Source organism: Dipodomys spectabilis, unplaced genomic scaffold (assembly GCF_019054845.1).
Source record: "Dipodomys spectabilis isolate Male_0828 unplaced genomic scaffold, ASM1905484v1 ptg000080l, whole genome shotgun sequence".
Lineage (NCBI taxonomy): Eukaryota > Metazoa > Chordata > Mammalia > Rodentia > Heteromyidae > Dipodomys > Dipodomys spectabilis.
Genome location: NW_024870757.1, coordinates 1,250,650 through 1,320,890, shown reverse-complemented (window position 1 = coordinate 1,320,890; position 70,241 = coordinate 1,250,650). Strand labels below are relative to the sequence as shown.

The following is a 70,241-nucleotide window of genomic DNA, read 5'->3' as shown; positions in this document are numbered from 1 at the left end:
AATGGGCAAGGGAACTAAAGAGGGACTTCTCAGATGAAGAAATAAAAATGGCAAAGAAACACATGAGGAAATGTTCACCATCCCTGGTTGTGAAGGACATGCAAATAAAGACAACCCTGAGATACCACCTTACCCCAATCAGAATGTCCCACATACACAAGTCAGCCAACGACAAATGCTGGAGGGGATGAGGAGAAAGAGGAACCCTATTACAATGCTGGTGGGAATGTACACTTATACAACCACTTTGGAAAGCAGTCTAGAGGGTCCTTAGAAAGCTAAAGATTGACCTCCCTTACGACCCAGTCATACCACTTCTAGGCATCTACCCTGAACAACAGGAACCAATATACAAGGACACATGCACCTCCATGTTTATTGCAGCACTGTTCACAATAGCTAAGATATGGAAACAACCCAGATGCCCCACCACAGATAAATGGATCCAAAAACTGTGGTATCTATACACAATGGAATATTATGCAGACATTAGAGATAACAAAATAATGTCATTTGCAGGGAAATGGATGGAGCTAGAAGAAATCATATTGAGTGAGGTAAGCCAAGAGCAAAGAGACAAACGGTACATGGTCTCCCTGATAAGTGGATGCTAAATCCAAAATGTTAGGTGATACAACAAAATTAGCAGGACTTAAGAAACAAAGAACTTCCACTCATCTTGTTGAACCACTACTAAATATCCCCATGCTGCTGGTCACATGTATGGTGTATATGTGTACACCATATTTTGTTATAGACTGTGATAAACAATTTGCTCCAGTAAAGTTAGAAAGAGCTTGTGACTTTAAATGAGAATCATTATTCCACAATACTGTGAAATTTTGGAAATTATGTAATCATTTAATCACAATTAAAAAATGTTTCTAGAGGGAGGAGGATGGGAAGGGAAAACAAAGAAGGAGGCTACAATGCTTGATAAGAAATGTACTCATTATCTTGCTCATGTAATTGTAACCCCTCTGTACAGTATTTTCACAATAAAAAAAGAAACTTTAAAAAAAATAAAATTCAGGAGGGGGGACCAAGATGGCGACGGGGCAGTAGGGAAACGCCACAGCTCTCTCCAACCAAAAAGAGAGTTCGAGTTCCAATGCTTAATCTCCCCAAGAGACCGACAACAACAAAAAGACGAACACTCAGAGAAAAACCAGAGGTGGAAAATAACAAAAAAAGAAAGAGAGGAAAAGAAGAAATTCAGAACAGAGAAGAGCGAAGACCCCTCCCCCAACCTTTACTGGCCGCGCGGCAGTGCGCCAAGCCGCCTGCCAGCCGGCCCGGCGGGGGCTGCCGGAGCCCCAGAGAAACAGGGGGCTGCTTGCAGATCACCAGGTACCATATTGCAGAACAGCGGATCGCCAGGAACAGAGAAACCTACCAGCCGGGAGTCTCCACGAGGATCCCACCCCCACCCCTCACTCTCCACCGGAGCGGAGAGGCTCCATCCCGCCAAAGCCGCCCGGCACCAGCAGCGCGACAAAGGGACCTGTCGGCAGACCACCACCCGATCGCGATCGCAATGACCCGGCGGGGGCCGCCCAACCCAGCCCGCAACCACCCCAACTGAACTCGGACTGCAACAACAACTGATGACCTACAGGGTGAGTGCCCCACAGGGGACAGTGAATCCCTCAAGGGAGACCAGAGCTGGAGGGAATCCCCAGACCCTGACCTAGACTCCCTACCCCAACACCCGGACCACAGAACCCACTAAAACTGGGAACTGTTCGAGAGCTCCACCAGCCGGTGGAGCACACTCTGCTGGCCAGGCCAGAGCAAGAGTGCCCCTGGAAGGGAGCTTAAATGCCCAAGCCAGGAACAGCGCCCCTGGGTCAAGACTACCAACAGTAGAAGAAATTTGAACTGTGTCCTCCAGACTGCATAACCCTAGGTGGTATACACATTAGCACAGGCCTAACAAGCGCGCTCCAGGCTGGGGCCGGAACCAGGCCCGGGGACCGGCGCCTGAGCAACACAACCAACTCCTCCCAACTGAAGTAAAAAGCTGAGCATACACCTCAACAGAGGGGAGAGAAACAGGGAACAGCACTCCCCGGGAAGCACGCCTGTGACAACAAAAGACCTGGAGGCTCAGGACAAGAGAAGCCCAAACCCCACCAAAACTCCACCCATATACCCTAGGCTGGGAATTGGGCAACACAGGCTGCCAGCACCTGATAGTAAGCAGGAGCTCAGGCTGATAAGGCAGCTCAGCAATAGAGTGATAGTCTTGGAAGTATGAGGCCCTGGATCTGATTCCTCAGCATCACAAAAGCAAAAAGGGTCAGAAGTGTTGCTGTGGCTCAAATGGTAGGGTGCCAGCCTTGAGCTGAAGAGCTGAGGGACAGCACCCAAACCTAGAGTTCAAGCCCACAACCAGCCCAAAACAAACAAACAAAAACACATCAGGAGCCCATAGCAGACTCCAGTTTTTGGGAGAGTGCATCCAGAGCATCTGATCTTCCCAAGAGCACCCGCAGGAGCAAACACAAGCAGTCTAGGCTGCTCAACCCTTCCAAAGGCGGGAATTGCCAGCAATCTAGAGCAGAGAGCTGAGAATCCTAAGTAAGTCAGAATAGCAGCTGGAAATAGGCTCCCAACAGAATCCAGATCAGGCACAGACTCTCTCTACCAATACAGAATCAGCAACCAAGCAAAGACAGACACACCAAAACAAAATTGAAGAGCAGTCTCCTGAACCCCCATGTGAAAATCACAGAGAAAAATCACAAGGTTTACCACTACCCAGGATAGCAAGCTCACCTCAAAAGCCAGCAGCCACGCAGGGGAGAGCCCCAGTGGGAGCAAAGCAGGAATGGAAGACAAAAGCTACATCCAAGGGTTGCTGGAGGCAATGACTCAAGAAATAAAGCGAGAAATGGATCAGAAATTGAAAGAGCACAAGGATGAACTATCAAAAGATATACAGGATATCAAACAAAAGTTGGATGCAAAAATAGAAGCTGCACAAACCTCAGTAAGAAGTGAGATAAACGCCAAATTAGAGGTAATGCATACTGATCTCACCTCATTGAGAGGTGAGATCAGTACTCTGAGAACCAACACTGAATCCATAAAGGGATCCATTTCCTCCATGCAAACCACAATAGAAGCCACGGTCAACAGAGTGAATGAAATGGAAGGTAGAGTGTCAGATACAGAAGACAGAATACACCAACTGGACCAAAAAGTGACAGATATGGAAAAATTACTCAAATTAAACCAAAGGGAAATTCAAGAGCAAGCAGATAATGCTAAAAAATTTAACCTTCGCATAATCGGAGTGGACGAAGGTGAGGAATTCCAGAGCAAGGGAATGCAACACCTATTTAACAAGATAGTCAATGAAAATTTTCCCCACCTCAAAAACGACCATCTTAACTACATCACAAAAGCTTATCGAACACCCAACAAGCAAGATCCCAGGAGAAACCCTTCTAGACACATTATAGTAAAAATGATGGATCTGAATAATAAGGAAACAATCCTGCATGCAGCAAAAATGAAGAAGGAGCTATACTACAACGGGGAAAAAATTAGAATCACTGCAGATCTCTCCACACAAACAATGAATGCAAGAAAAGCCTGGGAAAGCACCATACGAGCCCTGAGAGCCAATAACTGCCAACCCAGACTGATATACCCGGCAAAGCTAGCATTCACATTCGATGGAGAACTGAAAACTTTTAATAGCAAAGAAAAACTAAATGAATACATAAACATTAAGCCAGCATTACAAAGAATACTAAGAGGGGGGACACAACCTGAAGAAAGCAACCAGGAACTGGGACCTGCCCCAAACAGGCATTACTCAAAGTCTAACTGAGCAAGCACAGGAGGAAAGGAAAGAAGAAAAACTTAGGAAAACGGAATGGCAGGGACAACAATGCATCTCTCTATACTTTCTCTTAATATAAATGGGCTGAATTCGCCAATTAAAAGAAAACGAACTGAGGACTGGATCAGAAAACAAGACCCATCCATCTGTTGCCTTCAGGAGACCCACCTCTCAGCCAAACATACAAACAAACTCAGAGTGAAGGGGTGGAAAAGGATCTACCAATCAAATGCCCCCAGTAAGAAAGCAGGTGTATCTATCCTGATATCTGACAAAATAAACTTTTCATTAAAATCAATACAGAAAGACAAGGATGGACACTACATATTAATACAGGGAACAATCCAAGAGGAGGATATTACCATCATCAACTTATATGCCCCAAATATCGGTGCACCCAGATATGTCAAACAAATGCTCTTAAACTTACAGAATAAAATAGATCCCAATACGATAATACTAGGAGACTTTAACACGCCACTCTCACCAAAGGACAGGTCTACCAACCAGAGGATTGGCAAAGAAGCTACCGAATTAAGTGAGGCCATACTTCAAGCAGAATTAACTGACATCTACCCAGTATTTCACCCTAAAACAACACAGTACACATTCTTCTCAGCAGCTCATGGAACTTTCTCCAAAATAGACCACATCATAGTTCATGCAAGGAACTTAAGCAAATACAAAGGGATCGACATAATCCCCTGTATCCTATCTGACCACAGTGGAATCAAGCTAGCTCTCAATAACAAAGCATACCGCAAAAATTTCTCTAATACATGGAAACTGAACAGCACACTCCTTAACAATACCTGGGTAACAGAAGAGATCAGAGAAGAAATAAAGCATTTCCTACAACTCAATGAAAATGAAAACACCTCACAAAGAAACTTGTGGGACACAGCAAAAGCAGTCTTGAGGGGCAAATTTATTGCCCTCAGTGCCCACATCAAGAGAATGGAGACAGACCAAGTAAATAATCTCATGTTGCAACTAAAACAGCTAGAAAAACAAGAAAAAATGGGACCTAAAGCTACTAGATGGAGCCAGATAACCAAATTAAGAGCAGAGATTAACCAATTAGAAAATCAGAAAATTATAACCAAAATAAACCAAACAAAAAGCTGGTTCTTTGAAAAAATAAACAAAATTGATGGCCCGTTGGCAAGATTAATTAAAAAAAGAAGAGAGGAAACCCATATTAATAGGATTAGGGATGCCACGGGAAACATCACAACACGTACCCAAGATATCCAAACAATTCTAACAGACTAGTTTCAAAAGCTATACTCTCTAAAGGAAGAAAATCTGGCAGAAATGGATGCATTTTTAGAGAAATACAAGTTACCCAAACTGAGCAAAGAAGAAGTTAACCAATTAAATAAGCCAATATCCTATAATGAGATACAGGAAGCTATCAAAAGTCTTCCAACAAAAAAAAGCCCAGGACCAGATGGATTCACAGCAGAATTCTATAAGACCTTTAAAGAAGAACTAATACCCATACTCCTCAAGCTCTTCAGAGAAACAGAGAAGGAGGGAGCTATCCCAAACTCATTCTACGAAGCCAATATCACACTCATCCCCAAACCAGGCAAAGACCCAACCAAAAAGGAGAATTACAGGCCAATTTCCTTGATGAACACAGATACAAAGATCCTTAACAAGATTCTAGCTAACAGAATCCAGAAACACATAAAAAAAATAATACACTATGATCAGGTAGGCTTCATCCCAGAGACACAGGGATGGTTTAACATACGTAAGTCAATAAATGTAATCCAGCATATCAACAGAGCCAAGGTCAAGAATCACATGATTATCACCACAGATGCAGAAAAGGCCTTTGATAAAATTCAACATTCATTCATGCTAAAAGCTCTGGAGAAAATAGGAATAGAAGGAACATTTCTAAAAACAATAAAAGCCATTTATGACACACCAATAGCCAATATTATACTTAATGGGGAAAGGCTACAACCAATCCTCCTAAACACAGGAACAAGGCAAGGATGCCCACTGTCTCCACTCCTCTTCAACATAGTCCTAGAACCCTTAGCCAGGGCAATAAGGCAAGAAAAAGACATTAAAGGGATCCGCATAGGGAAAGAAGAAGTTAAACTATCCCTTTTTGTAGACGACATGATACTATACCTTCACGATCCCAAAAACTCCATCCCCAAACTTTTAGAAATCATAAGTCACTTCGGCAAAATAGCAGGATACAAAATAAACCCACAAAAATCAGTTGCCTTCCTATACACTGATAATGTACAGGAAGAGAGGGAAATAAAGGGAGCAACCCCATTCACAATAACCTCCCAAAAAATAAAATATTTAGGAATTAACCTAACCAAAGATGTAAAAGAACTATTTAATGAGAACTATAAAAAGTTAAAGAAAGAAATTGCAGAAGACAATAGGAAATGGAAAGACCTTCCATGCTCCTGGATAGGCAGACTTAATATAGTAAAGATGGTAATGCTTCCAAAACTAATATACAAATTCAATGCAATTCCTATTAAAATCCCAATGATGTACATCACTGAAATACAGAAAACAGTCCAAAAATTTATATGGAACAACAAAAGACCTAGAATAGCCAAAACAATTCTAGGGGATAAAGACAATATGGGAGAGCTATCCATGCCGAACTTCAAACTCTACTACAGAGCTATAATAACAAAGACAGCATGGTATTGGCACAAAAACAGACCCGAAGACCAATGGAACAGAATAGAAGATCCAGATATAAATCCACAGGCCTACAGCCAGCTGATATTCGACAAAGGAGCCAAAGACATACAATGGAAGAAACACAGCCTCTTCAACCACTGGTGCTGGGAAAACTGGGCAGCCACATGCAGAAAACTAAAAGTGGACCCCAGCCTATCACCATGCACCAACATCAACTCAAAATGGATTAAAGACCTTAACATTAAACCTGAATCTCTGAAACTACTGCAGGACAGAGTAGGAGAGACACTTGAACTAATAGGCACAGGAAGGAACTTCCTGAACAGAGTCCCAGGGTCACAACAAGTTGGAGAGAGACTCAACAAATGGGACTACCTTAAAATAAAAAGCTTCTGCACAGCTAAATCTACTGCAACTAAGCTAGAAAGACAACCAACTAATTGGGAAAAAATATTTACCAGCAATATATCAGATAAGGGGTTAACATCCTGTATATACAGGGAACTCAAGAAACTAATCCCTCCCAAACCTAACAAACCAATTACTAAATGGGCAAGGGAACTAAAGAGGGACTTCTCAAATGAAGAAATAAAAATGGCAAAGAAACACATGAGGAAATGTTCATCATCCCTGGTGGTGAAGGAAATGCAAATAAAGACAACCCTGAGATACCACCTCACCCCAGTCAGAATGTCTCACATCCACAAATCAGCCAACGACAAATGCTGGAGGGGATGTGGAGAAAGAGGAACCCTATTACAATGCTGGTGGGAATGTACACTTATACAACCACTTTGGAAAGCAGTCTGGAGGGTCCTTAGAAAGCTAAAGATTGACCTCCCTTACGACCCAGTCATACCACTTCTAGGCATCTACCCTGAACAACAGGAACCAATATACAAGGACACATGCACCTCCATGTTTATTGCAGCACTGTTCGCAATAGCTAGGATATGGAAACAACCTAGATGCCCCACCACAGATGAATGGATCCAATAAATGTGGTATCTATACACAATGGAATATTATGCAGCCATTAGAAATGACAAAATAATGGCATTTGCAGGGAAATGGATGGAGCTAGAAGGAATCATGTTGAGCGAGGTAAGCCAAGAACGAAGAGACAAACGGTACATGGTCTCCCTGATAAGTGGATGCTAAATCCAAAATGTTAGGTAATACGACAAAACTAACAGGACTTAAGAAACAAAGAATTCCTGCTCATCTGGTTGAACCACTACTAAATATCCCCATGCTGCTGATCACAAATATGGTATATAACATGTGAACACTGTTATATATTACAGACTGTGGTAGACAATTTGCTCCAGGGAAGTTAGAATGAACTTGTGACTTTGAAATTATGTAATCACTTAATCACAATCAAAAAAAAAAAAAAGAACCTCAGGGAAGGGAGGGAGGGAGGGGATGGTAGGGGGAAAACAATGGAGGGGGTAACAATGTTCAAGAGGAAGTGTACTCATTACCTCACTCATGTAACTGTAACCCTCTGTATAGTATCTTTACAATAAAAAAAATAAAATAAAATAAAATAAAATAAAATTCAACAAATAAATGTTCTTGGGATCACACTCTTACACAATAGATTTCCTTTTCCTCTAGTCACTTCTAATGAGACCATTTCAAAAGTTTCCATGTATTCCCTGAACTTCCCTTACCATTGGTCTCATCTGTTGAAAATGGTCATGAAAGTTCAGTGGTGCTCATCAGTATCCACAATTCTCCAGTGTTTATCATAGGGAAGCTCTGTTCCCCCACACACACCCAGTGTCACCACACTTCCAGGTGACATGATGAGCATACCCACAGAGGAGATCAGATCATGCAATCCTGAGCCTTTTTCTTGGGGCTCTGTGGCTGAGCACACATGCTGTGACCACTGCCTCTACTCCTCTGTCCTGACAGCCAATTCCTACTGGGTAAGCAGCTATTCTTTTCAGGCAAGTGACAGTAGTAAATGTAACTCATCAAGAAAATGCAGAAGTAACTTCTCTGTAAAATGTGTGTGCTGTGTGGGGTTAGAATGAGTCACAGGTCTTGTCGTTTGGGAGAAACGTTTGGTGAGAGTCACAGGCCTGTCTCCTGTTAGCAATCTTGGTGCAGCTCCACATCCCTTCGTATCCTGGAGATGGCACAGCTTTGTGTGCTCATGTGTAGAGCATTCTCTGCTAAAATCGTATAACACAACTATGTACATATTTTTTATTTTTTATTTTTGCCAATCGTGGGGCTTGAACTCAGGGCCTCGGCACTATTCCTGAGCTTCTTTTTTGACCAAGGTTAGTGCTCTATCACTTCAGCCACAGTGCCACTTCTGACCTTTTCTCAGTAGTGTATTGGATATTAGATTATCTGGGATATTTTCTGGCCAGCTGGCTTCTAACTGTGATTCTCAGGTCTCAGCTTCCAAGTGGCTAGGATTATAGGCATCTGCCAGCATCTGGCTTCTTTGGATTTCTTAATTATTTGAAATTGCTAGAGTAAATTCAGATTATACTTGTTTGCTGATACACTAACTTAGTGTTTCTTTTATACACTGAAGTTTGTGCACTGCTTGTGTTTCCTTCTCAGTCTATCTATGTCTCTGCTGCTATTTGATGCTGGTGTGAATACATTAAGACATTGTGCTTTTCACAACCAAGCGTTGCTTTAGAAAATTATAACTGTTTTCCTCTGCTTTATCATAAGAAATAATGTTGCTTGTCAGGCTCAGGACTCCAGCTATTCAGGAGGATGAATTCTGAGGATCCAGGTTCAAAGCCAGCCCAGCAGAAAAGTCCATGAGGCTATTATTGCCAATTCATCACCAAAAGGTCAGAATTGGCTGTGGCTCAACATGGAAGAGCACCAGCCTTGAGCAAAACAAGCTCAGGAACAGCACTGAGGCCCTGTTACTGACAAAAATAGGAAAAAAAAAAAAAGAAATAATGTTCCATATAAACAAAATGTTGGTTGATGTCTCACCATTCTGTCAAGTATTTCTGTACATCATTAATCATGCTACTAATTAAAATGATATTTCCTGGAATTCTTTTTTCCTTTCCATTAGTTATCAGGCTTAAAATCAGGAACTAGGCCTGAGCCACACATTCTGATGGGGACATTTCTGCCTGGACTGGCTTCAAACTGCGATCCTCATGCATCTGGCTTGGCTCACATGTTCATACTTGTTTAGTTGTGGGGCTTGAACTCAGGGTTGGACACTGTCCCAGCTCTCTCTTGCTCAAGGCTAACACTCTACCATTTTGACCCACAATGCCACTTCTGGCCTTTTCTGAGTAGTTTATTGGAGAGAGGAGTGTCATGGACTGTCCTGCCAGGCTGGCTTCCAATTGCAATCCTCAGATCTCAGCCTCCATAGTAGCTGCGATTACAGGCATGAGCCACCAGCACCTGGCATATATTTTATCTTTAAAATTCTTAAATGAGGGCTGGGAATGTGGCTCAGGGTTAGAGCACTTGCCTTGCAAGGCTTGAGGCCCTGGGTTCGATTCCTCAGCACCACATAAGCAAAAAAGAAAAAAGCCGGAAGTGGCGCTGTAACTCAAGTGGTAGAGCGCTAGCCTTGAGCTGAAGAGCTAAGGGACAGCGCCCAGGCCCAGGGTTCAGGCCCCACGACTGGACCCAAAAAAAAAAATCTTAAATGAGTATATAATAGAAAGTATTCTGTAAGAATCTGTGTGAAACCAACTAAAAGCAGACTTTGGAAGTATCTCAGCGGTGAAGCTCCTGCCTATGCAAGACCCCAAATTTGTTGTCTGAACCTCAAATGAACAGTTATAGAAAATTTCAATATAGTTAATGTGGCCAAATGATCTTTTATTGTTAGTTCACTAAACAAATATTGAATACGGTACCATTGCTAATTTGCAATAACTGAGATACCAGAAGATGAATGTTTTCACCCTATTATGCAGGAATTACACTTCATTTTTCAACATTACCTTATGAATTAGGCTGAGTAAGTGTAATGAGTATAAGTATTAAACTTGGAAATAAAGTTCAATATTTAGCACAAAACAAAGTGTAATTACTTGTTTTTTCACATTGGTACCTGAAAACATATTACCATCAAACACATTTAGATCCAGCATCTTCAGGGAAAGAAGACTCATCTAGAAAGGTCTCTCTTGTGGATCACGACTATGTCAGAGATCTGAAGATATCTGTCATGTTTGACCTGCACCAGGAGACATGGTGTCAGGTCAAGCAGTAAACCTGTGTCACTGCTGGTTCCTAAATGTAACCTGGGGACTATCCCAGAAATCCATCCTTGTCCTAAAAGTATGACAGACTCACTGTGAGGCCTAACCTCATGCCTAATATCAGCAGTCATCCTAAAGATATTTTAGTCAATGTTCAAGTAAAATGTACATTGCATTTGACAAAGTTTCACAAATTTTAATTTTATTAAATTACTATAATCTGTTATTAGAATATATATCTTTTCATTGTAGTGATTCAAATATAGGTTAAAAAACTGTGATAGTGTGTGTGTTTGTGAGTGTCTGTGAGATTCTCTGTGTTTGGACCCTTTATACTAAAGATTCAATCTCTTCTTTAGTTATTCAGATTTTCTGCTATTTATTGATTCAATTTTTCTTTTCTTGTTCCTTATTTTTTCTGGTCCTGGGGCTTGAACTTAAGTCCTGGGTATCCACGCTGAGCTGGATCAAGGTTAGTGTTCTACCACTTGAACCAGAGCACCACTTCCGGTCTTCTCTGGGTAGTTTGTTGGAGACAAGATTCTCATGAATTTCTTCCCATGGCCAGCTTCCAACAGTGATCCTTAGATCTCAGCCTCCTGAGTAGCTACAATTATAGGCGTGAGCCAACAGTGTCTGCTTTCTTGTGTCAATTTTGACAAGAGTAGTGTTCCTACAAACTTCAACATTCTTAATTATATGTTATTATTAGAATCCATTCTGTCTCTGTGTGTGAGTGGGGCGCCTGCATGCTCGTCTGTCTGTCTTTCTCTCTTTCTCTTCATGTACCAGGACTTGAATTCCAGGCCTGTGGTAGTTTAAATTGCTTACTCTGCTGGTGCCCCACCACTTTAGCAATGACTCCAGCCCAGGATTTTTTATGTTGTTTTTATTCTGCCTTTGTGTTGTGCTATTCCAGGGGTTTCAACTCAGGGCCTGGAGCTATCCCTGAGCTTTTGTGCTCAAGGTTAGCTTTTTACCATTTGAGCCTCAGCTTCACCAGCTTTTATGTGGTTATTTTGAAATAAGACTCTCACAGGTTTTTCTGCCTGGTCTGGCTTCAAACACTGATCCTAAGACCTCAGTCTCTTGAGCAGCTATGATGACAGACATAAGCCACCTGTACCCAGCTTGTTGGCCATTTTGGAGATGGAGTCTTGTGGACTTTTGTGCTTGTTCTGGTTTTAAACTATGATCCTCCTAATAGCCTCCTGAGGAGCTAGGATCATAGTATTGAGCCACCTTTCCTGGCTCTGTTTTGCATTTCCACAGGTCAAGAAGTATGTGTGCACTTCCATTTCTGGTTCAGTAATTGGAATCTTCTGGTTTTTCCTTTGCCAATCTAAGTAAAAGTTTTGTGCAATTCTTTGTTTTTTTCAAACACCCAACATTTGGTTTCACTGACTGTTCTTTCTTTATTTTTTTAGGTCGTCCGTGGGGCTTGAACTTCGGTCCTGGGTATTGTTCCCGAACTCTTCGGCTCAAGGCCAGCACTTTACCACCTGAGCCCCAATGCTACTTCCGGTTTTCTGGTGGTTACTTGGAGTCTCACAGATTTTCCTGCCTGGGCCAGCTTTGAACGGCAATACTCAGACAGCCTCTTGAGTAGCTAGAATTACAGACATGAGGGAGCTCTGCCCAACTCAGACTTTTCTATTGTTCTTTTTATAGCTTGTATTAATAGTTATGCTCTTTCTTCTTCTTTCCTTTCATATTGTGTTTACCTTGTTATTTTCTTAATCTGTAAGGAATGATGACAGGTGAAGACTTTTGGGTCTTTCCCTTTTGTAAGATCAGGATTGAAGTTTCCCTCTCAGCACAGACCTGGTTTTTATTTTCTTATATAGATGCGCCTTAGATTTACGCGATATAGTCATAGTGTTCAGAGGAAGAGTGGCGTTCAGGTTTTCTATATTCTCTATCTCAGAAGGTCAAAATGGATGGAATAAGTGAGCATGTGGAACATTTATGAAGATCATGTGGAAACATTTAAAAGACTGTGGTCAAACATATCTCTGAGCCTTGATAATTTAAGCATCATTAACCATCACATAGTACATGGTACTTCCACTTGGGATATTGCCTTTTTTTTCCACCAGCTTGTCTTGAAGCTTGAACTCTGCCGGAGACCACTGTAAAACTTTTCCTAAAGCTATTGTTTTCTAGAGTTATTGTTTAACCACAAAGCCAATTATCAGCTCATAACATATCAATTTATCATAAAGATAGCTACTGATCTTTTACTTACCCCACCCACCTGCATCCTCTTTTTTTTGTAAAAAACTGTGTTACCAATATGTTGCAACCACCTCCTCTTTCATTTATAGTATTAAGCCTACTTGTAAGTTCAATAAACAGACCTTGATCAGAACCCTGTCTTGGTCTCCTTCCTCATGTCTGGTTTGTCTCTCATTCAGGTCAGTTCCTCTTTGAGCCCTTGTTGACCAACCCTGCGGGCCAGGGCAGGTGGCGCCCAACGTGGGGCTCGAAGCAGGGATCCTGGTCTGAATGTCGCCCTATTGAGCGGCCGCTCTCTTCTTCTTGGATCGCCACCCAGCCGGTGAGTGAAGATCCACATCGTGATCACTGCAGAAACACCCGACTGCGATACAGATCCGTAAGATAAGGGAGGCGACAATTATGGGACACTTAGTAATCATGAACTTTTTGTTCAAGGCCTAAAAGCCTCACTCAAGGCATGAGGAACACGGGTTAAGAAAAAAGATTTAACTCAATTTTTTATGCTCCTGGAGGATATTTACCCTTGGTTTCCTCAGGAAGGTACTATAGACGAAAGATGTTGGGGTCGTGTTGGAGACTGTCTTAAGGATTATTATGAAACTTTTGGCCCCAAAAAGATTCCTGTTCAGGCTATTTCATATTGGAACCTCATAAATGAGATCCTCCAAGTTTGTCACCAACACAAAGATGTGTCTAGAGTGGTTAAGGAAGGTGAAGAATTTTTAAAACATAAATTTACGGGGAGTCAGGCCTCCCTTGCCCAAAAACCCCTCTCCCGTCCCCCCTCAGTCGTGTCTCATTGTCACTCGGTTTCCATACCGATGCCTGACGCTAGCAGCGACTCACAATTACAAAAACCAAAATCTATATACCCGGTTCTTTCTAACCTCAGATCCCAAAGGCCCAATGATGATATCCTTCCCCCCGGAGGACGAGGCCACTTTGGAAGAGGAGGCTGCTAAATACCACGCCTCAGATTGGCCCCCTCTAAACCCCTTGGGCACACAACCTCCTCGCTATAAAATAGCCTCTCCCTTCTGTGCCCCTGCCTTGGCCTCCTCAACAGACCTTGAGGAGGTCACCAGACAAGCCATAGTTAAGCTTTCCTGGGAAGCCCAGTCCTTAAGGGCCCTACTTCAGGCCAAGAAGGAAAAGGCCCAACTATTACAACAACTATATAAATTGGACTTAGAAATTAGGAACCCAAATCTACAAAAATTAATGACAAAAAAGAAAAAGATCCTTCATGCTTTTCCAGTCACTCGGTCTCAAATTAGAGCCACTTCAGAAAATCTAGAAGGAGAATCTGATGATCAAGAGACTGAGGCGGAGGACAGAGAGGTAGAGCCAGAGGGAGGGCCCAAGTCTGATGACTCAAATGGGGAGGAGGAAGGAGGAGAGCGTCTGGTTATTAGAGCTCAAAAATACCATCGCCTTAAATTTAGACATATTAAAGAATTAAAAAATGCTATTTCCTTGTACGGCCCTACCGCTCCTTTTACCATTTCTCTTTTGGAATCATTGAGCAAGGACTGGCTTACAGTAAATGACTGGGCCATACTAGCCAAGGCTACTTTAACACAAGGCGATTTTCTTTTATAGAAGGCTGATTATGGTGAAAGATGCCAGAATATAGCTCGCCGTAACACATCTGCTGGCAGTCACTCTAAGTCCTGGACCATAGAAAAATTGATGGACAATAAGCCATTTGATACTAATGAAAAACAGGCTAAATTTCCCCCATGATTGCTTGTTCAGATTCAACATGCGGCCCTTAAGGCCTGGAAAAGTCTCCCTTCTCAAGGGTCTGCTGTTACCTCATTGGCCAAAGTTCGACAGGGACCCCATGAATCTTACAGTGAGTTCATTGGACGCCTTACAGAGGCTGCCGAGCACCTTATGGGAAAGGAAGAAACTGATCATGAGCTTATAAAACATCTTGCTTTTGAAAATGCCAATTCTGCTTGCCAAGTGGCTTTACGTCCCCACCACCGTGGCAAAACCATTACTGACTTTATCAGACTTTGCTCTGATGTTGACCCCACCTCGCATAACATAGGCACCGCCCTTAAGGATTTTACTCAGAGCCAAAAACATAAAAACCTGCCTTAATTGTAAACAGCCTGGCCACTTTTCAAAGGACTGTACGGCCCCCAAGGCTGAAAAACCACCCCCTCCATCCCTATGCCCAAGGTGCAAATGGGGCATACATTGGGCCTCTGAATGTCGCTCCAAAACCAATATCCAGGGCAATCCCCTACCACCCAAACAGGGAAGCTTTGTCCGGGGCCCGCCCCAGGCCCCAAAAACCAAACAGGACAGAACCCTGGGGCTGTCAGGTTCATCCCCCAAGTGACCCCTCACACACCATCAGCACCCTCATACGGGCAACTGCAGGAAGGGCAGGATTGGACCTCTGTGCCTCCTCCCACACAATATTGACCCCTGAGTTAGGAAATAAGATTCTTTCCACAGGAGTGTTTGGCCCACCGCCTCCAAACACCTTTGGTCTCATTCTGGGGCATGGTAGTGCTGTTTTTCAGGGCCTTAGTATTTCCCCTGGGGTTATTGACAATGACTTCTCAGGGGCCAGTCAAAGTCTTTCCTGGACAAAGAATTACTCAATTAATATTGCTTCCCCTTGATAAGACAAACCCTAGCCTTACACAAAAAAGAGGATCCAGAGGCTTTGGATCTTCAGATGCTTACTGAGTCCAGGAGATTACTCAGGACTGGTCTCTCCTCAAGCTAAAATTGGATGGGAAAAAATTTGAAGGCTTTATGGATATGGGTGCTGATGCTATAATTATTTCTAAAAAAGGCTGGCCCCTGTCCTGGCCCCTTACCCCTTCCATGACTCACCTTAAAGGCATTGGACAAACCTCTAACCCATTAGAGCTCCAAAATTTTAACCTGGGAAGATGAAGAAAAAAATAAGGGCACCGTCCAGCCATATGTGGTTGAGACCCTCCTGGTTAACTTGTGGGGATATGATATTTTATCCCAAATGAAGCTTATAATGTGTAGTCCAAATGAATTGGTTACTCAACAGATTATATTTTTTTTAATTTTATTTTATTTTATTTGAGAACATACTGTACAGAGGGGTTACAATTACATGGGCAGAATAATGCGTACATTTCTTACCAAGCATTGCAGCCTCCTCCTTTGTTTACCCTTCACCTCCCTTCCCAGCCTCCCCCCTCCCCCCCCACACCGACATTGTAAAGCTGGTTTTGACATGACATTTTGTACTTCTCATTGTTGCAACAGGTCCACCTGAATCCTTAAACGACTTGTTTGTCCCCATCTCCTCCACATGTTATACTGACATCAAATATAGTGAAAGCGGGGGTTACACTGTGGGGGAGGGACATACAAAGCAACAAAGAAATAATCTTATAAATGCATTAGAAACACATGCATGAAAGAAACAAAAACATTAAAATACATATTTAAGGGTTCGTTTTCCTAACATCACATTATGTGACCTTTTCCGCTTGACTCATACCTATACTAGATGTTGCAAATAAGGGAAACCATGGGACCTATGTTTCTTTGGGCCTGGCTTACTTCACTTAATATAATTTTTTCCAAGCCTTTCCATTTCCTAACAAATGGGGAAATGTCATTCTTTCTGATGGAGGCATAGAATTCCATTGTGTATATATACCACATTTTCTTGATCATTCATCTACTGAGGGGCATCTGGGTTGGTTCCATATCTTAGCTATGGTAAATAATGCTGCAATAAACATAGTTGTGCTGGTAGCTTTAGTGTGCTCTTTTTTGTAAACATTAGGGTAAATGCCCAAAAGTGGGATTGCTGGGTCATAGGGGAGTTCTATGTGAAGTCTTTTGAGGAACCTCCATACTGCTTTCCAAAGTGACTCAACAGATTCTTAACCAGGGCTTTCGCCCTGGACCAGGCCTAGGAAAACATTCTCAAGGCCTAAAAAACTCATTCAGGTGGAGGTAAAAACCAATCATTTCGGTGTGGGCTATAAAAATTTCAGTGGTAGAGCACTTGCCTTGCATGCATGAGGCCCTGGGTTTGATTCCTCAGCACCACATAAGCAAAAAGAAAAAAGCCGGAAGTGGCGCTGTGGCTCAAGTGGTAGAGCACTAGCCTTGAGCTGAAGAGCTGAGGGACAGCGTCCAGGTCCAGAGTTCAGGCCCCATGACCGGACCCAAAAAATAAAAATAAAAAATAAATAAAAATTTATCCTAGGGGCTGTTGACATGCCTGTACTCCATGCAGACAAAATATCCTGGAAAAGGACTGAGCCTGTATGGATTGATCAATGGCCCTTGTCCTCTGAAAAACTGGCTGCAGCTACTACATTGGTACAGGAACAGCTTGCCGCAGGCCACCTTGAACCCACCACCTCTCCGTGTAACACTCCCATTTTTGTAATTAAAAAAATGGATATTACTTCAGGATCTTAGAGAAGTAAATAAGGCCATGGTGCCTATGGGAGCCCTTCAACCCAGCCTTCCCACACCCGTGGCTATTCCCACGGGTACCATAAGATTGTTATTGATTTAAAGAATTGCTTTTTTACTATTCCTTTACACCCTGAGGACCCTGAACATTTTGCATTTAGTTTACCAGTAACTAATTTTAAAGGCCCTATGCCAAGATTTCAGTGGAAGTTTTTACCCCAGGGCATGGCAAATAGTCCCACATTATGCCAAAAGTTTGTAGCCCAGGTGGTGAATATATTTAGGCAACAATGGCCCTCCATATATTTAATTCACTATATAGATTATTTACTTTTAGCGGGCCCTGACCCTGATCAGCTTCTTTACTGCTCCCAAAGACTTTCTAAAGCCCTTACTGACACTGGCCTTCAAATTGCGCCAGATAAGATCCAGCTGGGTCCTCCCTATACCTTTCTGGGCTTTGAGCTTTTTTATAAAAGGATTTTTTCACAAAAAAAATTCAACTTAGAACAGCCCATTTACAAACCTTAAATGATTTTCAGAGACACCCTGGGGAGTGGAGAGCATCCTGCTGCCCCAAGAGTATGCACCCAACATTAAAAGCCCTCTGGGAGAAGTTACTGTGGGGTGTTCCCATGCAGGGCAACACTCTTGATTAAGCTTCCCTACCTCTTATGTTTGTCCTGCTTACCATAAACATAGAGAAGATGACCACAAATGAGGGGGCCGAGATCTTCACTGTAAAGCCTGGGGCTGTGAAACCACAGGGGATACATATTGGAATCCCTCCTCCAAGTGGGATTATATAACAGTTAAGGCAAATTATACTCACCCCCCCCCAAACACTGTGGTTATTGTTCCTGAATGTGAGCAACACGAACCCCACACTAAAGGATGGTGTCACCCACTTAAGATTCAATTCACCACGGCAGGAAAACTGACAGCTTGGTGGGAACAGGGCTTTACCTGGGGACTACGACTCTATCAAGCCAGTTCAGATACGGGTGTTGTGTTTACCATCAAACTAACAAAAAAAAACCAAATTATTCAAAACCGGTACCTGTAGGACCCAACAACCTTTCAACAAAGTGACAATAGCCCAAGTTACAAGACTTGGACTTTGCATTTTCAGTAATGGCAGTTTTATCCCCCCAGAATATAAACCTTTATGTAATCAGACCTATTCTTTTACTTCGACTCATAAATATCTACTCGCCTCAAATGATACATTGTGGGCCTGCAAAGATGGCCTCACCACCTGTGTGTATACCTCTTTAATTTTACCAGAACTTATATTCTGCATCATGGTACAAGTCATGCCACAGTTAACTTACTATTCTCAAGATCAATTTACAGGACTTTGGGAGACCGACATAAGAGCCTTACCTTGACGGAAAAAAGAAACTGCTACTGCTGTAACCCTTGCTGTCTTACTGGGATTAGGCATCGCTGGAGCAGGAACCAGAGTAGCCTCCCTCGTCCTCTCTAATCAACATTACGCTGAACTCCGGTCTACAATAGATGAGGACATACAAAACTTAGAAAAAGGAGTATCTGCCTTAGAAAGCTCACTAGCCTCTTTGTCAGAAGTAGTGCTCCAAAACAGAAGAGGACTAGACCTCCTGTTTTTACAATGGGGGGAGAGGGGGCGGGGGCTATGCGCTGCTTTAAAGTAAGAATGCTGTTTCTACACTGACCACACAGGGGTCGTTAGGGACAGCATGGCCAAAGTTAGGGAAGGGTTAGAGAAAGGAAAAAAGCAGAGAGAACAGGAGGAAAGCTGGAACAAAAACTGGTTTTCCACCTCCCCTTGGTTCACAACTTTACTCCCATCCCTATTCGGACCTTTTGTTGGCATCCTAATTTTGTTGGCTTTTGGCCCATGGGCCTTTAATAAGCTTACTGATTTTATTCGGCAACAGATTGATTCCCTAGCATCAAAACCTACACAGGTTCGTTACCACCGGCTAGACCTTGCAGACCAAGGCCTAGATGAGCCCCTTGAGAGAGGGTCTCCTTCGGGAACTGCGCCTCAGTCCTGTATGGCGCGCACCCTTGGGGTGAAGGCATCTGCTTAAGAGGTGCACAACCAGTGCAGAGGGGCTAGTAAAGCTAGCACACAGGACCCCTCGAGAGATACGCCCGATAGCATCGGAGTTAAGTGTCGCTCAATATCCCCTCCTTAAAAAACTGACAGGAGATGTATAAAGGTCGGGGATGCGATTCTCCCCACAGGATCGTTCCCCTTACCATACATCCTACCATACATCCCATCATTTCCTCAGAAAGATCGCTGCCTCTGTCTCCCCTCTCAGATTAATGCCTCAATTTGTTTTTAGGACCCTTCTCTGCTCAACCTTTTAAATAAATAAAAGAAGGGGAACTTGCCGGAGACCACTGTAAAACTTTTCCTAAAGCTATTGTTTGCTAGAGTTATTGTTTAACCACAAAGCCAATTGTCAGCTCATAACATATCAATTTATCGTAAAGATAGCTACTGATCTTTTACTTACCCCACCCACCTGCATTCTGTTTTTTTTTTTTTTTGTAAAAAACTGTGTTACCAATATGTTGCAATCACCTCCTCTTTCATTTATAATATTAAGCCTACTTGTAAGTTCAATAAACAGACCTTGATCAGAACCCTGTCTTGGTCTCCTTCCTCATGTCTGGTTTGTCTCTCATTCAGGTCAGTTCCTCTTCGAGCCCTTGTTGACCGACCCCATGGGCTGGGGCAGAACTCAGCCCACTGGCACTGGTCCTGAGCCTCTTTGTGCTCATGGTTAGTGCTCAACCACTTGAGACACAGTGCACTTACAGCTTTGTCTGAGTAGGTTTTTGTTTTGTTTTTGTTGGTCCTGGGGCTTGAACTCTGGGACTGGGCTCTTCACCTCAAGGTTAGCACTCTACCACTTGAGCAAAGCTCAAATTCTGGTTTTCAGGTGGTTTATTGGAGATAATAGTCTTGCCCTGGCTGGATTTGAACCATGATCCTCAGATGTCAGCCTCCTGAGTAGCTAGGATCACAGGAATGAGAGACCAGCACCAAGATTGATTCAGTAGGTTTTTAGAGATAAGAGTCTCGGACTATTTTTCCTGGGATGACTGCAAATTGCAGTCCTCAGATCTCAGCTTGCTGAATAGCAAGGATTATAGGCTTGAGCCACCAGTGCCCACCTTTTTTATTTTTTTAAAATACTCGTTTTCTAAAGAAAGAAACCACATCTTGGAGACAAAAAGAAAAAAAATCACCCTAAAATTCATCAAAGACATTTGCTCAATTTCACTCTTTTATACAATAGATTTCCTATTCCTCTACTCACTTCTAATGAGATCATCTTCAAAAGTTTATCCATATTCCCTGGACGTCACTAACCATAGGGTCACATCTGTTGGAAATGGTCATGGAAGTTCAGTGGTGCTCATCAGTATCCACAATTCTCCAGTGTTTGTCACAGAGAAGCTCTGTTCCCCACCCACCCAGTGTCACTGCACTTCCTGGTGACATGAAGAGCATGCCCAAAGAGGAGATGAGATCATGCAGTCCTGAGTCTTTATCTTGGGGCTCCATGGCTGAGCACACATGCTGTGACCACTGCCTCTGCTCCTCTGTCCTGACAGCCAATTCCTACTGGGTAAGCAGCTATTCTTTTCAGGCAAGTGACAGTAGTAAGTGGAACTCATCAAGAAAATGCAGAAGTAACTTCTCTATAAAATGTGTGTGCTGTATGAGGTTGGAATGAAGAACATGTCTTAAATTTTAGGAAAAATGTTTGGTGAGAGTCACAGGCTTCTCTCTTGCCTCGGTTAACAGTCTTGGTGCAGCTCCACATCCCTCCATATCCTGAAGAACACACAGCTTTGTATGCTCAGGGGTAGAGCATTCTCTGCTGAAATGATCTAACACAGCTCCGTACTTTGCTGTCATGAGTAATGTTTCAATGTGATTTCTGCTTACATTTAAAGCAATAGTATATTATTTTATGATAGACATTGGAAGAGATTTTTCAAAAGAAGAAATTGTGACCTGACAAATTATGATATGAATGTAAGAAGCTAGTTAATTAAAAATACTTTGGCTTGTCATTCACATTCCAGCCACTTTCCTCAATGTGTTCTATTTTCCTCTGTCTTCTCTCTTATTTCCCTGCATCTTACTGAAGGATATTTTTTTGTCAGCTGTGGGACTTGTCCTCAGTTCCTTGGTGATGTCCCTAAGCTTTTCACTCAGGGATATTGTTCCACCATTTGCTACACAGCATCACTTTTAGTTTTTCCTAGTGGTTATTTGGAGATTAGAGTCTTGATTTTCCTCTCTGGGTTGGCTCCACACCTCAGTCCTGACATCTTAGCCTCCAGAGTTGTAAGATACCAGCCATGGGCCTCCAATGTATAGTTTAGGTTGTTCTTTTTTCAATGAAATCTTTTGACCTGATACTGTATTTGATGGGTAAATTTATCTATGTATGGGAGCAGAAAGCACTTCATCCCACTGTTTCTGCGTCTTTGAGAACTGTTTATGATCAGAGAGATGGAGAGTACTCTTCTCCCTGAGTCACTGAAGAGCCCCGAACATTCAGAAACCACAGGCAAGTGGAATGTGCAGCATAAGGGCTTGAACTCAGGGCCTCAGTGTCTTGCTTAGTTCATCATTCAAGGCTGCCGTTCTATCACTTGAGACACACTTCTACTTCTGCCTTTTAGGGGGTTAATTGCGGATAAAATATCTTGTACATTTGTGTGCTTGGGCTGGCCTCAAACTGTAATACTCAGCTCTCAGCCTCCTGGCTTCTTTGGATTTCTTTTTTGAAATTGCTAGAGTAAATTCAAACTATACTTCTTTGCTAATAAACTAACAAATTGAAGATTGTGCAGTTTCTGTGTATCCTTTGTATACAGTATGTCTTTGTTGTTATTTGTGATGTGGATACATCAAGACATTTCCCTTTTCTTTTCACCTTTCTTATAATTAAGTGTTGTTTTACAAAGTTTTAACTATTTTTCTCTTGTTGTGGGGAGGACCACCAGGAGAGACCTCGCAGACATAGAGTACAGTCAATAAAAGTCTTTGTTAGCCAGCCAGCAACCCCAATATGGCTTTGTGGTCTCCCAGTGCAGTCCCAAGCCTGATCTCAGGGCCCCTGAAACACAGCCTGGAGCCAGTGGTTCACATCTGTAATCCCACCTACTCAGGAGGCTAAGATCGGAGGATCCTGGTTCAAAGCCAGCCAAGGCAGGAAAGTCTTGAGACTCTTATCTCCAATTAACCACTAGAAAAGTAGAAGTGGCACTGTGGTTCAAGTGGTAGGCACTGGTCTTGAGCTGAAGAGATGAGGCAGAGCACCCAGGCCCAGAGTTCAAGCCCCATGTCAAACCCCCAAAAAAAGGCAGAAAACCCACCCCCTTTCTCAGTCCGGGGTGGAGAGTCCCGCACAGTTCTTTCCTGCAGGTGCAAACCAAGCAGGACGTTACAGACACTAATCAGTGCTGTAAGCAAGCTTCAAGCAAGGGCAACAGGTCCTGTTTCTATGACTATCTCTATCATCATTACCTAGAGACCGTAAAGGAAACAGTGAACAAGGGATAACTATATCTTTAATGTCAAACCTTAAGGAACTAAGTAGAGGTGCTGTCCTTTATTTAAGATGGAGTCATAAGCAAAATGGAGTTACAGAAGCTCAGAGTAAAGTCTAAGATGGTGGGGTTTGATAAGTTCTCCTACAATCTAAGATAAACTGCTTTTTTCCTCGTGATGGGGCTTGAACTTAGGGCCTAGGCACTATACCTGAGACTCTCTGTGCTCAAGGCTAGCACTCTACCACTTGAGGCACAGCAACACTTTCGGTTTTTTCTGTTAATGAGATACTGGGGAATTGAACACAGGCCTTCATGCATGCAAGGCAAGCACTCTACCCCAAAGCCACATTCACAGGCCAAGATAAGCTCCTTTGTTATAAGAAACAATGTTCCTTCTCAGACTCATGTCTCTAATCCTGGCTACTCAGGCAGCTGAGATCTGGGGATCCTGCTTGGAAGCTAGCCTAGGCAGGAAAGTCCCTGAGACTCTTCTCTCCAATTCACCATCAGAAAACCAGGACCTGCGGCTCAAAGTGGAAGAGCACTAGCCTTGAGCAAACAAGAGCTCAGCAACAGCACCTAGGCTCCACAACTGACAAAAAAGAAAAAGAAAAGAAATAATGTTCCTTAAAGGCAAGATGTTGGTTGATGTCTCACCATTATATCAGGTATTTGTTTGTATCACTAACATGCATCTTAAATAATATTTCATGGAATTCTTTTGCTGTTATTGTTGTTGGTCCTGAGGCTTGAACTTAGGGCCTGGCAACTATGCATGGACTTTTTTGCTCAAAGCTAGCACTGTACCACTGCAATATGGCTCAACTTCTGGCTTTTATGGTAGCCAAATGTGTGGTATTGGAATTCAGTCATGAGAAACAGAGAAACCACATTTTGAGAGGCCGAGTTGGGAGTCTTACTGGAGAACCAACGAAAGCAGGTGGACTTGTGTCACAAAGACCTGCAGCCCCTCAAATACACTTAACACCTTCAGAAAAGAGGCATGCAAGAGGAGACAGAGCTGAAAAACAACATCAACAAAACATAGCAGCTCCTATGGAGAGCTTAATTGGGACACAATGGTGACTGGAGAAGAGCGGGGGAAGGAGGCATGGCGTAATGGAGCCTGAGATGGTTCAGGCCTAGAGAGAGTCAGGGTCATGGGGCAGTGTCATTGGGAGATCAAGAGTCAAGTTCAAGGCACAGGACTGACAAGTCCAGTATCTATTGTCCAAGTCCGTGCCACTGCCTCTAGGATGCCCCCATCATTTGTGTGTGGGAATTCATCTTCCCCCATCACAAAGACAAGATGGTGCCAGTGACCACTTTAGCAACAGGTTGGCCCAGTATCTTAATTACATGGGGATGAGACTCTCACAGACGTCTTGACTGGACTGGCTTTGAACTGTGATCCTCAGAACTCAGCCTCCTGCATTGCTAGGATTACTGGTACCTGGCTTGGATAGCTTTTTGTTTTTTATTGCCAAGGTCTTGAACTGAGGCCTGGGTGCAATGTGAAGCCTACTGCTCTACCACTTTCAGCCAAAGCACTGGTTCTGATTTTGAGTGGTTCGTTGAGGGTAAGAGTGTCATGGGAATTTTCTGCCTGGGCTGGCTTTGTCCAACCACAAGTCTCAAATCTAGAATCATGATGCTCAGAACTCAAGCTTCTGAGTAGCTAGGATTAAAGGCATAAGTCACCAGTGCCCAGCTAGCTTGCATGGTCATAGATATTTGTTTGTTTTTATTGTATTTTTGGTCTCACAATAAAATGAATTCTTTCCTAGACTCAAGCCAACATAGAGATGGGGGTTGGCTTCCTCACTCAGACTGCAGCTGGGATCCTGGAAAACTCTCTTTTTTGCTTTCATAGCTACAACCTCCTCACTGGACAGCAGATGAAGCCCACAGACCCAATCCACCACCATCTGGTCTTTGCCAACAACTTGTTTTATCCAGGGGAATCCCTCAGACAATGGCAGGTTTGGGATAGAAATACTTCCTGGATGAGGCCGGATGTAAAGTTGTTTTGTATTTCCACAGAGTAACCAGAGGGGTTTCTCTTAATGCCACCTGCCTTCTGAGTGGCTTCCAGGTCTCAAAGCTTTGCACTAAAAATGCTTGGTGGAGGGCTGGGAAGGTGGCTCAGTGGTAGAGCGCTTGCCTTGCATGCATGAGGCCCTGGGTTCGATTCCTCAGCACCACATAAGCAAAAAGAAAAAAGCCAGAAGTGACGCTGTGTCTCAAGTGGTAGAGCACTAGCCTTGAGCTGAAGAGCTGAGGGACAGTGCCCCGGCCCAGAGTTGAGGCCCCACGACCGGACCCAAAAATAAAATAAAAATAAAAAGTAATGCTTGGTGGAAGATCACTAATAGATTCCCCAAGTGCTTTGGATTCTGTAGTTCCCTTTTCTGGATCCTGCAGCTCCTGGTAAATGTTTATGTGCCTCTGAGAGTGACTGGACCAAGACACAAACAAAATGTCACTGTACATGCGTTATAGCTACTGCGCCACAGGCCCACCACAACCCTTTACAACTTCATTACAGGTAGCCTTATTCTCTTCCATTGATGTTATGTGCTTGCTTTTCATGATGTGGGCCAGTGGCTGCATGGTCCTTGTCCTGCACAGACACAAAGAGATATTCTGGCACATTCACAGCCCCATTTCCTCCCAAAGACCTAGCCACCAGGCCAGGGCCACAAGCACCATCCTGGCCCTGGTGAGCATGTTCGTCTTCTTCTACTGCCTCTCTGCCATTTTCACTGTTTGATTTAGTTCACATAGAAAGCCAGCCCGATGGCTTATAGACACGGCTGTGTTCCTGGATACGTGCTTCTCAATTCTGAGCCCCTTTGTGCTCATCAGCAGAGACACCCACTTCACTTCGGTGTTTTATGTCTACACTAAAAAAATTATTTTCCTAATTTGGTTAAACCATACCTTACAGTAGATTTTACAGTTGGATCATAATTTGTTTTGGCAGCACTGGGGTTTATACTCTATGCCCTGCACTGCTAGGGTAGGGGATTGATTACTGGAGACATACTTTAGTTCTTTCTCACTCTTGTTATTTTTCAGATATAGCCTTGCTTTGTACCCAGGTCAGCCTGCACCCTCATACTTCTATTATGTGTTTCCTGAAGTACCTGGGATCTCAGATGTGAACCAAGGTGTTGAGGCTTTTTTTTCTTATCAATATTTCACCCAAGTTTACTTATAACTGCAACCATCACAATCTCAGCCTCCCACATGGATGGGATGACAGGTGAACACCACCACACCCAGCTAGCACTTGAGATGGAATCTTATGAACTGTTTACCTAGGCTGGCCTTGAACCTGAATCCTCCTGATTCAATCTTACAGATATGAGCCACTGCATATATCTTGGATCTGTTTTTCATTAAATTATTACTATGATTATTATTATGCCATTTATAGGGCTTGAACTCAGGACCTGTGTGCTATCCCTCAGCTCTTTGCTCCAGACAAATATTCTACCATTTTGAACCACAGCTCTGTTTTTCCGTTGGTTCATTGGAGATAAGAGTCTCTCAAGCTTTCTTGCCTGGTTTTCTTTGAAGCCCTATTCTCAGATCTCAACCTCCTGAGTAGCTAGGATAACAGGTGAGAGTCACCAACACCTGGCAGAAATTTTTGTTTCTATCATTTTCTTAACAATTATATAATAAAAGGTATTCTGTAAGAATCTATGTGAAATGGACAAAAGAGGGCCAGGAGAGTATCTCAGCAGTGAAGCACTTGCCTACAAAAGACCCTGAGTTTTTTAACAGAACCACAATATAATAAAGATATATGAAAATTTCAATGCAGTTATTGACTCCTAATGATATTTTACTTTTAGTTCCATAACCAAATGAAGAATAAGGAAAGGCACCATTGCTGTGTACTCAGGAATAACAGTGGTATTCAGAAGATAAATCTTTTCCTCTATTATACAGGAACTCCCTGACCCCCTATATCTGGTGGCCTACCCTCTGAGCCACCCTTTGACATCATTGAAGAAGCCAGTATCACAGACTTTTCTGCCTGAGCTGGATTCAAACTGCAGCCTCAGACCTCAGCCTCCTGAGCTGCTGGGATCACAAGCCTGAGACAAAGACACCCCATTCTTATTTTTAACGTGGTGTTTTACTAAAGAGAGAAATTGCATGTTGGATACAAAAGAAAAAAGTCCCTAAAAATTCACCAAATAAATTTTCTAAGTGTCACATTCTTACACAATAGATTTCCTGTTCCTCTACTCACTTCTAAGGAGGTCGGCTTCAAAAGTTTCCCCATATTCCCTGGACTTCCCTAACCCTAGGGTCACATCTTTTGGAAATGGTCATGGAAGTTCAGTGGTGCTCATCAGTATCCACATTTCTCCAGTGTTTGTCACAGGGAAGCTCTGTTCCCCATGCACACAGTGTCACCACACTTCCAGGTGACATGATGAGCACGCCCACAGAGGAGATGAGATCATGCAGTCCTGAGCCTTTATCTTGGGGCTCTGTGGCTGAGCACACATGCTGTGACCACTGCCTCTGCTCCTCTGTCCTGACAGCCAATTTCTACTGAGTAAGCAGCTATTCTTCTCAGGCAGTGACAGTAGTAAATGTAACTCATCAAGAAAATGTAGAAGTAAGTTCTCTGTAAAATGTGTGTGCTGTGTGGGGTTAGAATGAGTCACAGGTCTTGTCATTTGGAAGAAACGTTTGGTGAGAGTCACAGGTCTGTCTCCTGCCTCGGTTGGCAGTCTTGATGGAGCTCCACATCCCTTGGTATCCTGGAGACAGCACAGCTTTGTGTGCTCAAGGGTAGGGAATTCTCTGGTGAAATGATATAATACCACTTCATATTTCTTTGTCATTAGTAAAGAACCAACATGATTTCTCCTTACATTTAAAATAATAGCATGTTATATGATGATAAACATTGGAAGATGTTGTGCAAATGAGTAATTGGTGACATGATAAATTAAGATATCAATGTATGAGGTTAATTGACTTTAATTTATAATGCCTTGCTTGTCATTCCCATTCCTGCCAATTTCCTCAGTGTTCCCTCTCCCTCTGCCTTCTCTCTCATTGTTTTGTAAGGAGTTTCTTCTGATTATGATTATTTTCCATTGGGGGGCTTGAAATCGGGCATAGGCCCTGTCATTTAGCTTTTTCACTCAAGGCTGGTGAACTACCATTTGAGCCACAGTTACACTTCCAGTTTTTCCTGGTTGTTATTTGGAAATAAGCGCCTCATGGGGGCTGGGAAGGTGGCTCAGTGGTAGAGTGCTTGCCTCACATACATCATGCCCTGGGTTCGAGTCCTCAGCACAACATAAAGAGAAGAAGCTGGAAGTGAGTGCTGTGGCTAAAGTAGTAGAGCACTAACCTTCAGCTGAAGAGCTGAGGGACAGCGCCCAGGCCCAGAGTTCAAGCCCCATGAACTTTCTTGCCTGGGCAGACATCAAACCTCATTCCTCACATCTCAGCCTCCTGAGCTACTTGCTCCCTAGCTTAGGAGATTCTTTTTTGAGGGGGAGGGGGGTCCGGTCATAGGGCCTGAACTCTGGGCCTGGGCGCTGTCCAAGAGCTCTTCAGCTCAAGGCTAGCGCTCTACCACTTGAGCCACAGCGCCACTTCCGGCATTTTTCTTTTTGCTTATGTGGTTCTGAGGAATCAAACCCAGGGCCTCAGGCATGAAAGGCAAGCATTCTACCACTGAGCCACCTTCCCAGCCCAGGAGATTCTTTTCCAATGAAAACTTTTGACTGGAAACTCTATTTCATTGGCAGACTTATCTATGTACATGATCAGGGAGCACATAATGTATGCTTTTCCACATCTCTGAGAATTATTTATGCTCTGAGAAATAGAGAGCGCTCATTGTCCATGAGTCACTGAAGAGTCTGGACCACTCAGAAACCACAGCCATGTAGGATGTACAGTCTAAGAGCTTGAACTCAGGGCCTCAGTCTCTTGCTTAGTTTTTCAGTCAAGAATGCTGTTCTATCACTTGATCCATGTTTCCATTTCTGGCTTTTGGATGGTTAATTGTGGATACAAAGTCTTGTAGATTTGTCTGCTCAGGCTGGCTTCAATCTGTGATCTTCAGCTCTCACCCTCCTAAGTGGCTAGGATAACAGGCATCAGCCACCAGCACCTTGCTTCTTTGGATTTCTTTTTTGAAATTGCTACAGTAAATTCAGATTATATTTGTTCACTAATAAACTAATAACATATATCTTTTATGAATTGAAGTTTTGCAATACTTGTGTTTCCTTCTGTGTACAATATGTGACTGTTCTTATTTAATTCTGATATGGATACATTAAGACATCGTACTTTTCCTTCCAATTTCTTTAAACTAAGCACTGTATTACAAAATTTTAACTGTTTTCCTCGAAGATAATCTCCTTTATTATAAGAAATAATGTTCCTTGCAGGCTCAGGACTGTAATCCTAACTACCCAGGAGGCTGAGATCTCAGGATCCTAGATTGTAGCCACCCAGGGCAAGAAAGTCCATGAGACTCATCTCGGATTCACCACCAGAAAAGCAGAAAGTGGAGCTGAATCTCAAAGTGGGAGAGCAGTAGCATTGACTAAAAAGAAAGCTCAGGTACAGAACCCAGGCCCCACTAATAACAAAAAGATTTTTTAAAAAAACAACAGATGTTCATTGTAGGCAAGATGTATGATGTATCAACATTCTATCAAGTATTTGTGTGTATCATTTCATGCAACTTTTTTTCTATTTATTTATTTTGCTGGTTGGGTCTTGAACCCAGGGACCAGGCTGTCTGCATGAGCTTCTTTTTGCTCAGTGCTAGTGCTCCACCATTAAGCCATGGCTTCACTTTTGGGATTTTTCAGTAGCTAAGTGGGGATCAGAGTGTCACAGACCTTCCCACCCAGGCTGGCTTAGAAACAGGTTCCTCAGATCTCATACTCTTGTGTCACTAGAACTACTGGGTCCCAGCTTGGCTAGCATGTTCATACTTGTTAGTTTTCATGCTATTTTTTGTGTCACAATAACATCTATTATTTTCTAGATATGAAAGAGATGACTGAAACTAACATGGAAATGGGGGTTGCCTTCCTCACTCAGACTGCAGCTGGGGTCCTGGGGAATTCCTGTCTCCTTTGTTTTTACAGCTACACCCTCTTCACCAGACAGAAGGTGAGGCCCGCAGACCCCATCCTCAGCCATCTGGTATTTGCCAACAACTTGGTTGTTTTATCCACTGGGATCCCTCACATGATGGCAGGTTTTGGGTGGAAGTACTTCCTAGATGATGCCACATGTAAAGTTGTTTTGTATTTCCACAGAGTAGCCAGAGGGGTTTCTCTTAATGCCACCTGCCTTCTGAGTGGCTTCCAGGTCTCAAAGCTTTGCATTAGAAATGCTTGGTGGAAGATCACTACTAGATTTCCCAAGTGCTTTGGTGTCTGTGGTTCCCTTTTCTGGATTCTGCAGCTCCTGGTCAATGTTTCTGTGCCTCTGAGAGTGATTGGCCCAAGACACAAACAAAATGTTACTCTGCACATGCGTTATAGATACTGCGCTGCCAGCCCACTGGAACCCTTTGTACCTTTCTCACAGATGGTCTTAATCTCTTCCACTGATGTTTTGTGCTTGGTTTTCATAATGTGGGCCAGTGGCTCCATGGTCCTTTTCCTGCACAGACACAAGCAGAGGGTCCGGCACATCCTCAGCCGCCTTCCCTCCCAAAGGCCTGACCACGAGGCCAGGGCCACGCGCACCATCCTGACCCTGGTGAGCATGTTCGTCTCCTTCTACTTCCTCTCTACCATTTTCACTCTTTTTGTTGGTCTAAGTAGGAAGCCAGGCCTTTGGCTTATGGACACAGCTGTGTTCTTGGGTGCATGTTTCTCAGTATTGAGTTCCTTTGTGCTCATCAGCAGTGACATCCGCATCACTCGGCTGTTTTATATCTGCCCTAAAAAATCATTTTGATAATTTGGTTAAACCAATACAATTCATCAGATTTTATTGTTAGGTCACAGTTTTGTGTTTTGCAGCACTTGGACTGAGGCTCCACACTCTGCACTCACTAGTGCATGTTTCTACTTCATGTCTCTACTTCTGCTCTAGTTCCTATTAACTCTTATTATTGTTGAGATATAGCCTTGCTTTTTAGCCTGGTCCGTCTGAACCATAATATGCCTAGTATGAGTTTCCTGATGTACTTGGGATAACTCATTCTCTAAGTCGCTGAGATTTTTTTGGTGAGATAAATTCTTAGGAAATATTTTTGCCAAGGCTAATTATAACTGCAACCATCCCAATCTCAGCCTCCCACATGAATAAGATGACAGGCATACACCACCACACCCAGCTAGTACTTAAGATGGGGTCTTATGAACTGTTTCTCTGGCCTGGCCATGAACATGAATCCTCCTAATTCAACTTTTCAGGTGTAAACCACTGCATACATATTGAACCAAGCTTTATTATTATTATTATTATTTTGAGTTGTGGTGTTTGAAATCAGGGAATGAATGTTATCCTTAAGCTCCTATGCTCAAGGCTGGCATTCTATCATTTATAGCCTCAGCTCGACTTCCAGATTACCAGTGGTTATTTGGAGTTAAGAGTCTGTCAGACTTTCCTGCCCAGGCTTGCCTGGAACTATGAGCCTCAGATCTCAGCTTCCTAAGTAGATAGGTTTACAGGTGTTAGCCAACATCACCCAACATAAATTCTTTTTTTTTTGGGTCCGGTCATGGGGCCTGAACTCTAGGTCTGGGCACTGTCCCTCAGCTCTTCAGCTCAAGGCTAGCGCTCTACCACTTGAGACACAGCGCCACTTCTGGCTTTTTTTTTTTTTTTTTTTTTTTTGCTTACGTAGTGCTGAGGAATTGAACCCAGGGCCTCAGGCATGCAAGGCAAGCGCTCTACCACTGAGCCACCTTCCCAGCCCCCAACATAAATTCTTAGTCTTAGACTTCCAAAATTATTATATAATCAAAGGTATTCTGTAAGAATCTGTGTGAAACTGAGACAAAATGGCCATGGGAGTATCTCAGCTTTGTGGAATACTTGCCTCTGTGAGTTTGTTGCCTGAACCTTAAATAAAATAAAGTCATAAGAAATTTCACTGAAGTTATGGAGGCCTAATGATCTTTCACTGGTAGTTTACTAAGCCACTAATGAATAAGAAAAAGTGCAATTGCTGCCTAATTAGCAGTAACAGAGGTACCAGAAGATGAACCTTTTCACCCTGTTTTACAGGACTTAAACAATTTTTCTTCATTACCTAGTGTCTTGTAGCTGAAGTAGTGATGCTGAGGCTAACCAGTGCCATCTTGGTCATGTTGTGGATAGGGAGTTGGTCTAGCTGGCACCACTTTTTCTCCATTAAGTAGCTAGGTGAAGTCCCACCTTCTAGGTGAATTCCTGGAGGCAGTGGTGGCCACTGGGACAGTAGTCAGTCCTGTGTTGAACTTGGGACACCCTTGATTTTCCTGTAACCCTGCTCCCTGACCCTGACAATGTAGGCCCAGGCCATCTGAGGCACCATGACACCATGCCTTCTGTGCTGTGTCTCCTGTGTCTGCTGCATCTTGGTTCTCCCATGATAATCATGGCATCCCACTCCAGTTCTCTATTTCGGTTTATCTGGCTTGATGGTATTGTTTTTCTGCTCTTTCTTTTTGCTCCTGTTCTTATGGCTCAGTTTTCTGACCATATTTAGTGAATTTGAGGGACTGCAGGTCATTGGGACAGGCGTGCACCTACAGTCACTGGCTCTCTAATAAAGACTCCTAATTCAACCTTTCAAAATATGGCTTTTTTGTTTCTCATGACTGAGATACCTTACAACAGATGAGGGCTCATCATCTGGGATTTCAGTCAGCAAGATCCCAGTGTGAAGAGGGCACTTGGGTTCCTCAAAGCCACACTGGCAAATGGACTCTGCAATCCAGGCTGCTTGAGGATGGGGGGCTTGGAAGGCAGGCACTGCTTGAGAATTTCTCAGAGCCCAATGGCTCTTTGTCCATTCTGACAGCCAGGATCTGGACACTGCCATGCCACTAAAATCTTTTTGGAGTTTGGAGTCACTCAGGAGACCCCAGAGTGAGTTTCTGTTTTATCCCTTTCTTTTTTTTTGGGGGGGGGGGGGAAGAGGGGGTCCGGTCGTGGTGCCTGAACTCTGGGCCTGGGCGCTGTCCCTCAGCTCTTCAGCTCAAGAGAAAGTGGCGTGAGCCACCACGCCACTTCTGGTTTTTTTCTTTTTGCTTATGTGGTGCTGAGGAATCAAACCCAGGGCCTCAGGCATGCAAGGCAAGCGCTCTACCACTGAGCTACCTTCCCAGCCCTATCCCTGATTTCTGTTGTTATGATTTTTCTGTTTTCTGGGGCTCAATCCATCTGGAACAGTGGAGAGCTGGGGAGTGGTCACACTTGGTAAAGCATTCCCATGATCTTCATGAGTGTGACTACACTCATGGGGTTGTTTGCTGTGGTGAGAGGACTCAAGGGACCAGGCCAGCCTAGTGGCTGTTTTGCCCTGCTCTCATACTGTAGAGACTTTTGACTCTTAGGACAGTAGAGAGTTCAGGTTACAGCAGAGGTGGGAGTGGCCACCCAGCCACCTTGGATTTTTGTGTGCCTGTCTTGTCCAGTACTGTTTTCTGCTTCTTTGTTTTTCATTTGAACGTCTCTGGGGGAATCAAAGTTTCAGCCTCTGACTGGGGCCACTTGTGGGCCAGCTACATCCCCTCCTCATGGAGGCAGTTAGAGGCATGATGTAGGCAGCCTTAGACCTTTAATCTTAGTTTCCATGTATATTGGAATTGTGAAGTGCTCTAGTGAAAAATTGGATACAAGACAGAGTCTGCCAGCTGGTGGTCTGAGTTTGTCCTCATGTGACCTCCCACTCTAATGTCCTCCATCTGAGGACATTAAAAGGTCAATTGATATGTTAATATTAACAGACTTACCTCTTTTCCTAAACCTTGGAGAAATGATGACCAGCTAATGTGCTTTGTTAGAATAAGTTTTGACCTTAAACATGGTCATCTGTAAGAGATTCTGCTTGTTTGTTGGCAAAAAAATGTCTCTTGCCACTGAAATTCCAAAAATGTATGGCTGCCATTCATCTTTGTGTGATTTAAGATGTTTGTGCACAAGTCTGTATATGTGTTTTTGTGTGTGAACAAGTTCAAGATGAAAGTTCTTAACATGTGGTGAAAAAAATGGGCAGGTTTAAACTTCAACCACAAAGAAAGTAAATGGGTGATCTTAAGCCTAAACTACAAAGATGATCTTCTGGTTTGAGTCTTACCAAATGTCCCAAAGGATTGTTATGTTGTGTTAAACAGGAATTTTAGTTTAAAAGTTTTCAAAGGGTTAATTCAAACTGCAGGAGGGAAAAGGGGACATTGTAAAACAAACTGCCAGAAGCCTCTTGCTTCAAGATTTCTAAGGGGTTAATATAAATGCAAAACAAAGCTGAAGTGTGAAGTGCTAAGGGAAATCAGTTTAAAAAAAAAAGGTGGGGGGGAGGCTTTGGAAAGAAAATCAGAGTTTGGTTCCTGGATAAAAATATATATACATGAGAAGTAAAATTGTCCTAAGTATTTGTTTCAAAGTAGAAAAGGGGAAAATTAGAACTACCAAAAAGAGTGTTTAATTGCTGTCTAGGTTTTGCCTTTATAGGTCTTCTGTAAATTACAGGTGGGACCACAGGTGACTACAAAAGACTCCTTCATGTTTGTCAGATATAAGTTTGGCTCTTAGTAAGTTCCAAGCAAGCCATGCTTTAAAAAACTACTATTGGTTTCCTTGTTGCTTCAATTGGATTAAAGGAGCTTTTAACCAAGACTCATTTGATCTGAGGACTGAGGTTCAAAACAAGCCCAGGCAGAGAAAGGTCCCTGGGAGATGCTCTTCTCTAATTGACCAACAGAGTGCTGGAAGAGTGGAGCTGTAGCTCAAAGTGGTAAAGTGCTTGCCTCAGGGCCAGCACCCAGGCCCTGAGTTCAAGGCCAGCAACTGCCAGAGGGAAATGCCAATGGGGACATCATTACAGCCTGGAAAAGACACTTCTAGGACAGAAGCTTGTCCTGATGATGATGGAGCATTCAGAAGCAGTTGGAAGACACTGCTCAAATAAGAGAGATAGTGTCACATCCTGGAGTCACTTGTGCTTGGCCCTTGAAAATTAATCAGAGCCTGGAGGTCATAAAAAAATAGTGTATGAACATGCTCATCTAATGCCCATGTCTGCCTACTTTGCAACTGGGCAGAAACTAGCTCCCTTGCCTGTCAATCATCTGTTATAGAGGGTAGCTAAGGTTGTTGATGAGGCAATAGTTTAAAATTCCTGCCCTGTGTATCTGCTTGATAGGGTAAATTAGACTTTTCCAGAGAACCATACAGATATCCAAGTACAGAGAGCAAAGAAAGGTTTATTGCCAGGAAAGGGGCTGCAAGACCCCTTCTCACAAGGGAGAAGTGAGAAGAAGCACCAGCTATTGTCTGGGTGACCTATATAACCTAGGAGGTCTAAGAGGGACTAGAAGGGGCTAAGGGGCAAAGACCAAGGTGTGGACATGCAGGCCAGGGACTTCATCATGGCAGACTAGGATTTATGGCTGCTAGGATTTATGCAGCCCTGTAGCTGCCCAGACCTGAAGGTCACTCTAAGGGGCTCTTGCTGCCTTATATGGTGGTAGCTGCCTCAGAGAAGTGCCATCCCAAGGTAAAGGATGTTGGAGGCTGATTATTTACTGCCTTTACTAAATGGGCCTAGTGTTGCCTAAGAAGGGGGTAAGCCAAGCTGTGGAAAGAGGAAGGAGTGTACTAAGCTATGGGAAGGGAGCTCATTTCTCTAACACTGCTCAAAGCTCTAATTAGCAATGAGTTTTGGTCTGGCAGTAGACACATAAATTCATCTGTTCAGGAAAAGAGATTTGTACCCAATAGTCATGAGCCTGAGTTTGTGCCTCTATTGGGCTGTCTAGGGACCTTCTGAAGTTGTAAATGTTACCAAAGATCAGATTCCCCAGACAGCTAGGAAATGCTTTTGCAAACCAGAGTGCTGAACAGGCACTACTGTACCTCAAGAAAAAGTCTGGGATGGAATGTAGCTCAGTGACAAAGTGCTTGCCTAGCAAGTGCAACGTCCTGGGTTCAATCCTCAGTACCAAAAAAGAATACAGTTTAAAAAATAAAAGGAAGGTCTAGGAAGATGGCTCAGTGGTAGAGCACTTGCCTTGCATGCCTAAGGCCCTGGGTTTGATTCCTCAGCACCACATAAGCAAAAAGAAAAAAGCTGGAAGTGGCACTGTGACTCAAGTGGTATAGCGCTAGCCTTGAGCTGAAGAGCTGAGGGACAGCGCCCAGGCCCAGAGTTCAGGCCCCACGACCAGATCCAAATAAAATAAAATGAAAAGAAAAAGTCTGTACACATAATAAAAGTTGAGTGCTGCATGCACTTTCCATTTTGGAGCAAAATATATTGTTCCTAATGACATCTGATCTTGATAAACCCTTGGTAAAATAGGCTTAGGCTTTAGGGCTGTGGTACAGCAGGACCAGCACCCCTGGGTCAGTTTGAACAACTTACAGGAGATGGATCTTTGACAATCAATCCTCTGTAAGATCAAGGGACCAAAGTCATTTTTAGGAAAATGAGGAAGGATAAGTAAAAGGAGACATAAAAAACAGTGGTACTGGCCTAAGCCTTCCATGTCTGCCCAGGTTGTCCTAGCCTTATTGGAGAAAATCTTGTTAACAAAAGTTGTCACCCTGGTAAATTGTGCTGGGTCACTGCCTGAAAACTACTTTGGAAACCAGTGGGCCCCCACCTGCCAAGCCTGTGTATTCAGAAAAAGCAACCAGGAGAGAATTGTGAGACTTTGCTAAAGTCATATTTTTGCCTTAGGTTAAGTTAAAACTGCATCCTTAATTTTAGTCTGGTTCCAGAACTTAGAGACAACCCAGCAGGAGGTGTGCCATCTGAGAAATGTGGGGACACTGCTGCTTCCCAACCTGGATCCAACCCATCCCTTCCAACTTGGTGTTCAGAAGTTCATCAAGGATGGCTGACAGCCATGTGGAAGAGACTCTCTACATCGTCATCCTAACCACCCCCCACTGTGCTGACAGTAGATAGGACCCCTGCCTGGCTCCTCTACGTGCAGGTCATTCCTGGTGGAAGTCCCTTTTGGATCTTCTGAACCTAGAACTTTTCTGTGACATTCTTTCTGTAGTACATAGATTTGTACATCTTACCCAGCCACGCCGGGGCAAGGATTACTGGTCATGCTGTTTCATGCATATGGAACAGGTCTAGTATAGAAGAGCCTCTTGTAAACTTCAGTTATAAGTAACTTGGTTGGGCATAGTCCTAAGGGCCCAATGCAGGTCTGTCATACATAAAACCAGTAGGGAATGAATATGGGTGATGGCAACATTTTGGCCACATGGTGGATAGGGAGTTGGGTTTAGCTGGCACTGTCTTGTCTTCATGGTGGAGGAGAGTAAAATCTCACCTCCCAGGTAATAATAGCCTTGCCTGAATTCCTAGAGGTAGGGGCGTGAATTTCAACAATAGGTTACTGGACCTATCCATCAGGGCCTTTAACTTGGGAGACTCTCCAGTTTCCTGTGATGCTACCCTCTGATCCTGCCCCTATTTAGGCCTTGACCAGACCAGGCCCCATTCTGCCATGACTCACGTGCTATACCTCCTGTGTCTCCTGTCTCCTGGCTCTCCTCTGTCACCATGGAATGCCACTTCAGCTCTCCACTGGAGGATTTGGTTTGTTGGGATTGTTTTTCTCTTCATTTCCTCTCCTACTTTCATGGCACAATTTTCTGACAGTGTTAAGTGATTTCAAGGGACTGCAAGTCTTTGGGACAGGAGTCCACCTGCAATTGACAGCTCTCCAATAAAGACTCCAGATTTGACCTCTCAAAATGTAGCTTTCCTGTTTCTCTCAACTGAGATATCTTACAACATGCTGAGTAAATGTCATAACTTCAATATTTAGCATTTCCAGAGAGCCCAGGACACCACAGGAACGTGCAAGGGGTGGCACTTCTCAGGAGTTCTTCTGCACTTCCAGGTGCTTGGATGGAAACTTTTGGCACTGTCAGTCAATGTGTCTACACAACTACCTACCATTGAGAAGCGTGATAGACCTGTATTTGCCATTTTGTATTAGACCTGTATTTGCCATTTTGTATTTTCTTTAACTTGCCTTTCTGCTTCTTTACACAAGCTTGCTAAACCTTGAAGAATGAAGCTGCTATTCTACCTGCCCTCCAGCCCTAGACACTCCCAGATCTGGAGCTGAAGTTAATGACCCTCTGGCAGGGAGTACGAGACAAAATACACATTCCAGACCCCCCCCCCCCAACACACACACACCCGAGCCTGGGATCGGAGATAGTGGCCATCTGGCAACCACTTCCCCCCAGCCTCAGATCAGAGATAGTGGCTATCTGGCAACCACTTCCCCCAGGGCGGGGATCGGAGATAGTGGCTATCTGGTAACCACTTCCCTCGGGCCGAGATCAGAGATAGTGGCCATTTGGCAACCACTTCCCCTAAGTCACCTTAGAAGTACCGTCCAATTATTTTAGAGCACAACAGTCCACTAGCCTGACCAATTATTAGCCCCAGCCCTTCCCCCCCCACCACCCCGCTTTGTATTACCCCAATCATCCGCTAGAATTATGATTTAAATTTCCTGCATGGTGTATTGATTTGTTGCCAATACATACTGAGGCCTTACCCCTACCAAAAAACATATAAAAAGTGCTATAACCCTGTGCTGGGGGCCCCTCGTCTGCACTCGGACATCAGTGCACAGAGAGGTCCTGCTCGAGCTCCTCAATAAATGACTCATTGGGGGCTGGGAAGTTGGCTCAGTGGTAGAGCGCTTGCCTTGCATGCCTGAGGCCCTGGGTTCGATTCCTCAGTACCACATAAGCAAAAAGAAAAAAGCCGGAAGTGGTGCTGTGGCTCAAGTGGCACTAGCCTTGAGCTGAAGAGCTGAGGGACAGTGCCCAGGCCCAGAGTTCAGGCCCCACGACCGGACCCCAAAAAAATAAATAAATAAATGACTCATTGCTGCTTGCATTGATCTTTGGTCCCTGGTGGTCTTTTCCAGCGCTCCAAGTCTCCGGGCATTATACCATCAAATGCTCTGATGGCTTGGATGGGAACAGCCACAGGCCCGTACCATCATGAGGGGAAAATTATTTTAGAGGTACTGGGATTAGAACTCAGGGTTTTGGACTTGTATGCAGGTGTGCTTCACCTTAAAGACACACCCCTTCACGAATGTGCATGTCATCCTTTCCCAGAGGATCCCAATGTTTGTTCCCCGCCCTGAGACCTGACTCCTGCAGGCAGTACCCCCCGAATGTCCCCCTCTATCTGGTCTCCTGGCACCCTGGTGCAGACTGCCTTCCCCTGGGAGCCTTGGGGCGAAGAGAACTACACTATCCACAATGCATCGAGGCGAGTGGCAGTAGGCTGAGCCAATGAGTTTCGACTAGAGCACTCAGGGCTCTCTGAGCAGATGCTGGGCGGGACTTCTGGCGTCGCTACCGCATGTCACTCTGGCGGATCTCAGGGTCTCCCTCTGCACCCGCACAGCATCAGGGTCATGGCACCCCGACCTAGGCGACAGGACTGCGCAGGGGCGAGACGAGAGTCCTGGACGCCCCGGTTTCCCCGGGAGGCGGCGGCGACGGCGGCGGCGCTGGGCCCGGGTCCTCCGGGCAGCCTCCGGCCGGCGCTGACAACCACCGCCACGCAGCCCGCGGTCCAGGTAAAGTTCGCATCCCTGGAATTTCACCCGCGCTCCTGACCCGGAGCCGGGGGGCTGTGAGAAGGGAGGATCACCGTCTGGATTCAGGCTATTCAGCGTGCATTTCCCAGAAGCTGCCCAGACCGCCCAGGGCGGTCAGTCAGGCTGGGAATTCGGAGGACGCGTAGCTCCATGGGCAGGGGAGAAAGGGGGACCTGGGTCCGGGAAGCCCCAGCCACGGCCCCCAGCCCGCCTCCCCTTCACCCCCGGGACTGAACCCCCTTAGGAGCAGGTGTTGTGAGTGGCGTCCCAGGGCCTCGGTCTCAGTCCCTGGAATTGTGTCCTCGGTAGACGTGGCTTCCTCTCTAACACTCGACGGGCCTGGAGATCCTAAAGAAACCCCAAGCCCTGGCTGGAGTTTGTACAAAGTGATTTATAATGCCACTCAGCAACCAGCGGGGAGAGAGAGGCTGGGCGCTGCTCCACCATACGGGAAGCCCGGCCAATGTGTGAGACAAGTGCAGCGGGAACTACTGCGCCGTTTGAGTGTGCGAGCACACCGCAGACACCAAGGGAGGTAACTGCGTGTGTCAGGGCTGCGAGGGAGGGAGGTGTGGCTCCAAACCTGCATATGGGGAGAGCGTGTGGCCATCCCGCACCCCAGTGCCGTTCTGGAGAGCCCCTGTCTAACCAAAGTGGAGGCAGCCCTGCCTACCAGGCCCAGAAGTCAGGTGGTGTCTCCCTGCTCGCCTGCCTGCCTTGTCGCGGAGGAAATGATCAAGTGTAGGAGACTGACAGTCGTAGGAGACTGACAGTCGTAGGAGACTGATTGTCGGGGGCAGCAAAGTCCGGCACCTTCTCTGGGGGGAAAGGGGGGGGAAGGGGGAAGTAGGAGGTGACCCGTATTGTCAAAAGGGGGTGAGTGTAGGTGAATCAACCTGGAATCAACCCTAGGGCAAAAGCTGATGGTGTCATGTTCTCTTCCAACCCCGCAGGCCTGGATGACGCTTGAGAATGTGGCCATGTTCTTCTCCCAGGAGGAGCTGGGGTTTCTCAGTCAGGCCTAGAGGCTTCTCTACCTTGGTGTGATGCTGGAGAACTTTGCACTTATAAACTCAGTGGGTAAGCCTGCCACACCCACCTCTGCCCTGGCTCTGCTCATCCCCCATTCCCACAAAGACGGCTTTCCCCTGAACTGCAAGCCCTTGGGCTCTGCTCTCTTGTCCTTTTCCTGTCACGTGTACTGAGCTGTTCACACTGCTACCATTGTGGGCACCCACAAGGATGGAAGTCAGCTTAGCTAGTCTCACCTTGCTCACGCTCCCCCTAAGTGGGTGTCTTGGATATCCTTGGTGCCATTTGTTCCTCATTCTGCCCACATCATCTTGGGGGGACATTTTTTCAAAACTACCTGTTTAAAGGACTCCATGCATTGCTGCAATCGATGCCCACACAGACCATGAGCTGTATTTTTTGCCAGACCTTCCTTCTAGTCTCCCTCGAAATACCACTTTTTCTGGTCTGTTGTGTGCTGAGCTGCCCAAGACCGCTGCTGAGAGCTCAACGGCCCTGTCTTCCCCTGGGAACTTGGGTCAGGTACCTCTCATAGGATGCACAGCTGGAATCCAGGGAGATCTCGGTTGCTGCATAGGGCAGATATGGTGGGACAATCTCAGAAAGACCTGTGCCAGTCAGGGAGACCCAGTGGGAGGGTATCACATCTGGGCTCTTTTCAGATGCCAGGAGACTGACCGATGTCAGGCTTAGTGCAAATATCACCGTGGGCAGCTCAGCCTGCCTCCCAGTGCCTGTGATGGACATGTTCCACCTTCCTGTGACTTGTCACGCCCACTGTGCCTCTGGACCCTGGCTCCCCCACCCTTCCTGTCCCTCCATACTACTTGTTTCAGCCCCGTGCCCTTCAGCAGTGTGCATCAACGCTATGTATAAATATCACTAAGCTTAATTCATTTTTCTTTTTTTTTTTTCCTGTTAGTTGTGGGGCTTGAACTCAGGACCTGGATGCAGTCCCTCAGCTCTTCAGCTCAAGGCTAGCTCTACCACTTGAGCCACAGCGCCACTTCTGGCTTTTTCTGCTTATGTGGTGCTGAGGAATTGAACCCAGGGCATCATGCATGCAAGGCAAGCATTCTACCACTGAGCCGCCTTCCCAGCCCTCAAGTTTGTTTTTCTAGGCATGGTTTCAATTTTTTTTTTGTCAGTTGTGATGTTTGAACTTGGGGCCTAGGAGCTGTCCCTGAGCTCTTTTGCTCAAGGCAAGTGCTCTACTACTTTGAGCCACTTCTGGTTTTTGAGTAGTTAATTGAAGATAAGAGTCTCACAGGGACTTTTCTGCCCAGTTGGCTTTGAACCATCATCCTCAGATCTCAGCCTCCTGAGTAGCTAGGATTACAGGTATGGGCCTCCTGTGCCAGCTTGGATTCAACCAATTTTGTACATAGCATAAGCTTATTATCTGGTGATATAAAGTTCTGGCTAGGGGGCTAGGAAGGTGGCTCAATGATAGAGCACTTGCCTTGCATGCATGAGGCCCTGGGTTCGATTCCTCAGCACCACATAAGCAAAAAGAAAAAAGCCGGAAGTGGCACTGTGGCTCAAGTGGTAGAGCAGTAGTCTTGAGCTGAAGAGCTGAGGGACAGAGCCCAGGCCCAGAGTTCAGGCCCCACGACCAGACCCAAAATAAATAAATAAATAAATAAAAATAAAGTTCTGGCTAGGGGAAATTGTGTGGTGAGCCTGGCAGTTTTCAAGGGGAGATGCAAATAACTATAAGTTGTTTGCGGAGAAACAAATTGAAATGCTGCCTCCCCTCATTGTGCTGTAGCTCACCCATGGAAGTTTCCAGATTCTGTTGTCTTCAGATGCTTAATGCAGTGATCGAGGCTTTTCTTCCAAAACAGCCCCCAATTCCACATCTTACACACTGTACTATCTCAGTGTAGAGAGCACACCTCACTTGTACAAGGCCCTGGGCTACATGTACTTCATCATCATTTCTCTGGTTTCAGGCTGTGGGCACAGAGTCCAGGATAAAGAGGCATCTTTGAGGGGAGTGTCACACTTGGAGTCTGCCAGGACTGGTCCATTCCTCCCCGAGACTCACCCCTGCCACACCTGTGCCTCCGTCTTGAAGCACATCTTACAGCTGGCTGCTCCTCCTGGGCCAGAGCACTGCTTGGTGGCAGTGTATACAAGCCAGCCTCAGCATCACAGAGAAGAGAGAGCTCTGGAAAACGGCATGGCCGGGACTGTGTCTCTAAAGAGCTATGGATTTGGTATGTCAGGGAAGCCATGTGATTGTAATGGTCTGTGGAAAGAGCTCTCGGATTATCCAGACCTTCTGCAGCTCTGTGTCATTCCTAAAGGTGAGGAGCCAAACAATGCTGAGCATGGGGGGTGGGCCTTACACCACGGGAAAAGTCATGACAGGGCTATGTCCGGCCATAACCTTACCATCAACACACCAGAAAATCCTGGTGAGCCCAGCAAACATGGGGGTGCATTCCATGGTGAGCCCCAGCAGAGGCACACTGGGGAGAAGCCTTACAAGTGTCGGGAGTGTTGTAAATCTTTTAAGGAAATCTGTGCGCTCACTGTACACTGGAGAGTCCTCACCACAGAGAGGCCTTATGAGTGCCAGGCATGTGGGAAGTCATTTAAGGAAGTCTGTGCGCTCACTGCACACCAGATTGTCCACACGGAGGAACGGCCTTACAAGTGCCAGGCGTGTGGGAAGTCATTTAAGCGAGGAGGTACCCTTGCTGCCCACCAAAGTGTTCACACGGGAGAAAGGCCCTATATTTGTGGTGAATGTGGGAGATCATTTACTTGGCATGCCCACCTCGAAAGTCACTGTAGAATTCACACAGGAGTGAAGTCTCATGAATGCAGCAAATGTGGGAAAACCTTTAGGCAGAAGTCTGTTCTCCTTAGGCATCAGGTGATTCACAATGGAGAAAGGCCTTACAAGTGTTTAGAATGTAGAAAATCCTTCAAACAAGAACGGGACCTCACTATGCACCGGCGAGTCCACACCGGAGACAGGCCTTATGAGTGCAGAGAGTGTGGGAAGTCCTTCAAGCAGAGAGATGCTCTGACGGTACACCAGAGAGTCCACACTGGAGAGAGGCCCTATCAATGTGGTGAATGTGGGAAGTCTTTCACTCAGCGTGCAAACCTTCTTGGGCATTCCAGAATTCATACCGGAGAAAGTCTTATGCGTGTAGTGAGTGTGGGAAAGCCTTTAGGTACAGAGCCAATGTTGTTCATCACCAGGAAACCCACAAAGAGAAAAGGCCATACGAGTGTAGCCAGTGTGGGAAAGGCTTTAACCAGAGAGCTCATCTCATTATTCATGGGCGGGTCCACACTGGAGAATGTCCTTAGGAGTGTGAGCAATATGGGAAAGTCTTTGGGCACAAAACAAGTATTATTCGTCACAGGAGAGTGCAAAGTGAGGGAAAGCTCCAGAGTGTGTTCAGCATAGGTAACACCTTAACCAAAGATCTTACCCCATTACACATGGAACAGTTCATGCTGCACAGAGGCCTTGAGGACACAGTGAAGCTCAGAAACGAATTGCAGAACCCTCTGGTCTCCTTCAACACCAGAACTGTCACATCATAGAAAGTCCCTGTGAAGGTGACAGTTGTAGCTCTCAGTGCCAAGTTCAAGCTTTATTAAGCAGCAGGAAGTCCCTCCCTGGGAACAGCCTTAGAACAGGAAGGATGGTGCCACCTTGTATTTCCATACTAAAGAGCTTCTGTTAGGAACCCATATGCCTGCAAGTAAGCTACACACCGGATGTGTCCAGCAGGTGAGAGTCCCCACAGGGAGATTGCCCTGAGCTCTGGGGTAAAGTCACCTGAGGCCCATAGGAGCTGCCTTGCACATGCTGCACTTTTCAGGGCTTTTGACACAGAGAGTTCATTGCCCCTCTGTCTTAGAGGAGAAGTCCCCCTGTACCACCTTACACAGTGGACGAGTGGTACACTTGATGGACAGCACGATGCACACAGCCTGTGTTCCTGGTGGGAATCTTCAGCAGCCTGAGCCATTAAGACAACTCTAATGTGTTTGCTGAGTAGTTATATCCTGGCTGATACCACTAAGGCCAGAGAGGTTTAGAAGTGGTCTCTAGACAGCCTTACCTGAAGATGGTTTTAATTCTGTCTGTTCTGTAGGCGATGTCCTTGATCACAATGCTGCTCCTATTGCTGTTCTCAGAAGCTGTTGCTTCTGCAGGTCAGCAGACAGTCACAAGATTTTATTGGGAAAATACAAAACAAAGTCTGCAAAAGCAAATTATTTGAAAACTCTTTTTGACCGATAAGTATTTGACAGTCCTTTTATTTTTTTGTGTTGGTTCTGGGATTTGGACCTCACCTTGCTTGTTCATAGCTAGTATTCTACCGCTTGAGCCATATCTCTAGTACAGCATTTTGCTGGTTAATCAGAGATGGAATTTGTGAACTTTTCTGCTAGTTTCTAGCAAAAACTAGTTTCCAGCCTTGAACTTGGGCTTAAAGGTGTGAGCCACTGGCGCCTAGCTCAGAGTCTTTGGTTTGTTTGTTTGTTTGTTTGTTTAATGGGCCCAACTACATATGTTACAGAGAAGGACCAAGCCATAGATGACCAAATAACAGTTGGGCGGTGGTGACTCACACCTGTTAATTTCCTAAGCTATGAATTTTAGGAGACTTGGACAACATAAATATACTTATTATACAAAGAAACCAGTATAAATACATCCATATTGCTTTAGCTTTTCACCTTTGGAGAGAAAATTTGGTATCTCTGGCTAGATATTAAATATAGCACTGACAAAATCAACACTTTAGATCTAAATAATACTACTTTGTGTAACCACAGTTCTAAGGTATTCATCTAAGAGAATTGGACATAACACTGAAATTAACTTTTTTTTTTTGTCCAGGCGTGGGGCCTGAACCCTGGGCCTGGGCGCTGTACCTCAGCTCTTCAGCTCAAGGCTAGTGCTCTACCACTTGAGCCACAGCACCACTTCCGGCTTTTTCTGCTTATGTGGTGCTGAGAAATCAAACCCAGGGCCTCAGGCATGCAAGGCAAGCGCTCTACCACTGAGCCATCTTCCCAGCCCCTGAAATTAACCTTGACTCAGGTAAGAGTTGGTTTCCTTAGTGAGCAGAATCCTAAGTAGTCAGCAGACTACTTAGACAATTGCCTTGTAAAATATAATCTTTGTCCATGAAGCCAGTATATTTTGTAAATGTTATTACAACAGGAAATAAATGAGTTCATAGCCCGAGTGGTTTCTGTTCTTATTTGAAGGAAAAACAGGGTTTGGCATGTGCTGACTGAAGACTGGGAAGTTGCAGTCATTTCTGTTGGGTCTGGGGCTGGGAAGGTGGCTCAGTGGTAGAGTGCTTGCCTTGCATGCCTGAGGCCCTGGGTTCGATTCCCCAGCACCACATAAGCAAAAAGACAAAAGCCGTAAGTGGCGCTATGGCTCAAGTGGTAGAGCGCTAGCCTTGAGCTGAAGAGCTGAGGGGCAGCGCCCAGGCCCAGAGTTCAGGCCCCACGACCGGACCCCCGCCTCCCCCAAAAAAAAAGAATTTTGGGAGGCCTGAGGGAGAATGCCGACAGGGGTAACATCGATGGAGATGGGAGGCCTGGGGGGAATGCCAAAAGTAGTGACATGGATGGAGAGGCCTGGTGCTGTCCTAGACCAATGGAGATCAGATGGAACCGCCAGGCCTGAGGTGCGTACAGGACCCAACAGACTGAGAACCCTGGTTGGACCCACGTTGGTTATTCTCACCATGCTCATGGAATCCAGGCGTCCTCACACTCCGCTCCATAGGGAGAAGTGGTATTTAGCCAGTTTTTCTAAGCTTCATGATAGGAAAAAGCAGGTGGGGGTCCTGGCCTCCGTGTTACTGAGCGGCTGGAAGGGAGTTGATACCCATAGCGTTGGAAGGACGCCGTTCTGACCAATTCTAAACACACTGTGGTGCGCATTGAGTGAACTGTAGACTTTTGCCCTCTAACCCATGCCCCGCTCCTTGCCTAGGCGGCACCTCGGTGTGTGAACTACATTACCCAGAAGGCGCAGCGGAGAGCGGTGAAGGTCTGAGCCAATGAGCTGAGAGGAAGGCCACTTCCGTGTCCGGCAGGCAGGCGCTGGGCGGGACTTCCGCACCGCCTTCGCTGTTCTCGCCGCCACTCCGGGTGTGTGCCGTGGCCGGAGCCGTGGGGGCGTGGGCCGGGTGAGGCGGCCCGCGGCGTGTGTGCGCGGGGTGCGCGTACTCGCGGCCCGGCGGCCGGGGCTGGAGCCGGGGCCGAGCCCGGCCTGTGGGCTGCCAGGGCGGCCGCCACGCCGAGGGTCCCGGGCCTGTGCCACCTGCCCACTCCCTCTCCGCCCGAGTCCGGGCCCGTGCCTCCGCGTCTGCCTGTGGGCCGAGTGTGGTCTCCACATCTGTGTGTGGAGGAGGCCGAGCGTGGTCTCCACATGTGTGTGTCTGGAGGAGGCCGAGCCTGGTCTCCACATCTGTGTGTGTCTGGAGGAGGCAGAGTGTGGACTCCACATCTGTGTGTGCCAGAGGAGGCTGTGTGGTCTCCACCTCTGTGTGTGTCTGGAGGAGGCCGAGTGTTGTCTCCACCTCTGTGTGTGTGCCAGAGGAGGCCGAGGTTGGTCTCCCCATCTGTGTGTGTCTGGAAGAGGCTGAGCATGGTCTCCACATCTGTGTGTGGAGGCGGCAGAGCGTGGTCTCCACATCTGTGTGTGTCTGGAGGAGACTAAGTGTCTCCTCATCTGTGTGTGCCAGAGGAGGCCAAGCATGGTCTCCACATCTGTGTGTGGAGGAGGCAGAACGTGGTCTCCACATCTGTGTGTGCCCGAGGAGGCCGTGTGGTCTCCACATCTGTGTGTGTCTGGAGGAGACTGAGTGTGGTCTCCACATCTGTGTGTGCCAGAGGAGGCAGAGTGTGGTCTCCACATCTGTGTGTGCCGGAGGAGGCAGAGTGTGGTCTCCACCTCTGTGTGTGTCTGGAGGAGACTGAGCGTGGTCTCCACATCTGTGTGTGTCTGGAGGAGGCCAGGTGTTGTCTCCCCGTCTGTGTGTGCCAGAGGAGGCCACGTCAGGTCTCAGCTACTGCAGCCAGGAGTGGGTGAGCCCTGAGTACCAAGGCTTTGGCCCCATGAAGTCTGGGCAGGGCCGTTGAGCATCCATGTCCCTAAGGGAAGTCAGGACTTTCATCTTCAAGGGGCTGGGAACCACGAGAACACTGGAGAGAAGAGGCACACAGTCTGAGATTGGCTTTTCATAGTTTTCTAAAAGCTGCTTACAGTTGGTGTGGGGGTGGAGGGTCGCTGAGCACACAGAGAACTTTGACCCTTGTCCATGTTCCCATGGGTGAAGCTTGGGGATAATTTACTGGTTCCTCAGTCACCTCACTCCTGGGTTGGACAGGGAACCCTGAGCCCATGGGGCCCGCCCTGGCGCCTGCCTCTCATGCCTTGTTCTTCCCACAGATTCCCATGACTATGGAAGTGCCAGGAGACCCCACACAGGTGAGTGGAAGATGTTCTGGACCCTCCATGCAGGTGACCACGCCCTTTGCCTCCTTCGTGTTGGAGGATCCTTCTTTCCAGTTCTTGAGCTCTCAAAGTTGATGGTGAAAAAGTAAGGCTTCTGTGGAGTGTTTTGCATTGCTTGCAGCCATGTGTTAAGGTGTGAATGGTTGCCACAGCCTTAGGAACTTGAATACGTGTGTGGAATTGAGGATGAGCTTGCCATGTGTTTTCATTGGTGCTGAGAGTGCCAGTGCAGGAATCAGAAGTGGCAGCTCAGATGGACATAGTTTGAATGACAGGACCCAGGACTTGTCGGGCTCCACGTGGCTCTAGTGTGGACACCACATGATATTGGGGTGGCAGTAGGAAGACTCAGTTTGGGCCCAGAGAAACTAGTCTGTACAGTGTCAAGCTTGAGGGAAGGCTTAACCTTTGTGGAAGATGTGTTGTCCCTTGCCTCCCATTGCCTGGGCTTGTATGCTTCTACAGGTGTTCTTCCTATATCTGCCATTGCATGTGGATAGCCTGGTCGCTGTCTAGGGCTGGGGGGGGGGGGGGGGGAGGGAAGATGGAGCTGTGTGAGGCAGTGATAGTTGTTAGGTCACAATGCTGGTGTAAAGTGGGGATGCTGCTCTGGCAGAGCATCGGGTTTTTACCTCCTGTGTGTGCCTTGGCTCCTAAAAAACAGCCCAGGGCCTGGTGCTCCTACTTCGTACCCGATGCCTCCATGTTTTGTGAAGTTAAGAAGCTATGCTACAGAGGGGTCTTGCTAGTGGAGAGGTCTTGCTGGCCAGCCATCATAATGCCAGAATTGATGCCCTGGTCAGACTTAGGAGCCTGGCATGGTTCATAATTGTTAGGCCAGCCTGCAGTGTCATTGCAGTGCATCTTCTGTCAACGCATCAAGCACACTGGATAGCAAGTGGTGAGGACAGCGAGGGTATGTCTGTGTTGAGGGACAGAAGGCAGGAACAGCTGTGGGAGTACACATTAGGGAGAAAACATGCACCCGGAAGAACATAGAAAATGCCAGCCCTCCGGCCTGCTGCTGATAATGTGAGGGAGGCAAAGCCTCATTTAGTGATGCTGGAGAGTACCACGTGAGTGTCTTTTGGGCAGTTGTATAACAAGAATAGATATAGCCCTACATGCTAACACTAAAAGTTAGGTGGTATCTCCACACTCATCTTCTTGCTAGTGCTGTGCAAAGAAACTGACCAGATACTGAATGGAAAGCTCCTTCTCCAAGTGGGGAGATGGTGTATTGAATGTACAGGACAGATGGAGAGGGCTAGATGGGATGATCTCTCTGGACTCCAAGAAAGGAGCTGATCATGGCATGTTCTGTTCCAGCCACAACAGGCCTGTGTGACTTTTGAGGATGTTGTCATTTACTTCTCCCAGGAGGAATGGGAGTTCCTCAACACAACCCAGAGGCTCCTGTACCTCAACGTGATGCTGGAGACCTTTGCCCTGGTAACCTCCCTGGGTAAGACCCTCCTACCTGCATGTTGCATGGCCTCTTTTTCCACAGAGGCAGCTTCAGATCTACCACTAGTCCTTGGGCTCTGCTGACTTCTCTATTTTTTGGTCACGTGTGCTGTTGGTGCCATAGCTGAGCTGTGCACACTACCCTGAGCAGCCCTAATGACTGCTGAGCTAATGAGAACAGGCACCAGTCTGGGTGGAAGTTGGCTGGCTGTCAGCTTCGACATCCCTTGCTTACCCACTCCCGGACTGCGTGGCTGCTCTGTGACACCTCACAGTTGCCCCCTTTAGGAACTCTGGGCATCATCGTGATCGAGAGCCACACAGACCAGGGGCTGTGATGTCTGGGCCCTCCTCCCAGTATTGTGTCTTGTGCTCAATGCCACTAGGGTGTCACCTGCCCTGCCTTTCCCTCGGGACATGGTTTCATGTCCTTCTCAATCTGAGCAACTGGGTTGGTAAGGCTATCCACTTGATGAGGTCATGGTACCTGGCTGTTACCCTGGCATGTCAGGAAACTTCCTGTGTGCTTAGTGTTGGTGGGTGCCATGGGACACACCCCATTTCTACCCTGTCACCCCTATACTTGACACCAACTTGTCATACTGTGTTTCCAGGCCTGGTGCCACCTATAGGTACCACCTGTAGTTCTGGAGTATGCTCAAACCCCTGCCTCTTCCCCAGCAGCTACTCGTTCTTGTGTCCCTTGTAAGGGGACATTTGCCCAGGTTCCCAGTGCTGCAGAGCAACACCTTCTGTACCTGGACCCCTGCTTCTGTATCCTAAGAACAATCATGTGGGACCAGAGTTGTAGCTCAGTGGTAGAATACGTGCCTTACGTGCATGAGGCCTTGTGTTTCATCTCCAGCACCACATTTTCTCTGGCTCAGCTTTCCGCCATCACCTGCGTGCTTGTAGCCATCATTTCTCTGATTTCAGGTTGTGAGTATGGAATTGAGGATGAGGACACATCTGTGCAGAGTGTTTCTTTGAAAGGAATGTCACACTTGAGGATTCCAAAGGCAGGCACACCGTCCCAGGACACTCACCCTTGTGACCTCTTTGTCCCAGTCTTAAAAGATATTGTGCGCCTGGCAGAATTACCCGTGCAGACACTGTATGTGGCTGGCCTTCCCCAGGATCTGAACCATCGCAGTGCAGAGAAACCCTGGAAGATGGACATGGACCAAAACTCACTTTTGGAGAGAGATGAAGTTTGTGTCTCAGGGAAGCCCTTCAGCTGTGAGGGCCTTTGGAAAGATTTCCCACTGTCAGACCTGAGACCCCGAGTCCTTCCTAATGATGAGAAGCTAAACAATGAGTTTGGGGAGGCTTTTCACCATGGAAAAAGTAATTGTAAGTTGGTTAAGTGCAGAAAAACTTCCAGACCCTTAAGTTTGTCTTTTCATCACCCAAGAGTCTACACTGGAAAAAATCTGTATGAGCATAACAAGTGTGAGAAAGAGTTCTGTGATGATCACTCACTTGCCCAGCACCAGAGAGTGCACACTGGAGAGAGGCCTTATGAGTGCAGAGAGTGTGGGAAATCATTTAAGGAAAGATTTTCCCTTATTGCACACCAGAGAGTACACACTGGAGAGAGGCCTTATGAGTGCAGAGAATGTGGGAAATGCTTTAGGCGAGGGTGTTTCCTTACCACACACAGGAGGGTGCACACTGGAGAGAGGCCTTACGAGTGCAGAGAGTGTGGGAAGTCATTTAGGGAAAGGTGTTCCCTCACTAAGCACAAGAGGGTCCACACGGGAGAGAGGCCTTACAAGTGTGGGAAATGTGGAAAGTCTTTTACCCAGCGCACCCACCTCGTAAGTCACAGCACAATTCACACTGGAGAGAAGTCTTATGAGTGCGGCGAGTGTGGGAAAACCTTTAGGCAGAAGTCTGTGCTCATCAGACACCAGGTGGTTCACAACGGCGAAAGGCCCTATGAGTGTGGCGAATGTGGGAAATCTTTCAATCAGCGCTCCAACCTTATTTCTCACTGGGGAATTCACACTGGAGAGAAGTCCTATGAGTGCAGGGAATGCGGGAAAACCTTTAGGCAGAAGTCTGTACTCATCAGACACCAGGTGGTTCACAATGGAGAAAGGCCTTATGAGTGTAAGCAGTGTGGCAAGTCCTTCAAGCGAGGATATGCCCTGACCGTACACCAGAGAGTCCACCTGGAGAAAGGCCTTATTCATGTGGAGAGTATGAGAAATCCTGCAAGCGAGGAGACGCCCTTATTGTACTCCACAGGCTTCTCTCTAGACAAAGACCTGATGAATGCAACAAATGTTCATCTCCTTCAGCCCCAGAACTACCACGGCATAGAAAGGCCACATGGAGTTGGTTGTTACGGGAACACTTTTGGCCCAAGCTCCAACCTTACTCAGCAACAGAGAGTCCCTGCTTGGGAACAGCCTCAGACCTGAAGGGAGAGTGCTTTCTGTTTGGGATACCTAACCCAGACAACCTTGATTAGCGAGACATCTGCCTGAAGCTGAACCACATCCTTCCAGGGATCTGGTGAGGCCTCCAGGAGCTGTTCCTCACATCATAAGCTTGTCACAGTGCAATCATTGCCATCCTGTCATAGAGGTCTCTTGGCTAGAGTGAAATAATTGCCACTCTGTCATAGAGAAACCATCACCATGCCATCCTTGTGGGCAGAATCTACACTGATAAGGTAAAGTAAGCCAAGTATGTCTCTGCTCTGCCATTCTGTGATGGAAATCTTGAGTAGCATGAATCATTAGGGGAATTTCAGTCCTTTTTGCTGAGTGACGGTGGATGCCATTAGTGCCAGAGGAACGGTTCAGCTTGATGCTTTCAGAATGGCTTAGCTCCTTGTGGAAGTTCTTAGCCTCACATGAACTTGATGCTCCTACCTACATTGCTCGTTTGTCACTAATAAAGACCTTATTGTTGAATACACCTTGAGCACAGTAGTGGTAACTATGCGGTGGAGTCCTAGAGAATCATGTTTACAGAAGGGATGTACAGTGAGGGATCAGCATTCTGTGCTTCAGTGAGAAAAGTATAATAGCAGGCTGTAAGACTTCTTACCTGCTGTGGTCAGCATCCTGCATTCCTTATGAATAACTGCCCTGTGCTCCCGTCTACATCCATTTGTTTTATGGCCCTGTTTTAGCTTGGCGCTCACCAATATGAAGACATACTTCTGGGAGAGCACAGGCTGGTTCCAGGATCAGGGGGAAGACTCCAACCACAGAGGGCCAGTGACCTGTCGATACCTGCTGGCTCCAACCATGACCCTGTGCACTCTGCCAGCCGTTCCTTTGTGTCTACAGGCGCCCTGAGCCCCTGGCGGACGCAGTTGACCCTCCTGATGAGCACCGGGGGCGGGGTAGGAGGATCGCACCTCTAGACGTTCTTTTACTGCGGGCTGAGCCGCGAGAACTACATTGCCCACAATTCAGTTCACTGAGTAACAGCCATCCCGGCCAATGGGCATGGAAAACAGCCGTTTCCCGCCCTACCCCTACCCCAACTGCCGGGGAGCCTGGGTTCTGGGCGGGGCTTCCGGCCCCGGAGCTGTCTTGATGGTTAGGACTATTTGTGGGGTGGCTGCTTGTAGTGGGAACGGGTTCGGCGCAGGGATCGGCGCGGACGTGTGCGGGGCGAGGATCGCCCTCGCCAACCCGCTGGGCTGGGCACGCACGCGGAGGCGGAGGTGGTCTGCGGGGCGTGATGGCGGCCGTCCCGGGGCCCCGGGCTCCCCAGGTTCAGGTAGGGGGGGTCGGAAGGGGAGGGGCGGCGCCCGGCGGGATCCCCGCCGCCGTGCGGGGGCTGAGGACCGGCCGGGGGGGGCCCGCCAGCCGGCGGGGCGGTGTCACGGGAGGTGGGGAGGCGCTCGGTGGCCCAGTCCCGTCGCTGCCGTTCCGCCATGTAGGAGGCTGAGGCGATGTCGGCGGGCTTTTGGTCAGCCTGGCTGGCACAGCCCGGCCTGGGGCCGCGGAGAGAGAAACTGAGAAGTCGAGGCGACGGTGTGACCGTGGGGAGGAGTGGCAGGGGCGGGGAAGGGGGAGTGCCGGTGGCTGAGTCGGGCGTGGATGCGTTAGGAGCGGCATGGGGAGACGGGAGAGGCCTCTGGCTGCGGCCCAGGTTGGAGGCCTGTGCAGCTCGGGTGTGAGGCAGCTTGGACCTGAAACTCGCAGGCGGGCGGGAGTGCAGGGCTCTGACCCCGTCTGGACACCTTAGCCGGGCAGGGGTGCAAGGCCGGCCGGAGGGGGTGTGGCGGCGGGAGTGCTAGGCCCCTGCGTGCGGGGGAGGGGGGGCAACGGGGGAGGGGGGAGGAGAAGAGTGTGAGGCCCCGCCATGGGGGGGATGGGCTTAGCGAGAGCTGACCCCTCCCTCACCACAGGGCCTCGTGACCTTCGAGGACGTGGCCGTTTGCTTCTCCCAGGAAGAGTGGGGGATCCTGGGTGAGGCCCAGAAACTCCTGTACCTGGATGTGATGCTGGAGACCTTTGTGCTCACCACCTCAGTGCGTAAGTCCTCCCTCACTGTTTACCGCCTCAGTGTTAAGTCCTCCCTTTGTGGGTGAGTCCTCCCGACCTCGTTCCTCCCCGGAGGCTGCTCTACCCTTCCCCAGACAGATCATGGCCCCGCCCACTCCCCCACACACTAAAGCCTTGCTGATGTGTTCCTCATTTTGTACCTAAGACTTCCCCAACAGGTACGTTTTAATTTATGAAATTCATGAATTAATAACTTTTTGGTGGTGGTGGGTGGTGGTCCTCGTGGACCCTGAACTCTGGGCCTGGGCGCTGTCCCTCAGCTCTTCAGCTCAAATGCTCTACCACTTGAGCCATAGTGCCACTTCCAGTTTTCTGGTGGTTTATTGGAGATAAGAGTCTCACAGACTTTCCTGCCTGGGCTGGCTTTGAACCAAGATCCTCAGATCTCAGCTTCCTGAGTAGCCAGGATTACAGGCATAAGCAACTGGTGCCCAGCTTAAAACAAATATTTTAAGGTCCCCAAGTTCTGAGTGGCTCAAAGCCAGCCTGGGCAGAAAGTCCATGAGACTCTTATCTCCAGAAAACCTCCAGAAAGCTGGAAGTGGCGCTGTGATTCCAAGGGGTAGAGTGCTAGCCTTGAGTGAAAAAGCTCAGAAATAGCACCCAGGCCTTGAGTTTAGGCCCCACGATTGACAAAAAGAAGAGAAAGAGAGAGAGAGAGATGTTACTATAATTTCTGAAAGCATTGTGACATGGGAGCCCACAGGTGGACAGGAGAAAGACATCAGAGGGTAAAGTGTTAGGCTACAGCCTTTACTGGGGTTTTTGCATGAGATACAGCAGAAAAAAAAAAAAAAAAAAAAACAGCTTATATTGACTGGGTCAGGTGACTTCAGTGGGTTTGAGAAGAGGTCTGGCCTTGCCATCTACTAACTATTTCCAGCACATTTAGGGCAAAGGAGTACATTCCAGTTGTACAAGGCACAAAAAAGACTTGCAATGTGGGCTCTGAGATGGTTGTTTGCATATGAGCTGCATGCTTTCTGATGAACTGTGGTCTTTGTGAAGAACTGGCCAGCCCTCATGGAGAAGGGACAGTATCTCTGGCCAATAGTGTTACACCATACAGAAACAAATGTAAATTATCCACCACTTTCAGCATGCCTTTCATCCGTGTCTCTTTCAGTTTGTTGGCATGAAATGAAGAATGAAGAGACATCTTCTCTACAGTTCATTTCTGTAGAAGAGCCGTCAGTGGTCAGGACTCCAAAGGCAGGGCCATCCACATTGAAGATGCACCTCTGTGACAGCTTTGCCCCAGTCCTGAAAGACATTTTGCATCTGGATGATCTACCTGGATATGAGCCGTATTTTATGGGGGCCCATGCACACTATCACCAGGACCAAAGGCATCAAACCAGTGAGAATCTGTTAAGAAGAGATGTGGATAGCTGCTTGACGAACAGCGTGGACCGAGTGTCGGAGAGCCCCTCCCTCTGCAGGGAATTTGGAAGGGACTTCTCAGCCAGATGGGGCGCTCTCGAACCTCAGGCCATTTCCAGAATCACCAAGTGCGGGGAGGCACTCCACTGCAGAGAAAGTCGCCACCAGTCAGATGAACACAGAAGAGCTTCCAGCCCCAAATGGCCAAGTGTTCAGCAGCTCACAGACTGCAGCTTTGAATCTAGCAAATGTGGAAAAGCTTTCCAAGGTGCACACTGGCCTGGGTCACCCCAGAAGAGCCTCACAGGACAGAGGCACCATCAGCGCAGCCAGTGCACCAAGTCCTTTCCCCAGCAAGCTTCTCTCGTCACCCACCAGAGACTTCACTCTGTGGAAAAACGGTACAAGTGTGGTGAGTGCGGGAAGTCCTTCAACCAGAGCTCCAACCTCATCGAGCACTGCCGAACCCACAGGGAAGAAAAGCCCTATGAGTGTGGGGAGTGTGGGAAAGCCTTTGGGTGCAAGTCCAATCTTCTTCGACACCAGAGGACCCACACAGGAGAATGGCCCTATGAGTGTGCTGACTGTGGGAAATTGTTTAGGCAAATCTTCAGCCTTGTTAAGCACAAGAAAATCCACACTACTGCAAGGCCTTATGATTGTGGCCAGTGTGAGAAATCGTTTAGTCAAAAGGCCACTCTCGTTATACATCAGAGAGTTCACACGGGAGAAAGGCCTTACACGTGTGGAGAATGTGGGAAATCTTTCAGCCAGAGCTCCAACCTCATTCAGCACTGCAGAATTCATACTGGGGAAAGGCCTTATGAGTGTGGGGAATGTGGCAAATCCTTCAGCCAGAGAGCCACCCTCATGAGACACCAGAGAACTCACACCGGGGAGAGGCCTTATGAGTGCAGGGAGTGTGGGAAGTTCTTTAAACAGTACTTCTACTTCATTGAACACTGTAGGAGTCACACTGCAATGAAGATTTATGAGTGTGGCCAGTGTGGGAAATCCTTTAGCCAAAGAGCCACACTCATTAGACACCAGAGAGTTCATACCGGGGAAAGCTCTTATGAGTGTGGGGAGTGTGGAAAAGCCTTTGAGTACAAATCCAAACTTGATCGACACCAAAGGACTCACAGTGGAGAAAGACCCTATGAGTGTATGCAGTGTGGGAAGTTCTTCAGGCAAAGCTACAGCCTTCTTGAACACCAGAGAATTCACACTAGAGTAAGGCCCTACATGTGTGACCAGTGTGGGAAATCATTTAGCCGAAGAGCAGACTTCATTAAGCACCAGACAGTTCACACGGGAGAGAGGCCTTACAAGTGCGGTGAATGTGGGAAGGCCTTTAATCGAAGCACCAGCCTTACTCAGCATTGCAGAATTCACACGGGAGAAAGGCCATATGAATGTGAGCAGTGTGGAAAATCCTTTAGGCAGAAGTCTGACCTCCTCCAACATCAGGTGGTGCACACTGGAGAGAGGCCTTACGAATGCAGCAAATGTGGGAAGTCTTTCAGCCAACGTTCTAGCTTCTTTCAACACCAAAAGAGTCACACCATGGAGAGACTCAGGAAGGCAGTACACCTGGGAAAGGCCTCAGCCTGAGGTCTAACACCACCTAGCTTCCAGAAGCCCATATTTGAGAAAGGCTTTAGACCTGCCAGGAATGGGCTGTCTCCTCCGCTCACTGTAACAGACCTAGAGAGCCTTTGTGAGGGCTCCTCTGCCCCTGGATGAGCATCCCAAGAGCTCTGGGCAGGAGGGAGGTTTGCAGGCGCCGCCCTGCAGTGTAGAAGTTACAGTACTTCCAGCTCTGCTGTCACGGAAAGCTGTCTACCTTCCCTCTAACAGAATGCTCTGTGTGCACACGCCCACCACATGCTGCATTCGCCCCTTCCCTGTGCCTTCTGAGCCACTCTGTTCCCTGTCCAACTGCTTTGGAGGACTGGGTCTGGATCTAGCTGGAGGCTTGTGGGCACCAGTCTCACCTCCCTGTGAGTGGTGTTTGTGCTCAGCAAGTCACACAAAGCACTAGCTTCATGTCTCGAAGGCTCTGGTTTATGCACTAATTATGATCATGCACCACCCTGGGTGGGTAGAATGCTAGCACTGTGCCTGTGTGTATGGAAGGGTGAACAATTTCATGAGTCCCCTCGTTGATGGACTTCATTCACCACCTGTCAGCAGACACTGGCTTTCACTGGGGCTTGCTCAATTTGCCTTGCTGCCCAGTATCTCCAGTGGAATAAAACATTGTGATCCTAATCTTGGACTGTGTGGGTATTCATTTGGGGAGTTTATGTTAGAACACAGGTAAATTGCTGCTTAGAATAACATGGCTTTTGTATGTGTGTGTGTGCGTGCACATGTGCACCAAATTACATTCAAAATGTTCAGAAAGGGCTGGGAAGGTGGCTCAGTGGTAGAGCGCTTGCCTCGCATGCTCAAGGCCCTGGGTTCGATTCCTCAGCACCACATAAGCAAAAAGAAAAAAGCCGGAAGTGGCACTGTGGCTCAAGTGGGTAGAGCACTAGCCTTGAGCTGAAGAGCTGAGGGACAGTGCCCAGGCCCAAAGTTCAGGCCCCACGACCGGACCCAAAAAAAAAAAAAACGTTCAGAAAAATATAATTGTGTATACACACACGTATGATGTATGTATGTGGAGACAAAGGAAATGAGATAAAACCAGTTCAGTAAATGAAACAAAATATTAAAATTGCTGCCAGGCACTGGTGGCCTTCTGAAGAATGAGATTTTGAACTCCAGATTGTCAAAGTGATTTAAAATGTTAGAAACCATGCACACAGACATTCACTTCAGTGTGGGGGTCTCGCCCATCTCTGCCCTCCCAGTGGGTATCTGCATTCATCACCTTGAGCAGCTTTCCGAGGCCCACACAATGCACAGGTGTTTGTTGCAGATGACCAATCACAGTCCCCACACACGCACTGTCATTACACTTCTAGGTGCGATGATAATCGCCTCCCACAAGAATGAGGTCATAATCACAGTCCCCTTGCACTCACGCACTGTCACTGCACTTCCAGGTGCAATGATAATCGCCTCCCACAAGAGTGAAGTCATGATCCCATCCCCTGGCACACACGCACTGTCACCGCACTTCCAGGTGCGATGATAATTGCCTCCCACAGGGGTGAGGTCAGGCAGCCCCAAACCCTGATCACAGGCCTCTCCACCTGCGTGACACCGCTGCCCAGGGGACAGCTGTGTCGGGGAGAAGCAATGATTTTGCTTGGGTTATATAGACTTACTCAGACTCCTCTAGTCATCTCTACTGTAAATCCATGGGACGTTGCCAGATTCGGCTTATGTGATTTCTTCAGGACTGGGCTTTTTGGAAGTTTCAAAGGTAAAAGTCTTCAGATTTAATGTTAAGGAGCAAGTGAGGTCTGATTAAGCATAGAAATTTCCCTCACTGGCTCTTGCTGATGCTCTACGATCTGTCTACAATGTCACTGTGCAGAACCGAGTTCCTCAGTAAAGGCCACTGCTGCGGCTCCAGCAAACCCCAGAAATGAACTGAGTGCTGCAAGATACCTGTAGGAGAGACCCTGCAGAGTTCAGGACTCAGAGCCTCCCACCACCTTGGCTCAGTGAAGATCCCGCAGACCCCAGCGGCTCAGGACTCAGAGCCCCACACACACACCTCAGCTGCGCCTCAGGTAAGAGCTGACCCCCTGCAGGTGGCATCAGGTTATAGGAAGGGCTCATCCCAGAAATAAGAGACCTAAGTCTGGCTTGGGACCACACACACACACACACACACACACACACAGCTCAGAGTGTTGACTTAGATCATCATGTGTCTATGTAGATCTGGAGACACGGTGACTCTTCTCTGCTTTCTGAATTACTGAAGACTTTAAGTCTGAATGGGAAAAACCCACCACACCCCTCGGCCTCACAGGCTCCTCCCACAGACCTGGGTTTGTGAGGGGCAATTCCTGCTCCCCTGTGCCGACCATAGTGTATATTGTGTAAATTCCTTTCAGTCCTGGTCTCCCAAGTTGGTCCTGTTCTTCCTTCATTTAGTTCACTCCGCTGCTTTCATTTTTTTTTGAGGGGGGGGGGTCTGGTCTGGGCGCTGTCCCTCAGCTCTTCAGCTCAAGACTAGCACTCTACCACTTGAGCCACAGTGCCACTTCCAGCTTTTTTCTTTTTGCTTATGTGGTGCTGAGGAATTGAACCCAGAGCCTCAGGCATGCAAGGCAAGCATTCTACCACTGAACCACCTTCCCAACCCCTGCTTTCATTCTTCCACATCTATTCTAGCTGTTATCATTATGTGTCCTTCATCCCAAGTGACCCCTGGAAGTGACCATGCTAAGGTGCCGTATTCTGTGTGTGCCTGAAGTGCAGCAGACAGGAGTTTGCACTCCTACCGTGGCTGTGCATCCCTCCCACCCAGCACTCCCAGAGCCACCCTGGAGACGCTGCTCACACTTCACACACCCCAGTGGTCAGGGTACCCTTGAGAAGACATTTTAGGGACGCAACAGCACATTCCTACCTCGCATCCCTTAGCATTTCTTCACAGATGTTCTGCGTCACAGTGCTGGTTTCTTGAGATAGGGCTTTGGAGTTATTCACAATGCCCAGTCTGCTTTGTTGATGAGATGTAGGAAATGCAGACATGTTTTGAAATTACATGTTTCATGCATTGCTTCCTCTGAAATTACACAGTGTTAAGGAATGGAAATGTTTAGTCACACTTATTTCTGTGTCATGCCCAAAATTGTTTGCCAATTATTTTAATGTTTGGTATATAAAAACTACAAATGATTGTAATTGGAAAATACAAATAACGACAACTACTTCATATTTCTCTTTGGCTACTTTTGCTTTCATTCATATATGTCTGTTTTAAGTGTTACTGAACTCTTTCTGGTAGGTTACACATAGAGAGCCATGGTGACATAATTAAGTGAATTTTTTTTTCGGTTGTGGGGCTTGAATTCTGGGCCTGGATGCTGTCCCTCAGCTTTTCAGCTCAAGGCTAGCGCTTTACCACTTGAGCCATAGCATGACTTGTGGTTTTCTGGTGGTTAATTGGAGATAAGAGTCTCATGGACTTTTCTGCCCGGCCCAGGCTGGCTTTGAACCACGATCCTCAGATCTCAGTCTCCTGAATAGCTAGGTTTACTGGTGTGAGGACCGACGCCCAGCTTTAAGTGAATTTTAATTATCTAAATAATTGTTTTGATTTTAAAATTAATAAAATTTTAATCTAAACTAAATGAATATCAGATAATGAATATCAGATATATTGCACTTGAACATCTAATTCAATTATTCTCAAAACTATATGAAATATTGATATTTGTACTTCTCAAAACTATAAATCAGATAACTTTTTATTTTTACTTTTTTTTTTTTGCCCGCCATGAGGCTTGAACTCTGGGCCTGGGCGCTGTCCCTCAGCTCTTCAGCTCAAGGCTAGCGCTCTACCACTGGAGCCACAGTGCCACTTCCGGCTTTTTCTGTTTATGTGGTGCTGAGGAATCGAACCCAGGGCCTCATACTTGCAAGGCAAGCGCTCTACTGCTGAGCTACCTTCCCAGCCCCTTTTTTTAACTGGACATGGGGCTTGAACTTGAGGCCTGGGCACTGTCCCTGAGCTTTTTTGCTCAAGGCCAGTGCTCTACCACCACTTTGAGCCACAGTGTCACTTCTGGTTTTCTGGTGTTAATTTGACGTAAGAGTCTCACAGACTTTCTGCCTGGGATGGATTTGAACCTCAACTCTCAGAACTCAGTCTCCTGAGTAGCTGGGATCACAGCTGCAAGCCTCTAACATCAGATAACTTTATGAATTCCACCTATCAATGCTTCTGACCTATTAAACTTCTGCACTTCTGTGTAGATCCTGACATTTTAAGAAAGGAAATGTTCTGCAGAGGCTCTGGATTTTGTGTTTCCATGAGGCTTGCTTGATAGAAAACCACCCATGTCATGCTCACAACTGTCTTCACCCATCTCTGCAGTTGTCTTTGTGTGCATGAGCCAGGATCCCGTGTCTGTTCAAAGTGACAATACATTGTATGGACTAAATATTGAAAATTAAGAGACATAACAGTGGCGGTGTTAGACTTTGCCAGAAAACCACAGGGACATCCGGCTATAGTCAGTAAAGGGACCGCAAGATCCTTCTCACCAGGTGACAGGAAGTGAGAAGTGCTGGCTATTGTCTCGGGTGGTCTTTTATAACCTCTGGGATATGGGGGATCATGTTGCCTTATATGGTCATAGCTATCCCACAGGGGTGATCTCTCAGAGAAAGGGGGTAGGGACTGATCATTGGCTGCCTTTACTACATGGGCCTAGTGTTGCCTAGGGAAAGAGCATGTTAAGCTATGAGGGAGGAGGCTTCTGGACTAACAGGTGATAATGTCATTTGTCATGTGTTCAACTCTGTGTTCCTCTGAATGCAGTGTGCTCTTGTTATTGCTGTGATGTCTCCTGCCAGCCTGGATATTGGGATTGTCTTCTTCACTCAGACAGCAATTGGCCTTGTGGGAAATGTCTCTCTCCTCTGTCTGTACAGCTTCATTTTGCTCTCCAGACATTTCTCCAGACCCAAAGATCTGATTCTCAATCAGTTGGTGTTGGCCAACTCTATGGTTCTTTCCTCTAAAGGCATAACTCAGACGATAACTACTTTGGGATGGAACTATGTCCTGGATGATAGGAGATGTAAACTTGTCTTCTACTTCTACAGAGTGGGCACAGGTGTGTCCTTCACCACGGTCTGCCTCTTCAATGGCTTCCAGGCCATTAAACTTAACCCAAGTATTTGCAGATGGATTGCATTCAAGATTAGATCTCTAAAGTTCATTGGGTCCTGCTGTTTTCTAAGCTGGACCCTCCACCTCCTGATAAATTCCTTCCTTCATTTAATCATACATGGTCCTTTGAGCGAGAACAATCTCAGCATGGGAACGCAGCATGGTTACTGTTCCTGGGATATGCCAGAGAGATACAGCTCGCTCTACACACTCTTATATTTCTCACCTGACTTGATGAGTTTGAGTTTCATGATCTGGGCCAGCAGCTCCATGGTGCTCGTCCTGCACAGACACAGACGGAGGCTGCGGCACATTCACAGCCTGACGCGCAGGCACCCCCATGAGATCAGAGCCATGCGCACCATCCTCATCCTGGCCTGCTCCTTCGTCACCTTCTACGCTTCCTACGCCTTTCTGACCGTTTGGACCACTCTGGCTGCGCACCGCGGCCAGTGGGTGGTGAACACCTCTGTGCTCGTGGCCTCGTGTTTCCCTGCACTCAGCCCCTTCGTGCTCATCCTCACCGATACCCGCATCTCCCAGTTCTTCGCCAGCAGAGTGAGGAAAATCGATGTTTCGTAATGGATTCTCGGGGCCCAGTCTGTGTTCTCCACAATGGTGGGAGATTCTGGTCAACACCAGTTCGCCAGGTGCCGGTGGCTCGCGACCGTCACCCGAGCGACTCAGGAGGCTGAACTCCGAGGACAGCAGTTCAAAGCCAGCCTGGGCTGGTACGCCCCGTGGGCGCGCGGTTCCGGAGCGGGACTTCCGGCGCCTTCGGCAACGTCATCTTCGCCGGCCCCGGGGTTGTCGCTCTGACGTCTCTCGGTTTGCAGCGTGGAGAGCAGGTAGGGCGGGGCCTCCGGCGCCTTCGGGGACGTCATCTTCGCCGGCCCCGGGGTCCGCTCTCTGACGTCCCTCGGTTTGCAGCATCGAGAGCGAGCTGACTGACGGCCGGGTCCGGACCCTGAGGCGGCTCCGGGGAGGTCGGCCGTGGCCAGGCGCAGGCCCCACCGAGGTCGGTCCCAGCCCCACCGGCGCCTGTGGGCGGTACCCTCGTTCCGAGGTCTGGGTCCCGGGGCGCGGGGCGGGCGGAGGTTCGGGGATCCGGCTGAGCCCCTGGACCCGGCGGGGACCGCGGCGAGGTGGATGCAGACCTGCCGTGGTCAGCCGAGCACTCGGACCCGTGGACCGCCGAGAATTCCGAACAAGAGAGGGACACCATCCGAGACCGGGCCTGGAGTTCGTCCGGTGGAAGCAGATCCGAGGCGAGGCGCGGTGGATGCGCCTTGCACGGCCGCACGGCGAGCCGGAGGTCGCATGGAGGTTGGACAGGCGCCCCGATATTACCGGGACAGAGCAAGGCAAGGACGGCCCTGGGGAGCAGAGGCCCCCGTGTTCCCCGTCCCCCGTGGGCTGCCCATCCCCGCGGGGCCCCATGGCTGCGGAAGTGCCGTTGGAACCCGTGGTGGTACGTGGAGAGCGGCCCAGCCCGTCACTGCCCACCCACGTTCTCCCAAGGTCTATAGTGGCCGGGACTCCTCGCCTGCTTCCCCTCGACCTTGGGATGGAGAACCCCGTACCACTTAGAATTTTAGATCCGAAGAGGGAGGCGGTCTGCCCAGGTGTTAACCAGTTGTTGGGTTGCAGAAAGGAAAACCACGTGAGTGAAGACGGCGGCGAACAGAAGGATTGAGCAGGGACCAGGGTCTAATGTCTCCTCAGAGTTCGGGAGCCCCAGAGGAGGATGGCCTTGGGGGGGGGGGGGGTCGCTGTGTGGGATATGGATTGTGGACCTCCCAAAGTATAGCAGTTCGTGCTCTCAGCAGCCCCTGCCTTGCCAGGACAGCGTGTCCTTCGAAGACATGGCCATGTACTTCTCTTGGGAGGAGTGGAATCTTCTTGATGAGGCTCAGAGACACCTGTACTTCTCTGTGATGTTGGAGAACCTGGCCCTCACGTCGTCCCTGGGTAAGTTCCCGGTTCTCACCTAGAAAGGACCTCTGGGATGGGCAGAGTGCTCAGGACTCCTGCCTACTGGCTGAAATGGGTTCAGAGAGGGCCTGGCCGAGGGGAGAACATGACAGTTGGGCCGATGCCACAGTTAGATAGCATGCATAGCATGCATGTGTGGCCACTGTGTGCTGGTTTGCATTCTTTCTCTATGTCCAGGATCATATGCTAGGCCTATAGTTTGTTTCTTGAGGACCTTCCATGATTTCCACTCCCACCCACAGTTTATAAAGGTTCCTCTTTCCCCACATCCTTGCCAGCATTTGTTGGTGGTGTTTGTTTTGTTTTGTTTTGTTTTTGCTAGTCGTGTGGCCTGAACTCTGGGCCTGGACGCTGTCCCTCAGCTCTTCAGCTCAAGGCTAGCACTCTACCACTTGAGCCACAGAACCACTTCTGGCTTTTTCTGCTTATGTGGTGCTGGGGAATCGAACCAAAGGCCTCATGCATGCAAGGCAAGCACTCTACCACTGAGCCATCTTCCCAGCCCCTTGGTTTTTGTTTTGTTTTCTTTTAATTGCTGCCATTCTGACTGGGGTGAAATGCAGTATTGGGATAGTTTTGATTTGCATTCCTTTTATGACCAAAGATGTTGAATATTTCTTGCTGTATCTTTTTTGTGTGTGGGGGGGGGGGGTGACAGTTGTGGGGCTTGAATTCAGGGTCTGCATGCTGTCCCTGGGTTTGTTTTTTTTTTTGGGGGGGGGGTCCGGTCGTGGGGCCTGAACTCTGGGCCTGGGCGCTGTCCCTCAGCTCTTCAGCTCAAGGCTAGCGCTCTACCACTTGAGCCACAGCGCCACTTCTGGTTTTTTTCTTTTTGCTTATGTGGTGCTGAGGAATCAAACCCAGGGCCTCATGCATGCAAGGCAAGCACTCTACCACTGAGCCATCTTCCCAGCCCTCCCTGGGCTTTTTCACTCAAGGCTAGCATTCTGTCACGTTGAGCCACAGCACCACTTCCAGTTTTCTGGTGGCTAATTGGAGATAAGTGTCTCATGAACTTTCTTGCTCAGGCTGGCTTTCCCTACATGTTTCCCTAGATGGTTTTCTGTTAGGTTTAAGTGTCCTTATTTGGTTCGCTTTGCTCATGTATTACACTTTTGTTGGGTTTGATTCCACACACCTTGTATGATTTTGGCCCATACAACCTTTGTGCTACCTGCATTTGGGGCTGCTGGTCTTTGAGACTTGTGTCCACCAGTTCTCTGACTCCACTTCCAGTTTATTTGGTGATTAATTGGAGATAAGAGCCACACAGACTTTCCTGCCTGGGCTGACTTTCAACTGTAATTCTCAGTTCTCAGTCTCCTGAGTAACTAGGATTACAAGCATGAGCCACTGGTGCTGGGCTCCATATTATATTTTGAATATCTTTGTTGAAAATCATATGGTTGTAGCAGCCACACCTTACTCCTGTGTCCTTTCCTGGGGAAGATTTATTCTGCTTGTGACTTTAGGGGCCTGGTACTACAGGGCAGCTGTGTTTTTCAACCTGACCTCAACTCTTTTGTGACAAATGGCCCTATGGTCTGCTTCTTTTCTGTACCAAGTGTCCATGTGAGATTCTGTTTCCTCTCACTAATGAAAGCAACATGTAGGTAACTGTTGCTCCTGTTTCCAGGTCGCTCCTTAGAAGTGAAGCATGACGGGGCACCTTCCGAGCCAAGCATTTCTGTGGGATTGTCGCAGGTCCGGGACCTGCTCTCCAGGTTCAGCTCTCCAGAATGAGTGCTCCTGTGAAATGCATGGCCCTGTCTTGAGAGGTATTTTTCACTCAGCTCAGCACCATGGGACACACAGCAGGAAGAAGCCGTACACATACAAGGCACAGCCATACCTCACAGCAGGGTTACAGCATCACCGGCAGCATGTCAGAGAGCTGCCATTTGGAAGCTGTGTGGATAGACTCACGTACAATCCGCGTGTCAGGGAAACTTTCACCTGCAAAGAAATTGCCAAGGGCTTCTCACCCAGTGTGGTGTTCCCTCATCAACAAGACACAGGAAAGAACCCAACCAGTGGTGACAAGTGTGGGGTGGCCTTGCACAGTGGAAAAGTCATCATGCTGGGGAAAATGTAAGAAAACCTTCAGCCACATCAGCACATTTGTTCAGGACCAGAGAGTCCTCATCAGGGAAGGGCTTTTTGAGTCCACAAGTGTGGAAAAGCCTGTACATGAAGGTGTAACCTCATCCAGCACCAGAAAGTGCACGGTGAGGTCAGGCCTTACAGCGAGTGTGGAAAGTGTTTTACCTACTACTCCAGCTTCGTGATACACTGGCGAGTCCACACTGGAGAGAGGCCTTACTCGTGAAGTGAGTGTGGGAAGTGGCTTCGGTCAGATCTACAGCCTCAACAGCCACCAGAAAGTTCACATTGGAGAAAGGCGTTACGAGTGCAGAGAATGTGGGAAATTCTTTACCAAAGATCCAACCTCATTCAGCACCAGCGAGTCCATGCTGGAGAAAAGCCTTACGAGTGCAGAGAATGTGGGAAGTCCTTTAGCCAAAACTTTAGGCTCATCTACCACCAGCGCATCCACACTGGAGAAAGTGCTGTGAGTGTGGGAAAGCCTTTAGCCGCAGCTCCAGCCTCATCCACCACCAGAGACTCCACATCGCAGTGCAGTAAATGTGGGAAGTCTTTTAAGCAAAGCTCCAGCTTCAGTTCACATTGGAAAGTCCACATGGGGAAAAAGCCCTATGCATGTAGGGAATGCAGGAAGTCCTTCAGCCATAGCTCTAACCTTAAGACCCACCAGAGAGTTCACACTGAGGAAAGGCCCATGGAGTGCAGGGAGTGTGGAAAGTCATTTAGCTGCAAATCTAACCTTATCAAACACCTGAGGATTCACACTGGAGAAAGGCCTTACCAGTGCACTGACTGCGGGAAGTGCTTCAGCCAGAATCCAGCCTTATTCAGCACTGGCAGCTGGACACACAAAAGCCCTACCAGCGCCGTGACTGGGAAAGGCTTCGCCTGCAGGTCTATCCTCATTCAATGCCGGAGAGTCCACACTGGAGTAAAGCATTAGCTTTCCTAGTGTCATGATACCAGATGAGACCACGTGGGAGAACCGCCCACCCCAGACTGAAGTTCCAGGCACTCAGAGGCTTTAAGAAGAGGTTGCCCCTTCTAACCTGTGCAGTCCCTTGCCATTCTAGGCAGAGCCATTTTACTGCCATCTCCACCAAGGGCACACAGTGTGACATCATCACTGTCACATGTCGGGGAAAATGACCTGCCTTTTTGCCGCTTGCTGACCCTCATGCCATCCCATTCTTGAAACAGGACATGAACTTGACCCAGTTTGATACCTGTGACCCCAGAGGAAGTATCTGGGGGCAGCCTGGCCAGAACTGATTTCATGAACTTGTTAGTCTCAGGACAGTCTCCAAGTCACTGATTGGAAATTGCTTGCCTCAAGGTCTCTTAGTTGTTTTTGTTTTTTGTTGTTTTTTTTTTTTGTCAGTTGTGGAGCTTGAACTCTAGGCCTGGACACTGTCCCTCAGCTCTTCAACTCAAGGCGAGCGCTCTATTACTTGAGCTACAGTGCCACTTCCGGTTTTCTAGTGGTTTATTGGAGATAGGAGTCTCACAGTCTTTCCTGCCCAGGCTGGCTTTGTTTTCTTTTTTGTTTTTGTTGGTTGTGGGGCTTGAACTCTGGGCTTGGGCGCTGTCCCTGCACTCTTCAGCTCAAGGTGAGCGCTCTACCACTTGAGCCACAGCACCACTTCCCGGGTTGGCTTTGAACCAAGATCCTCAGATCTCAGTCTCCCGAGTAGCTAGGATTACAGGCGTGAGCCACCGGCACCCAGCTGGTCTCTTAGTTTTTTGTTTTTTGTGGGTTTTTTTGGTGTCCAGTCGTGGGGCCTGAACTCTGGGCCTGGGCACTGTCCCTCAGCTCTTCAGCTCAAGGCTAGCACTCTACCACTTGAGCCGGCTTTTTTCTTTTTGCTTATGTGGTGCTGAGGAATCGAACCCAGGGCCTCATGCATGCAAGGCAAACGCTCTACCACTGAGCCACCTTCCCAGCCCCGATCTCTTAGTTTTTGTAGTAATAAAATTTCTATTTAAGCTACCTGTCTGTGATCTTGGGATTCTGTTCGCTGTGAGATGGCTTGAGAACAGAACTGGGCCCTGCCAGCATCGCATAACAAGTGGCATTCAGTGTTGGAGGCAGGAGACCCAGGTAACCTGTCTCAGAGACAGTGGTACAGTGGGAGTGTGTAGCCCTGGTCCCCCTGGGAATGACTGCAGGCTCTGATGGCCCTGAGTGGTGAATCAGAGCCAGAATCTTTTGTGGGCTCTGGGGCACCTTAAGGAAGCAGGATATTGTGAGGACCAGGGCTTTGGGGAACCATGAGCTGGTTCCTCATGCTTCTTTGCTTGAGATCCTGCAGAGGTACTGAGTACCAATACCCAAGGCTCAGTACAGATTCGTCATGTAAGATTACAGCTGCCAGAGGGAGCTACAGTTGGTACAGAAACACCTCATTGATGGGGAGGAGGGGAAACTTCAGAATTAGAGGACATTTGTACCTTGTAAAATGTGACTGCACAAGACCCATGTGGACAAAAGCTCTCAGCATCTCCAGCGATAGGATGTTCTGTAGAGATCATTGTCAAAAAAATTAAGCCAAAACCGGGCGCTGGTGGCTCACGCCTGTAATCCTAGCTACTCAGGAGGCTGAGATCTGAGGATCGCGGTTCAAAGCCAGCCCGGGCAGGAGAGACCATGAGACTCCTATCTCCAATAAACCACCAGAAAACCGGAAATGGCGCTGTAGCTCAAGTGGTAGAGCGCTAGCCTTGAGCTGAAGAGCTGAGGGACAGCCCCCAGGCCCAGAGTTCAAGCCCCACGACCGACCAAAAAAAAAAAAAAGCTAAAAGTTTTGTGTATTCCATTCCAGAAATCTTACTAGAGGTCTATTGAAGGCTGAGATCTGAGGATCACCAGCTGCCTGACAGGCCAGGAAGGGAAACGTAGAGAAGAGAGATCCCTTCTTCAGTGATGTAGCCTTATGACCCAGCCTTCATCCTGAGTGGGAAGGAACCTCACGTGCTGCCACTCAGTCAGGGCATCAATAAAGACACGGAGTTAATATTGCTATGTTTCCTAGTATTACTAAGCTCATTAAGACAATGAATACATTGGTAGTTCACGTCCTTCTCTAGTCTCTCTCTCACATTCCTGGCCTTCAGGCAATCACTGATTTACATTCATTTATGTAACAGACTGTATTCCTGGGATTTTAGGCAATTTGTTTCACCAAGTGTTTATTTTTTCCTAATTTATTATGAGAACCTACTTGTTTCGAGTTGTGTGTGTGTCGGTCATGGGGCTTGAACTCTGGGCCTGGGTGCTGTCCCTCAGCTCTTCAGCTCAAGGTGAGCACTCTACCACTTGAACCACAGCACTACTTCTGGTTTTCTGAGTGGTTTATTGGAGATAAAAGTCTCATGAAGTTCCCTAGCCCCGCTGGCTTTGAATCGTGGGTCCTCAGATCTCAGCCTCTGAGTAGCTAGGATGACAGGCGTGAGCCACTGGCGCCCAGCTTTGTTTTGAGATTCTTTAAAGATTCTTA

The 70,241-nt window shown here is 47.1% G+C and overlaps 4 protein-coding genes and 1 pseudogene across 9 annotated transcripts; all 5 read left to right on the top strand.

Annotated features, from left to right (window-relative positions):
* The first annotated feature begins 24,848 nt into the window (after positions 1 to 24,848).
* LOC122110589 lies at positions 24,849 to 25,816 on the top strand (annotated as a pseudogene).
* Positions 25,817 to 39,650: 13,834 nt separating this feature from the next.
* LOC122110588 (zinc finger protein interacting with ribonucleoprotein K-like) lies at positions 39,651 to 44,349 on the top strand. The gene is made up of 3 exons (XM_042683171.1): positions 39,651 to 39,863; positions 40,838 to 40,964; positions 42,872 to 44,349. The coding sequence occupies exons 2-3, from the start codon at positions 40,931 to 40,933 to the stop codon at positions 44,347 to 44,349; spliced, it is 1,512 nt and encodes a 503-aa protein (XP_042539105.1). The 5' UTR covers positions 39,651 to 39,863; positions 40,838 to 40,930.
* Positions 44,350 to 47,038: 2,689 nt separating this feature from the next.
* Positions 47,039 to 52,833, top strand: LOC122110721 (zinc finger protein 501-like). Of its 6 annotated transcripts, none has more exons than XM_042683361.1 (4): positions 47,039 to 47,110; positions 48,376 to 48,414; positions 49,777 to 49,906; positions 50,845 to 52,833. In XM_042683361.1, the coding sequence occupies exons 2-4, from the start codon at positions 48,382 to 48,384 to the stop codon at positions 52,335 to 52,337; spliced, it is 1,656 nt and encodes a 551-aa protein (XP_042539295.1). In that variant the 5' UTR covers positions 47,039 to 47,110; positions 48,376 to 48,381; the 3' UTR covers positions 52,338 to 52,833. The 6 variants fall into 6 exon arrangements, with proteins under 6 accessions (XP_042539295.1, XP_042539293.1, XP_042539294.1 ...); XM_042683359.1 differs by having other exon boundaries at positions 49,771 to 49,906; XM_042683360.1 differs by having other exon boundaries at positions 47,056 to 47,072; positions 49,771 to 49,906.
* Positions 52,834 to 53,484: 651 nt separating this feature from the next.
* On the top strand, positions 53,485 to 58,090 carry LOC122110674 (zinc finger protein 883-like). Its single transcript, XM_042683277.1, has 3 exons — positions 53,485 to 53,655; positions 54,290 to 54,416; positions 55,573 to 58,090. The coding sequence occupies exons 1-3, from the start codon at positions 53,617 to 53,619 to the stop codon at positions 57,441 to 57,443; spliced, it is 2,037 nt and encodes a 678-aa protein (XP_042539211.1). The 5' UTR covers positions 53,485 to 53,616; the 3' UTR covers positions 57,444 to 58,090.
* A 6,315-nt stretch (positions 58,091 to 64,405) lies between these two features.
* On the top strand, positions 64,406 to 67,687 carry Znf211 (zinc finger protein 211). Its single transcript, XM_042683302.1, is given in 9 exon segments — positions 64,406 to 64,614; positions 66,275 to 66,348; positions 66,350 to 66,708; positions 66,710 to 66,801; positions 66,804 to 66,982; positions 66,984 to 67,071; positions 67,074 to 67,202; positions 67,205 to 67,271; positions 67,273 to 67,687. Coding segments are annotated over 9 exon segments (1,509 nt in total). The 5' UTR covers positions 64,406 to 64,508.
* Positions 67,688 to 70,241: the final 2,554 nt, after the last annotated feature.

Excerpts from the sequence above, each read along its gene's own strand:
- LOC122110721 (XM_042683357.1), top strand. The coding sequence starts at position 48,072 with ATGTCCCTAAGGGAAGTCAGGACTTTCATCTTCAAGGGGCTGGGAACC. Across the intron at positions 48,156-48,375 it reads GAAGAGGCACACAGTCTGAG|ATTCCCATGACTATGGAAGT; the intron begins ATTGGCTTTTCA and ends TTCTTCCCACAG. Across the intron at positions 49,907-50,844 it reads TGCCCTGGTAACCTCCCTGG|GTTGTGAGTATGGAATTGAG; the intron begins GTAAGACCCTCC and ends CTCTGATTTCAG.
- LOC122110588 (XM_042683171.1), top strand. The coding sequence starts at position 40,931 with ATGCTGGAGAACTTTGCACTTATAAACTCAGTGG. Across the intron at positions 40,965-42,871 it reads TGCACTTATAAACTCAGTGG|GCTGTGGGCACAGAGTCCAG; the intron begins GTAAGCCTGCCA and ends CTCTGGTTTCAG.
- LOC122110674 (XM_042683277.1), top strand. The coding sequence starts at position 53,617 with ATGGCGGCCGTCCCGGGGCCCCGGGCTCCCCAGGTTCAG. Across the intron at positions 53,656-54,289 it reads CCCGGGCTCCCCAGGTTCAG|GGCCTCGTGACCTTCGAGGA; the intron begins GTAGGGGGGGTC and ends CCCTCACCACAG. Across the intron at positions 54,417-55,572 it reads TGTGCTCACCACCTCAGTGC|TTTGTTGGCATGAAATGAAG; the intron begins GTAAGTCCTCCC and ends TGTCTCTTTCAG.